Raw genomic sequence first — 65,312 nt, 5'->3', positions numbered from 1 at the left:
TAAATATATTATAATATATGCCGTTTTATGAACACCAAAGAATGTTGTTCAAAAGACACTTTTGAATACCTATTTATAAACAGGTGAATATTTTCATTCTTATAATAGGAATTTTGATAAGTAGGATGAATTAATTTTAGTATGGTTACTATTTTCTTATCTATACCATAATGGCAAACATGTATTGTAAATCATATTTTTATCTTACCAATTTTAATATGTGAGAGGTTTTAGAAATTTGTTATAAGTTATTTTGATATTCTCTGTCTTATCTTTACACATTTTCTGGTCCAGAATCTTCAATACATATTAAAATTTTTGAGTGGTGGGAAAATAATCGCATATTGATGTTTTAATGCAATTTTGGTTTGTTAAAAAAAGTTTTAAATAGATAGTTACAATAAATATTGCACCATTATCAAAATTGTCATTTCCCTTTGGAGGCGTATAAACAGCAGGAAAGTTAAATTACTGTGATGAGAGATAAGGTGAGAGAGAGGGCAGGGGCTGAAGGTTAAGGGATTGCAGATGGAAAGTAGCACCAGTGTTAAGAACACCAGGGTACTAGGTCTAGCTCATACAAAACCATGTGATTTGAGGTAAATTAGCTTCTCTGAGTGTCTTTTTTTTCCTTATACATAAAGTCAGAATAAAATTTCAAAATTGTAGGGTTATGAGGAGCAAAAGGAATAATGTATGAACAAATAATGTAAGGAAAAAATTTTCTTAATGAATTGAAAGTTGAAAAGGGCTAAATAAAGTTGAGGTTTTCTTACTATTTTAAATCTGCCTTTAAAGGTAGCTTTCAATTTGTCTGTTTTTTTCTATTAAAATCAGCATCCCAAGAGATTAACTACATGTTAAATGTATGAATAAGTTCAAAATAATACCCCAAACAGTAGCCTGTAACAGTTCATTCGCACCAAGAAGAATGGTTATGGTTGTTTACCACACCTACTAATTTTTTTCCCCTTCCCTTTATTCCAAGCATTGTTTTTCCCTTATTACCAACTTGGGAGCTCATGATTTCCACTTAGAATTAACTTTACATCTGTTATAGTATAGATTTATTGTTCCTTTTACATAATAATTGATAAAACTTTTGGGGCGCCTGGGTGGCATCCGACTTCAGCTCGGGTCATGATCTCGTTGTATGAGAGTTCAAGCCCTGCATCAGGCTCTCTGCTTTAAGCACAGAGCCCACTTGAGGTTCTCTGTCTCTGTCTCCTTATCTCCCTGCTCACTCTCTGTTTCTTAAAAATAAAAATAAAACTTTTAAAAAAATAATTTAAAAAATTAACAAACTTTACATTTTTCTAATAATAGAATAATGAAGCTATATATAATTAAATATCTGTAACATAGGATTCGTTTTACTTTTTTTTTTTTTTAATTTTTTTTTTTTTAACGTTTATTTATTTTTGAGACAGAGAGAGAGCATGAACAGGGGAGGAGCAAAGAGAGAGGGAGACACAGAATCTGAAACAGGCTCCAGGCTCTGAGCTGTCAGCACAGAGCCCGACGCAGGGCTCGAACTCAGCTCGAACTGAGTCGAAGTCGGACGCTCAACCGACCAAGCCACCCAGGCGCCCCAAGATTCGTTTTACTTTAAATTTAGATTATCATTCTCCCCTAAAATTTTAATGCAGAGATGTTTGTTTTTACTAGTTAATGGTCACATTGTTCAAAATTAAAGAGTGAATGGCAAAAAGCTTCACACCTGTCACTCAGATACACAGCTCTCCCTCCTCTCTAGAAATTACCACACTTGGGGCACCTGGGTGACACAGTTGGTTAAGCGTCCGACTCTTGGTTTTGGCTCAGGTCATGATCTCACAGTTCATGAGTTCAAGCCCCGTGCTGGGATCTGTGCTGACAGCCCAGAGATGCAGAGCCTGCTTAGGATTCTGTCTCCCTCCTCTTCCCCTCCCTGGCTGGCTTGCTCTCTTGCTCTCTCAAAAATAAATAAATATATAAAAAAAAAAAAAAAGAAATTACCACACTTTTCAGTTTCTAGTATATCCTTCCAAATACCTTATGAATGTGCAAATATATGTATGTATTATTTTTCCCTTAGAAATTATTCCATACTTGAAGCATTAAGTAGCATCCCCACTTTTTTCCTCAGCTGTGTAGCAACCTGTGATTTAGCAACCCTGCATTTTTTTAGATTGGTTCAGATGTTTTGCTATTACAGACTGCTGATATGAGTAGCTTTGCATGAATATTGTGCATATGAGCAAGTAAATATGTAGAATGTATTCCAACATGCAGGAGTTCAAAGTCAAAGGGTTTAGAGCTTGTATAAATGTGAAAAATATTACTAAGTTGTACTCCATAGAGATTGTGACAGCTTACCGTTCAATCAGCAATGTTAGAGGTCTTAAAATATTTTAAGACCAGGGGTGCCTGGCTGGCTCAGTTTGTAGGGCATGTGACTCTTGACCTCAGGGTGGTTAATTTGAGCCCCATGCTGGGCATAGATATTATAAGTAAACAAACAAATAAATAAATAAATCTCACCTAATAAGAATTCTAACAGTTAAAAAAAAGAATTTTAAGACAATAAAATTCTTAAAAATTTAAGAATTTGGGGGCAAACATTTCTTACAGCCTTAATTCATGTGCAAGTTAAATATGTAGAGATTATATATAGATGCTAAACTGAATTCGATTATAAAACCACTAGTGTTCATTTTTCAGAGTGACCTTTCAGAAGGAAAATTTTCTAGTAAATAATGTATAATAAAATTAAAATGGTAAAGTTGTATTTTTTTAATCAAATTTATTCTATGACTTACTTGTTCCTTGTATCCACAGTACCGTTTCTGAGACGGATAATATTATATTGTCTGCATATAGAAATACAGTGTTCTGTTACATATTTTTCTTTTCTGATATATTTGTTGAGGTACACTTAGGTACACAATGAAATACACAGATTTTAAGTGCTCAGTTCAGTGAGCTCACCCGAGGCAAGTGGGAGGGAACATGAAACATGCAGCCGCTTTGGAGAACTGTTTGCCAATTTCTTTTAAAGTTAAACCTATATCTCCCCTGTGACCCAGCAATTCTGTTCCTGGGTATTTACCCAATTTACCCGAGAAATGGAAAGGTGTGTCCACAAAAAGACTTGTATAAGAATGTACCTAGTCATGATATCCAAATACCAGAAACAACCCAAATAGCCGTCAACAAGAAGATGGATAAATAAACTGAGGTATATTCATAGTAGAACAGTACTGAGCAGTTAAAAAAAAAATTACTGTTCTAAAAATGTAGGTAAATATCAAAAACATTATGTCAAGTGAAAGAAGCCAGATTCAAAAGAGTTCTTACTTTATGATTACCTGTATATGAAATCCAAGAGCATCTGGGAGAATCTATTTCCTTGCTCATTCAGATTGTTGACTGAATTCGGTGCTTGTAGTTGTAGGACTGAGGTCCCTGTTTCTTTGTTGGTATCCCAGCTTCTAGAGGCCACCTGCATTCCTTGGCTTCCTCCATCTCCAAACCTAGTACCATGGGTCATATGCTCCTCACCTCAAATCTCTCGTTTCCTCTCCTACTGTTGTATCTTTCTCTGACCTGTTTTTCTGCCTTTCTCTTCTACTTCTAAGGACTCATGTGGTTACACCAGGCCCATCCATGAAACATATTCAAAGGTATGTTCATATTCTCAGGTTGTAGGCATTAGGGCAAGGAAGTTTCTTTAATTTTTTTATTTATTTATTTATTTATTTATTTATTTATTTATTTATTTGAGAGAGAGCAAGGGAGCATGAGCAAAGGAGGAGCAGAGGAAAAGGGAGAGAGAGAAACTTAAGCAGGCTCCATGCCCAGCACAGAGCCCAACACCAGGCTGGATCTCACAACCATGAGATCCTGACCTGAGCTGAAACCAAGAGTCAGACACTTAACCAACTGAGCCACTCAGGTGCCCCAGCAAGGACATCTTAAAGGAGAGTGGCTCATTCTGCCTACCACATGGTTGTCTTGGGGAGACAGAATTTATTGAAAAAGGGGCAAGGGGCACCTTTTTGAAGTAATGGAAATGTTCTATATCTAGATCTAACATAGGTGTATATAATTGGCAAAATCCTTTAATTATAACTTCTATATTATTGCACTTTTTTAAGTGTACCTATAATTTGCTAGTGAGTATTCATTTAGAAGCTACTATATGCTAGGCACTGTATAAACTGTTTACATAATCTCTGCATTTTTTTTCTCATACTCTGGTGTTATCATATACTAAGTTTGCTTTAACTGATCTAGTTCAATAATGCAGGCTGGTGGAGAAGATTTTTTTCAGGTACATTTTGTTCTACTTTATTGCCATTTTCCACTTGAATTTAAAGACCAAGGAGATTTCCCCCTGCAACAAAGTATAGTACACAGATCTATCAATGTTAATACTCACCTAGTTACGGGGAAACATAAGAAAATAATAAATTCAATGGTTTATGGCTTTTTAAACATTCAGTAAATTCATTCATACTCAACAAGAATTTGTGGGAGTCCTTCTTACCAAGACACGGCTATAGGGATAAAGTCATAAGTGAAACAAAGTCCTGCCCTAATGGAGCTGACTTTCTAATCGAGACAGACTAATATGTGAAGAATAGTTTGTGATAGGTGAGAAAAGCAATAACTTATTGGCCCCTTATTGTGTATCAGATGGGCAATGTTCCAAGCAACAAATACAGAATAACCCCCATTTTCTTGATGAGCAAACTAAGGCAGGAAAAGGTTAATTTAGCTTGCCCCAAGTCATACACCTAGTAAGTGGTAAAGTCAACTTTTCAAACCAGGCACTCTGGTTTCAGGACTGACACTCCACTGGAGCACAACACAAGGATAGAGAGTAACATGGTGCTGGAGAATGGCCAAAGAGGATCTCCGTGGAAGCAAACCCGAGAACCTGATTTAAGTAAGGAGGCAAACAATATCTAGAATTCTAGACTATTCTACCAATACCCAGTGGGTTCTAGACTGAGCATCAAATGCAAGGCATCTGGGGCAGGAGGTGCTTAACACGCTAGAAGAAGAGCAGGAAAACCAGTGTGAAAGCAAATCAGGCAGGTGGTGTGGTCAGGACATGGAAAGCCTGTAGAGGGCTTGGAGGAAGGGACTTACTGAGCTGATAAGTTTCAAGAGGATCAGCGTGGGAGAGTGACACTGCAACCTTGAGGAGAGTTAGAAGGCTTTTGCCCAAGCCCCAGTGAGAGAGGATGGTGATTTGAACTATGTGACATGTTCATTGCCTCATATTTGTAAGTTTGCCATTTAAAGTAAAAAAAAAAAAAAAAAAATCAGACACAAACCCTTTCTTCAACACACTCGTTACAGCAGAGAAGATAAGATGAAAATAACTATAATTCAAGATTTGGAGAGATTTGGTGCCATAAGAGAGTGGCAGAATTCAGTATGGAGAGGTCACTTTTAGCTGAAGGAGGTGGCATTTGACACCTAAAGAACTGGTGGAGGGACGCCTGGGTGGCTCAGTCGGTTAAGCGTCCGACTTCAGCTTGGTCACGATCTCGCGGTCCGTGAGTTCGAGCCCCGCGTCGGGCTCTGGGCTGATGGCTCAGAGCCTGGAGCCTGCTTCCGATTCTGTGTCTCCCTCTCTCTCTGCCCCTCCGCCGTTCATGCTCTGCCTCTCTCTGTCTCAAAAATAAATAAAACGTTAAAAAAAAATTTTTTTAAAAAAAAGAACTGGTGGAAATAAGACGGCAAGGGGCTTAATTCCATCAGAGTGAACTGCGTAAACCCATTAGTATTTCAGTTTTGCATAATCGTGGCTTTCGCGTATGAAATTCTTAGGCCTGTGATTAGAAGGTTTAGGAGGAGGGTGCTGAGGGTACTTGAATACCAGAGTACAAGTTAACCATAGACCTCTAGGGAATCCTATGGGGGCGTTATTGTCTAGCCCTGTGAAAAACGTTAGCTAAATGATACATACTTTTCAAGTGGAGTGTCCCATTTGGGTTTGCTTTGATTTTCCATAGAAGCAAGATAGGAATGCCTAATCTGAAAGGCTGCAAGTTGATACAGTGGGCTGGACACTGGCCTAGGAATCACCACAGCTGTGATCTAAGGGCTGGTCACTTGTTCTCAGATGTAAAATGATGGGGTTTGGGTCCAGTGAACATAAGATTATCCCTTTCATTCCTATGAAATTAAGGCAATAGTTCTATTTATTTTTTATTTTCTTTTAAGGTTTATTTATTTACTTTGGGAGAGAGAGAGTGAAAGCAGGGAAGGGGCACAGAGAGAGGGAGAGGGAGGATCCCAAGGAGATCCACACTGCCGGCGCAGAACCTGACCCGGGGCTCAAATTCAAACCCTGAGATCATGACCTGAGCCCAAATCAAGAGTTGAATGCTTAACCTACTGAGACACCCGGGCGCCCAAGGGCAATAGTTCTATTTTTTTATATAATTTTTTTAATGTATATTTTTGAGAGAGAGAGAAGCTTGATCGTGAGCAGATGGGGGCAGGATCAGGGAGTGTGGAAGAGGAGGGGGGAAGGGAGCAGAGAGAGGCAGAGACCCAGAATCGGAACTCCCAGACTCCAGACTCTGAGCTGTCAGCACAGAACCCATCGCAGGGCTCTCACTCACGAGCCATCATGACCTGAGCCAAAGTCGGTCACTTAACCAACTGAGCCACTCAGGTGCCCCAAGGCAATTGTTCTAAATTAAAGTGCGGGAACTTTTTTGTTAAAGGCACCTACCTATTTAGATAAAAGATGCATTAATGGCCTAATATGTATAAAGCAGAGTGGATGATGCAAAGAGGTCTGATAGGGCCTCTGTCCTTACAGTAAAGCAATAGTTACTGAGCATATAAAAATAAGTGAATGAGGGGTGTCTGGGTGACTCAGTCGATTAAGCATTGACTCTTGGTTTCGGCTCAAGTCATGATTTCTGCGCTCGTGAGTTCAAGCCCCAAGTCAGGCTCTGCGCTGCGCTGACAGTGCAGCTCCTGCTTGATGTTCTCTCTCTGTTTTATATATATATATATATATATATATATATATATATATATATATATATATATGAGAAAGAAGAGATCGATGTTGGGAAAAAGATGAAGGAAATATCGCTCTGAGTTCAGAAGAGAAAGAAAACTCTCCTGGGAGATTAGAAAAACCTTTATGGAGAAGAAGGCATACATTGTTAATAGGAAAAATCAGTGGAATTCACGATGATTTTGAACTAGACTTGTCCTCATCCTGGCCACATGACAAAGCGGCTTAAACTCTGAGCTTCAGCTTCCTCAGGAGCATCACAGAGTTTTTGCAGGATCAGTGGCACCTTTCATCTACTCCCCACCTCTGACTCTACCCAACAGCTGATTGTAGAGTTCAGCTGGGCACCATTGCAAGATGTAACTTGTGCTGTAAAGCTTCTGCTCTGGACCAGCCCCCAGGTTACTTAGCCACAGTCTCAGAGCCTCAGGCTACACAGCTTTACTAGACTACTCACTCCACAAAGACTGACTACTGTGTAGAACAAGTCAGATCACACCGGTAGTGGACTGCAGAAGAGAAGCCTGACTTCAGTTTCCAGGACTAGCACAGGCTCTCATTCTCCCTCACGCCTCTTTGGCCCTTCCTCTTCTTCATTCCCTTTTATCTGCCTCAGCCTTCTTGGCATCCCTTAACTCAGCACAGTAACTAAAGTTACTACAAGGACTGAAATTAGGCTTTGGAGGCGCCTGTCTGACTCATTGGAGGAATGTGTGACTCCTGATCTCAGGGTCGTGGATTTGAGCCCCATGTTGGGCATAGAAATTACTTAAAAAAAAACATAAACTTAAAATTTTTTTTAGTGTTTGTTTATTCTTGAGAGAGAGAGCGACAGAGCCCGAGCAGCGGAGGGGCAGAAAAAGAGGGAGACACAGAATCCGAAGCAGGCTCTGAGCTGCTCAGGCTCCAGGCTCTGAGCTGTCAGCACAGAGCCTGACGCAGGGCTCCAACTCACAGACCGTGAGATCCTGACCTGAGCTGACGTCGAATCGGACCCTTAACCGACTGAGCCACCCAGCACCCCTCTTCCCTTTATTCTTAATGTTATATGCCAGCACAGCGTGTTATGGGATCAGTATTTTGTTCATTTATTTTGCAGAGTGATCAGATGTGAATTCATGAAACTATGTTCTTTGGTCCTGGGAAGTTTTCTTGTATTGTTTATTTAACAGTATCCTCTGTGAATTTTCTCTGGTTTATTTTTCTGGAACTATTAGTTGTATATTAGACCTTGTGGAATGATCCTCTACTTTTCTTTTCTTTTCTATAGTCCATCTCTTTGTCTTTTTATCCTTTTTTTCCTGGGAAATTTCTGTGACTTTCTCTTTCAAACCTATTGCATTTTTAATTTTTGCTGTCGTATTTTTAAGCTTGCAGTGCTGTCTTATAAACTTACTTGTGGATGCATTATTTTTATTTTTCTTATATGGGTGGTAACTTTTTTTTATTTTTTAGCTTTCTACTTGAATTGCTTGTTCATTTGAAGTTTCTTTTTGTTTGTTTTGGTCTCTTTCTTTCAAGCTGGAGCATGTCCTCAAATGTCTGGTGCTCAGTGGCTGGCTATTAATAGTTTTTTTTTGTTTACTTATTTGTCTCTTATTTTATTTTTTTATACTTATTTGTTTTTCAGAGAGAGAGAGAGAGAGCACAGAGGAGGGGCAGAGAGAGAGGGAGAGAGAGGATTCAAAGCAGGCTCCACGCTCTCAGCACAGAGCCCAATGTGGGGCTCGAACCCACAAGTTGTGAGATCATGACCTGAGCTGGAGTCCAACATTTAACTGAACTGAGCCACCCAGGCACCCCAGTTTGTTTGTTATTTAAATGTTTATTTATTTTTGAGGGAGAGCACACCTGCACATGTGTGTGAGTGGGGGAGGGGCAGAGAGAGAGGAGAACAGAGGATCTGTAGCAGGCTGTGTACTGACAGCAGACAGCCTGATGCAGGGCTCAAACTTACAAACCGTGAAATAATGACCTGAGCCAAAGTTGGATGCTTAACCAACTGAGCCATTCAGGCGCCCCTGTATATTAATGATTAAGAGTAAAACACTAAAATTGACTAGAAGCTCTGTGTCAGCATGCCAGCATGTCAAGTAATGAGCATCACTTTCAGGGTGACCCAGCCATTTCTTTGGGTAGTCTACCCATCAATATTTTTGAGATTTTTCTTTTCTCTTGGGCAGGTCCACTCCCCAGAGAGGCAAGGCCTTATCTCATTTTGGAGGGTATAAGTTCAGCTACCTGCATTTAGGGGACTGAGTGGAAGAAAGGAATTGGAGGTCTCGCCATTTGGTGTGGAGAATTTTACTTCACCCTCTCTCAACTTGCCCAGCACCTGAATCCAGAGTTCCTTTAGTTCAGCCTCTCCAAACATAAACTTCCAGTCAGCTGGGACCAGAAAGACGCTGTGCTCTCACTGCACTCAAACGTGTAGGAGGGAATCAACTAATTCTGTTTCAGCTCCACCTACACCACCACTTTCATAGGCTCCTGGTACTCCCCATTCCTGAAACCTGCCAGAGCCTATAGCAAGATTCAGTTTGCTTCTTGGTTTTCCACCACTAGCTTAGATTTCAACTTTCTTGGGCTCTCTGGTACTTCCATTACCACTTTTTGATTTGCTTTCCTGCTTCCAAAATGTTGGCATTATTGTCTCCTCACCTATCCTTGAGAGTTACGCGTTTTACTGTCTTCAGGGAGAAACAGAGACTATGTATATTCAGTCTGTCATGTTAAACCCTCATGTCATATTCCCTCAGTGAACCATCGCCTTCTGTTTTCTGAGACAACACTGATCTCCAACCTCTCTGATCTTATTGCCCAATTTTCTTAACAGACTTCTCCCATTTGGTTAAATTTTAAATATGGAGTGCCCCAGGGCTTGCTCTTGGCATCTAGGCTTCTTTACATTCCTCCTCTGGATGACCTGTGTTAGGATTTAAATACCATTTACAGCCAAAGAAGACTTAAGCTCCCTCCCTGGGCTCTGCCTAGTGGACCTCTCCTCCCCCATACCTTTAAGCATTCCAAATGTAGCAGAATTCTTGATCTCCTACTCACAACCTGCCACCCATTAAAAGCTGCTCCTCTCTTAGTCTTTCTGTTTCAGTTACTCAGGTCAAAACCTGGGAGTTACACTTTACTTATTATTATTTAAAGTTTTATTCATTAAGTAATCTCTACATCCAATGTGGGGCTTGACCTCAAGACCCTGAGATCAAGAGTCGCATGCTTATCTGACTGAGCCAGCCAGGCGCCCCTGGGAATTACCCTTGACTCCATTTTCTCTCACTCCCTAGTATGTAAATCATCAAGACACAGCAATAGTCTTTTCTTTTTTTAATAGATTTTTTTAATGTTTTATTTTTATTTTTGAGAGGGAGACAGAGTGCAAGTGGGGGAGGGTCAGAAAGAGAGGGAGACACAGAATCCAAAGCAGGCTCCAGGCTCCAGGCTCTGAGCTCCAGGCTCTGAGCTGCCAGCCCAGAGCTCAATACTGGGCTTGAACTCACCACCCTGAGATCAAGAGTTGCATGCTTATCTGACTGAGCCACCCAAGCGCCCCTCCTACAATAGTTTCTTAATGGCTCCTCTGGCTCTTCTTTTCCTTCCTCCTGCTTCCCTCCTCCTCCCCACCTACATACATTATCTCCACAGTAAATAAGGTAATCTTTTTGAAAGATGGATTATGCCACAGTTTGGCTTGAAACCCTCCAAAAGCTTGCACTGCATTTACATAGCCCAGACTCTTTACCTTGCTTTACAAAGACTTGTGTAATTTTATTCTTTCTAATTTCTTCAATCTCATTTTCACTCTATCCCCCATACTCTAGCTACACGCTTTTCTGAATATGACAAATTCATTGCTATCCCTGGGTATTTAAAAGGCTATTTCCTCTATCTGGAATGTTCTCCTTCTTGTCATTTAAACCTCACCTTAACCTAGGAATTATGTCACCTTCTCAGACCATCCCTGACTACCAAGTCCAAGGTAGCTACCAAGTTACTCTATTTATATCACTTTCTTTGCATTCTCTGCCTAGCACTTAGTAGTATCTGACTTTTCTTTTTTTCACTTTGTTTACTTATTTACCTGTTCTCTCTCTCTCTCTCCCTCTCTCTCTGTCTCTCTCTCTTTCTCTTTCTATCTCCCTCTTACTGGAATATAAGGTTTGTGAGAATGAGGATCTTCTCTGTTTTGTTCAGAGATATATTCCTAGCACTTAGAACAGGGCCTGGTATGTAGTCAGCCCTATTAACTTGGCCAGAGGAGAGAACATTGAGTTCATTGACTTCACACTGTATAGTTAGTTCACTTAGGAGAAAGACACACACATTTTTAACTATTGTAAAGAAAGGAGGTGATCCATGGTACTTAATGCTAATTAAGCAAAAACAAAAAACAAACAAACAAAAAAAAAAAACCACAAAACTAGCATATTGAATGAGTCTATAGGTATGTACAGAGTTGGCAAGATTTCTCAACTGTGGCTCTACCAGACTATTGACATTTTGGGCTGGATAATTATTTGTTTATGTGTTTGGGAGGGTGGGAGCTGTCCTATGCATTGTAGGAAAAGCTGTGGGAACTGTTCCAGATTAAAGGAAGCTAAATGCAACATCTGGCTCTAGACTGCATCCTCTACTGGAGGAGGGAAGATGCTGTAAGTGACATTATTAGATCAACTGACAAATCTGGAATATAAACTAGGTTGCATTTAATATTGTAATAAAGTAAACTTATGGGGCACCTCAGTTGATTAAGCTGCTGACACTTGATTTTGGCTCAGTTCATAATCTCAGGTTCATGAGATTGAGCCTTGAGATAGGCTTTGTGCTGATAGCTCTGAGCCTGCTTGGGATTCTCTCTCTCCCTCTCTCTGTGCTCTTCACCTGCTCATGTGCATGCACATGTGCACTCTCTCTCTAAAAATAAACATTAAAAACAGTATACTTATGAAATTGATAACTGTATTGTGGTTATATATGAGAATATCCTTTTTTCTTAGGAAATGCACACCAAAGAATTAAGGGATAAAGGGCTGTAAGTATGTATAACTTACCATCCAATGTTTCAGGAAGAAACAAATTTTTCATAGAGTTTATTAATTTTGAGACAGAGAGAGAGAGAGAGAGAGAGACTGCAGGCAGGAGAGGGGTAGAGAGAGGAAGAGAGAATCCCAAGAAGGCTCTGTGCTGACAGCAAGGTCGATTTTGCAAATCCCCAGATCATGACCTGAGCCGAAATCAAGAGTCACAGGCTTAACCAGCTGAGCCAGCCACCCAGGTGCCCCAGGAAGAAAATTTTTATATACAGTGAGACATAGAGATTTATATAGAAAGAGAGAAAAATAAATGATAAAGCAAATGAAGTAATATGTTAAGGGTACTTGAATCTGGGCAAAAGGTATACATATTCTTTGTAATAATTTTGTTTGCAACTTTCCTAAATTTGAAATCATTTTCAAATAAAAAGCTAAAATAAAAGATTGGCTTTGGGAAGCAATTGGATTAAAGTAATCTGGCGGGTTAAAAAGCTGACAATATTCTTTTTAATGTTTACTTATTTTTGAGAGAGAGAGTGAGTGAGTGGGGGAGGAGCAGAGCGAGAGGGAGACACAGACTCCAAAGCAGGGGCCAGGCTCCGAGCGGCCAGCACAGAGCCTGACGGGGGCGGGGGTTCGAACCCACGAACCGTGGGATCCTGACCTGAGCCGAAGTCGGTCGGTAAACGGACTGAGTCACCCAGGCGCCCCGAAGGTGACAATATTCTTAACATACAATTTGTGCTGTGGAAACTTCAGGGATCCAAAAAATAGCCAAAGTTTCGTTCCCACGTAATTCATTTTGTGATCCTGGGAAAGTCACCCAAACCCTCTCTGAGCTTCAGTTCCTCCACCCCAGGAATGAAAACAAATGAAAAATATTCAAATCAAATTAAAGAATGTATTTTAAAGCCTTTCCTGCTACAGTCCACTGCAGAAGAGGAAAGTGTGTAACAATAAGCAAGATTAGAGCCATAACTGCTTCTCAGTTTCTCCAACTCTTGCTGCCCCACTGGCACTTTTCAGAGGCCACCAGCCACTCCCTGTGCGAGCTCCCGCTGCGCTCAAGGTCTCCGCTCCAGGCCGGCGGCACACTGCCTGTTCGCCTCTCCAGGTGGCAGCACAGCTGCGAGAGAGCAGAGGCCTGGCCCCGCCCCCTCTCGAACGTCTCCGCGGGATCGCCCAGGAAACGCATTCTCGGAGGAACAGGCAGCCGCCAATGGGAAGGGAGCGAGTGCCACGAACAGACCAATGAGGAGGGAGCAGTGCGGGGTTTAAACCTGAGGCTGGGTACTGCTCCTCCCGGCGTGCTGCGGAGGAACGACTGTTGGTCTGCGGTGCGTTCAGGTCCCCGGCTCTTCGGTGGCTCCCGTGCTCTGCTTCTCCCCGTTGAGCTGCTGCCTGGTGAAGAGGAAGCCATGGCGCTCCGGGTCACCAGGGTGAGCTGCTGCGGACGATGAACAAACGCGGCCTTCCTGGCTTGCTGCGTGTCCTCGCATCCTCTGTCGCCTGCCGGAGGCTCTCGAGCGGACCAGGGCAGCGATTTGGGGAGGAGGACGGGGGCGGGGGGGATCGGTGGGCCCCTGGCTTGGTGGGGGAGTTAGGTGGACCGACGAAGAGAGGAAGAGAACTGGACCAGCCTTGGATAAATGCTTGCCGCGAGTGGGGAGGGCGATGGAGGGTCCACAGGAAACCTCTTTTAAAATGTGATAGAGGGCCCCAGAGCCGACACCCACCAACCTCATAACCCCCTTCCCGGAGAGAAAATGCCTGCAATTGCAGGCTTTTTTATTTCCTTTCAAATGTAAATTCGTGGAATTTTAGGGTCGGCCGGGACTAAACCGACAACCCCTGAATAGATGAGTGAAGAGGTTCTAGGAAGAAATTGACATGTCACAACCGAAGGGTAGATCCTGGAACCCCGGTTTTCCTTGGGAACCCTTTTTTTTTTTACAGCCAACTTTTGTCCTGAGAGCCTCTCTCTTGCCCCACCTTAATTGACCCTTGACTTACTCCGCTCTGATTGGGCCAGCTCTGAAAGTGGTCTTGCTTCTTTCAGAACACGAAAGTTAATGTTGAAAATAAGGCAAAGATCAGTATGGCAGGCGCAAAGCGCGTGCCTCTGGCCACTGTTGCAGCCTCCAAGCCGGGACTGAGGCCAAGAACAGCCCTCGGAGACATTGGTAACAAAGTCAGTGAACAGCCACAAGCCAAATTGCCTCTGAAAAAGGTAACTATCTCTTCCTGATCTAACTTCTCTGTAAGAGTCCACCTTACAGCTGTGACCCTTGATGCAGAAACAGTTCATTTTCTTCTTTCATCCACAGGAAGCAAAAACTTTGGCTCCTGGAAAAGTTATTGCTAAAAAAATACCAAAACCTCTGGACAAAGCACCCGAGCCTGTGTCTGTACCTGTGCCAGAACCAGAGCCAGAACATGAGCCTGTTAAAGAAGAAAAGCTTTCTCCGGAGCCTATTTTGGTAAACTTACTTTGGTTTGGTTGTTTCTTTCCCTCATTTAATAATAACGTGGAATCAGTGTTTGAACAAATAGTAATAATAGTAACATTTATAGAGTGCTTAGCAGGAGGTAGCCTCTGCACTTCAAATACATTTAACTCCCCCAATCTTTAATTTTTTTTTAATGTTTATTTATTTTTGAGAGAGAGAGAGTGTGTGTAAGCGAGGGAGAGGCAGAGAGAGGGGGAGACACAGAATCCGAAGCAGGCTCTGGGCTCTGAGCTGTCAGCCCAAAGCCTGATGCGGAGCTCAAACCCACAAACCCAGAGATCATGACCTGAACCAAAGTCAGACGCTTAACCAACTGAGCCACTCAGGCGCCCCATAACTCACCCAATCTTTGTATTGACTCTCTTACTTGTATTCCTACCTCTACTTTTTAGATAATGGCTTAGAGAAGTATTAGGTAAATTTTCTAGAGTCACACATCTGATCACACATATGGACTTAAACCCAGGCCATCTGGCTTCAAAACCTAGGCTCTAAATCGTTTTGTTATACTGCCTCCCCCCTCTTTTATTTATTTATTTATTTATTTATTTATTTATTTATTTATTTTAAGTTTATTTGAAAGAGAAAGTTCTCTCAAAGGGGCAGAGAGAGGGAGAGAGAATCCCAAGCAGGCTCCATGCTTTCAATGTGAAGCCCACTGCGGGGTCAAACCCTCGAACTATGAGATCATGACCTGAGCCAAAATCAAGAGTCGTTGGAAGCTTAAGAGACTGAGCCACCCAGGAGCCCCTCCTGCTCTTTATTAATGGTATTGATTTATCATATGTGCATGGATCAAAGATTTTACTGTCTTTGGTACAAGCCATCTGACCAGAATTTATTGACTGAAACAGATGATCTTGAATCCTTTTACTCCCTAATGTGGCCACTGAATAATTAATAAGCCTGTAACACTGGAATATATAAAAGTGTAAAGCAGAAAAAAATGTAGATTTTCAGAGTAGATAAAATGAGTTAACATTTGGCCTCAAAAACTAAAATTAAGAACTTAACTAAACATCAGTCATGTAAATATATCCACTCCTTTGAAGGAGAAACAGGACACCTAAAAGGGGCTTTGCTGGATTTACAATGAACTGCATTTAATGAAGCTCTAATTTTATAAGAATACTTTTTTTTTTTTCAGTGTTTATTTTGAGACAGCACATGAGAGAGAGCAGGGTAGGGGCAGAGAGAGAGGGAGAGACAGTGAATCCCAAGCAGGCTCTGCACTGAGAGTGCAGGGCTCAATGTGGGGCTCGAACCCATAAACTGGAGATGACCTGAGCCAAAGTCGGACGCTTAACAGACTGAGCCACCCAGGTGCCCCTACAATGGCATCTTTAAATTAAAAAACAAAAAGTAGGTGCCCCTGGGTGGTTCAGTCAATTGAGCATCCCACTCTTGATTTCTGCTCAGGTCCTAGGATCTGCCAGGGTGGTGGGATCAAGCACAGGCTCCACTCCTAAATAAAAAATTGCATACATACATACATACATACATACATACATACATACAAAACAAAGTAGTTAAAACCAGTTGAGAAAATGATCTGTAAAAGTCATTCAGCCTAGCCCCTTGTATCTAAGGGTGGGAGATCTGAGGCTGTTGCTTTAGTGTTAACATTCTGGACATGACACATGAAACCTATAGCATGTACAGTCATACCAACTATGTGTGGTTTCCTTGAAAGTCCCATACTGATGGTCTTTGCTGTCCCACTTATTTAAAAAAGGCCTTTCCTACCCTCACACTCTTTTAGCTAGTAATCTTTTCATCTTTCAAAACAGTTCAAACAGGTGCCTGGGTGGCTCAGCCACTTGAGTGATCGACTTCGGCTCAGGTCCTGATCTCACAGTTTGTGAGGTCAAGCCCCACGTCGGGCTCTGTGCTGACAGCTCTGAGCCTGGAGCCTGCTTGGGATTCTGTGTCTCCCTCTCTCTCTTCCCCTCCCCCACTCATGCTCTGTCTCTCTCTGTCTCAGAAATAAACATTAAAAAATAAATTAAAAAATAGATAGATAGATAGATAGATAGATTCAAATCCCTTTGAGGACACTATAAAGACCATGTCTTGCACAGGGCTTGACTAGAAGAACATGATCAATGAATGTTTGAACAAAGGGGAAACTGGAGCTTGAAGGAAATGGTTAATGATAACGAATGAACTCTGTTAGTCCTTGGTAGGCAGAACAGACATTGTGTTTTCCTGGGCAGTGAGAAGCAGTCCATGTTTTGAAATGAAGACAAAAGACTCATTCATTTGGATTGACTTCACATGACACTGATAAACAGATTTGTTATTTACTCATTTCCTTTAGAAGAAAGTCTACCATGTGATTTCGTTTGCTTTTTCTCTGTTTTACCCATTCGTGTCGAGGTTCTACTGATTTCAAAGTGGCTCATTCTGTTTGGGCATTTCACTTTTGTATTAATCATGTCCTGAAGAGAAACTGAATAAATTTGAAAAGAAACTAATTTTCCTTTAAGGAAATGAATTGTGAATTATATGTCTTTTTAGCAGTTGGTCTGTTGAATCGGTACCAATAATTGGGCCTTCATTCCCGGATGGTATGCTTCTCTTTGCTATTATTTCAAAAGGTTTCTCTATTTCAAGGTTGATACTCCGTCTCCAAGCCCAATGGAAACGTCTGGATGTGCCCCTGCAGAAGAATATCTGTGTCAGGCTTTCTCTGATGTAATTCTTGCAGTGAACGATGTGGATGCAGAAGATGGAGCTGATCCAAACCTTTGTAGTGAATATGTGAAAGATATTTATGCTTATCTGAGACAACTTGAGGTCTGTATTACTTCCAGAATATTTGTTTTTTCTAAATGGTGCTTAGCTTTATTAAAGATATTTTGCTTTGTTTACAAGAATTCAAGCAGGATGTAAGTAGCGTTTCTTAACAGATGCCACTTGGAAATTCTTCTTCGTGGGGTACCAAAAATCAAGTCCCCAGACAAACCAAGGATATCTTTTGTTTGCCATTTTGGACAGAGAAAATTCAAAGTGACACTGGGTACTGCCCGAATGCTTTTTTTTTTCCTCTTTTTCAAAAAAAATTTTTTGATGTTTATTTTTAAGAAAGAGAGTGCAAGCTGGGGAGGGGCAGAGAGAGAGGGAGACATAGAATCTGTAGCAGGCTCCAGGCTCTGAGCTGTCAGCCTAGAGCCTGATGCAGGCCTCAAACTCAACGAACCACGAGATCATGACCTGAGCCAAAGTCAGATGCTTAACCAACTCAGCCACCCAGGTGCCCCCAGAACCCTAATGAATGTCCATAGGTTAAGGATGGGCAATTCCCAGGCTCTGTGTTTGAGGATTAGAGGCAGGAGGTAGGCCATAATGGAGAATATGCCGAAAAACTATAACCACCAGCAGCGCAAGGCACTTTGGGTCCTTGTGGCTGATGTGCATGTAACACCAGGGAAATTTTTCTGTGTCTGAGAGTACAATAAAAAAGTTTTTGGTTTTCTTCCATTTCATATCCCTTCTGAAACTTCATATTAGTGGCATATGCCCTCTGCTCCTCCTGCCCGCCAAAACAAGGAAGCATTCTGTATGCTAACAAAAAAGCAAACAAGCACATTTGCCCAGTTGTGTGTTTATAAGGCATTCTCTTCTTTCAGCACCATTTAACATCTTTTCTCTCTTGTCTGGTTCTTCTGGGCATCCAAAAGATTTTCTATACAATTGTTCTGTAAGAAGACTTCCTTGCCAGGACCAGGCTTCCACTTTGGGTTTCATCTCCCTTTTTAAAGTTATCTAACTTTGGTGGGGTGGGTTTAGCAGATGTATGCGTTGGTCCTTGATGGTTCATTCTTTTTACCTATGGTGTGTTGAGGGTTTAAATCCTATAGCAGGAGAGTGGTAGCATATAGGTTCCAGCTGATCTGGAAAATAGCTGGTGCTATTTTTCTCTACTTCATAAAGCTCAGGTTCTGGGTTTATAGTCTTAAGTGAAAAGATCTGAGATGATGGCAAGATATCTTGGGGTTGAAGTGGTTACAGAGTGTGGGCAGGTAACAGTGATGGTAAGTTGAACTTAGTGAGATCTGCCAATATGAAAAACCTGTCAAACTGCCCTATTTAATGTTTGCTTTCTTCCTCAGTGATAGAGCTGTTTGTAGTGACAGTATGAAGAATTAAGTTGACACCTGTTAGAGATTCTAAATGCTCCATTACTGTTCTGTGATGACTAATATTTCTGATCAGAAATGTCACAGGTAGTCTTGCTTCTAAAGGATAATCAGCATTCTTTTGCAGGAAGAGCAAGCAGTAAGACCAAAATACCTACTGGGTCGTGAAGTCACTGGAAACATGAGAGCCATCCTAATTGACTGGCTAGTACAGGTTCAAATGAAATTCAGGTTACTGCAGGAGACCATGTACATGACTGTTTCCATTATTGATCGGTTCATGCAGGTGAGCATAATTCAGTACCTGAGGGTTCTCCATTCCAGGGTTCTAGCTGAGTCCTAAGAAACAAACTTCTCCGGCTAACATCTGTCTTGTGGGGTAGAATGTCATTAATTGAGATTTTGCTCTTAGAATGTTTTTTCCCATGTTCCCTTCATAGCTATGTTGTCTCTTTTTTTTCAAGTACATATTAGTTGTTCATCAGGTTGGAATTCCCATTGCAGAATAATTGTGTACCCAAGAAGATGCTGCAGCTGGTTGGTGTCACTGCCATGTTTATTGCAAGTAAATACGAAGAAATGTACCCTCCAGAAATTGGTGACTTTGCCTTTGTGACTGACAACACTTACACCAAGCACCAAATCAGACAGATGGAAATGAAGATTCTAAGATCTTTAAATTTTGGTCTGGGCCGCCCTCTACCCCTGCATTTCCTTCGGAGAGCATCTAAGATTGGAGAGGTACAGATTTCTTGGATAATCTTTAGTATGGGACATTATGAAATACTGCTAATCACAAAGATCTGATTCACCTGACTTATAACTCTACATGAGGAAGACATCAAGACGTTCTTTATTTCCAGTCAGGCTATGTATTAATGTTTTCATTGAGGCTTTCCATGGGTAGTTGAATTTGACAGTTTAGAAAAATTCTTTTAATGTTTATTTTTGAGAGAGATATAGCATGAGTGGGGGAGGGGCAGAGAGAGAGAGAGAGAGGGAGACACAATCGGAAGCAGGCTCTAAGCTCCCAACTGTCAGCACAGAGCCCAACATAGGGCTTGATCTCACAAACTGTGAGATCATGACCTGACCCGAAGCCAGATGCTCAACCGACCGAGCCACCCAGGCGCCCCAGCATTTGAGAGTTTATAGACAAATACTTGTAATTATAGTTAAGGGTATACTGGTTATTGCCATAACAGAATTCTGACAAAAGCTCAGAGACCTGTGGGTTTTGTTTCAGGTTGATGTTGAGCAACATACTTTGGCCAAATACCTGATGGAGCTAACTATGCTGGATTACGATATGGTGCACTTTCCTCCTTCTCAGATTGCAGCAGGAGCTTTTTGCCTAGCACTAAAAATTCTCGACAATGGTGAATGGGTAAGCTCTTCCTGCAGACTTACATTACCCAAAGCTTTTAAATTTTAAGTGATGTTTGCGCTAATACTGGACTGTTTTCATTAAAGGACAATTCAAATGATTTCTAAAAATAGAGCATCGACTGAGAGAATGATTAAAAATGTTATCTTGTTTACTATGTGTTCATAAGATACTCCCACTTCGTTACCTAATTTCACCTTACACAGATGAAGACTCTCAGGCGGGTCAAATGACATGCTAGAAGTCCATTCATACTCCCTGATTCTACACATATTTCTCCTATGTGCCATGTGCTACCCTAGGCCTTAGGAGTAGTATTAGGCATGCGAATGTTGGTGTCAAACAATTTGGAGCCCAGCTTTGGGGGGTACACTAGTCAGCAATTAAAGAAGTTTAATTAGGTTTGAGCACATTAGTGTATAATAGGTTTAATAAGTACAGGGTCCTGGAGAAGCATGAAAGAAGAGTATTTGGGGAAGAAAGCATCTTAAATTTATCTTAAATTTCAGTTATAATCAGTCCTACAGAATCCCTCTTCCTACCCCTACTCTTGACTAACTTACAGAAATTTTCTGAGAACCATTCTTCATGAGCATTTCTAACATTAACTTTTGTTGCCGTAGACACCAACTTTACAGCATTACCTGTCATACACTGAAGAATCCCTTCTAAATGTTATGCAACACCTGGCTAAGAATATAGTCATGGTGAATCGTGGGCTTACAAAGCACATGGTAAGTCAGGGGCATTGTAAGGTGTTGGGAGGACAAGTGAAAATACTTAAGACTTCAAGTCTGTAAATGAATAGTTTATTTTCAAGGAGTTGATTTTTTTTTTTTAATAATGTTATTGTTTTAAGTGTATTAATACTTGAGAGAGAGAGAACACCAAGAGAATGAGGGGGAGGGAGAGAGAGAACGCCAAGCAGACTCCACGCTGGAAACGGTGTGGAGCCCAACCCAGGGCTCTGTCCCACGAATTCTGAGATCCGTGACCTGAGCCAAAACCGAGGCGCTTAACCAACTGAGCCACCCAAGTGCCCTTGGAATTATTTTAAGTGACTCTCTGTACTATTGGGTCTCACAATGTTTTCCTTTTTCCCTTCATTAATTATTATGCTTTTGTCTTCCAGACTATCAAGAACAAGTATGCCACATCTAAGCATGCTAAGATCAGCACTCTAGCACAACTAAATTCTGCACTAGTTCAAGATTTAGCCAAGGCTGTGGCAAAGGTGTAACTTGTAAACTTGAGTTGGAGTACTATAATAACTACAAATAAAATTGGCACCATGTGCCATCTGTACATATTATATGTTACGTTTACTTACTTTTAATAAAGTTTGTGGTCCTTTTTATTTCTTACACCTTAACTCATTTGAATGTGGCTACTTCCTAACTCAAGGGTAACCAAAAAGGTGTGTTAAAGATACGATGGGGAATATAAAAAGTGCTTTCAGTTTATTGGGACCCAGCACATATATATAATTGTTACTTGTGTGGTGTTTGTTTTATGTACCTGGCTTTGCATTCTTGTATGAATTACTATGGTCATGAAGGCATTTAAAGCTGTTCTCTAGGGCATACTGCATGTAAGCCCAATTATCTTGGAGAATATGCTGCCTTATTCTGTCAAAGATCTGCCACCTTACCCCTAGTCCTCCTGTTTTATGTTTCTTCTGGTGGTTTCTGCCATAATTCTAAGTAGTTTTTACTTCTACCACTATTTCTTAAACTATCAACTTTTTTATTTGCAAAAATAAGAACTTTATATTCTACACTTTTTCACTTTCTTGATTGATCAAATAAAAGCAGATCCTCAAAACACATAAAAGTATCTAAAAAAAAGTTAATTTACTCCCCACCCCCTATTCTTACAGCTCAATCCCATCCATCTGAAGGCACCAACAACAGTTTGGGGTGTATCCTTCTTTGATTCTATAAATACAAATATGCTTATAAATAAGTTGTTAGGGGGATTTCTAAGAAATGGAATCATTCTATATATAAGCAATTCCTTTTAACATGTATAGGCCTTACCTATATGTGGGCATTTCCATTCCATAGTATGGATAAAATATAGGTTATCCATTCTGTTGATCTTCAGATTGCTTTTCCTCTTTGCTCCTACAGATAAACCTGTTGATCATTAAATACCATGCTTTCCTTTTTGTACTCTGGGTTCTCTAGGTATGTGCATTCTAAGTTTTGGCAGGTGCTGCCAGATGACTCTCAAGAGTCATCAGCAATGTACAAAAGTGCTGGATTTCTCTGCTTCCTTGCCAGAACCGAAGAGAATGATTCTCCAGTTTCTGTGAATTTGGCAAGAAATAATCTAAGTTGTTTGCTGTCCTAATTTTTAATTCTGATGGCTAGGTTGAATAAATTTTTGTTGATTACTTATTGATATGTAAGGTTTTTCCATTTTGTCATTTGTCTTTTGATTGTTTATGCTCTTTTGCCATGCAGACACTGAAGTTTTTATATTGTCAAATCTTGTTTTCTACAGTTGCTTTTGGATTTTCAGTCTTAAGATCTGCTCCATCTCAGAACAGTAAACATGTAAAATTTGGAGTTTTCCCCATTTATATCTATAATCCCTCAATAAACTTTATCTGTATATGGCATAAAGTAAGACTCTTCCAGATGGGTGCCCACTTACACCAGTATCACATGATCAAGATTATCCTTGTCCAGCTGAATTGAAACAATTCCCATCTATTTCCTAATGTTTTTTCCTGTGATAAGTATAAAACTATTATATTATCTGGTAAGGTGAAGCAAGCACTATTTCTCAGATATTTTGGGGCAGTTTCAAACATAACAAAGTTATGTCCAGTTACCGAGAAGCTCCTTTGAGGTTTTGAGTATACATCATGTCTTCCCATCCAGAAGCGTTTTTCTCCAAGATCTGTTGCATGCCCTCCAATGGAATGTTAGAATTTTAGTTCTATAATTACTGCACTTGTGTTGTCAAGTTTATTGCTGGTTTTGTGGGGGTTTTGTCACTACTGTGAATACAATCTATTTCCCACTAATTTTATTGCTAGTTGTAGTTTGCTTACCCAACTGACATCAGTTTTTTTATTCAATTTGTGTTTTTTGTTTGTTTTGGTTTGATTTTTTTACTCAATTTGTTTTAATGGAGTTCTCTAGGCCTTAAATCTACAGATTTTGGTTTTTTTCAGTGCTTATGGTATTTATTGTATTAGAATCTCCAAAATAATCATAATAAACAGATCCCAGCCCTCTATTTTGTTCCTGGATTAGGCATCTAAGTATTTTTATTTACTGTTTTTGCTGTTAGGCTTTAGGTAGTGTTTATGTTTTAGATTTTTTTCTTTTATTTCTGTTTAGAGTTAAGTGGCAAAGCTGTGGAAATTCATTTGCTTTTTCAGCTTTAATATTCCACATTAGAGTTTTCCTAAAGTGGAATGAATTCTTGCTCATGATACATGGGTTTAATCTGTTTCTTTGAGAAGATTTTGTATCTTATTTGGTAAACTGGTTCAGTCTTGTTATGGTTTTCTAGTTTTTCTCTTACTACCTTTAAGTTGGATCAAAGACATTTACATTTTTACATCTCGTAATTTAAAATTACTCGTTCATTGAAAAATTTTTAATGTTTTTACTTTTGAGACAGAGACAGAGCATGAGCAGGGGAGGGGCAGAGAGAGAAGAAAATACAGAATCTGAAGCAGGCTCCGAGCTGTCAGCACAGAACCCGACGCGGGGCCCGAACCCACAGACTATGAGATCATGACCTGAGCCGAAGTCGGACGCTCAACCGACTGAGCCCCGCCTCAGGCTCTGTGCTGACAGCTCAGAACCTGGAGCCTGGAGCCTGCTTCAGTTTCTGTGTCTTCCTCTCTCTCTGCCCCACCCCCACATGTGCTGTGTCTCTCTCTGTCTCAAAAATAAATAAATGTAAACTGTAAAGTCCTTTGGCCTGGATCTGCTTAGAATGGTATGTTTTACATTGCCAGTGTTTTTTAGGAATTACCTTCCCTCTATTAATAGGAAATAACTATTCTAGATTCTTAAAATTATAGTCGTATATATAGCTTCTGTCTCATCCTTGATACTTTTGTTTTCTAACTGGGCTTGACTGGAGGGTTTTTATTGGTGTTTTAAGAGAAGGGGTTTTGTGCTTGCTTCGGCAGCACATTTACTCAAAGAGTCAGGTTTGGTGTTATCATTTCTACTACCTTTGTTTTGTAGTTTTAGTTTTATATTTTTTTAACTTTTTATTTCTTTGAGAGAGAGAGAATTCGAAGCAGCCTCTGCACTGTTAGCGGATACCCACACACAAGGCTTGAACCCAAGAACCAAACCATGAGCTCCATGACCTGAGCCAAAACCAAGAGCCAGAGGTCACTATAATTTTAGCTTTTACATCAATTCTCACCATCTGTTTTTCTTTTTCTTTTCTTTTTCTAGTTTCAGTTAAATACTCCATGTATTTTAGTGATAAAATCCTTGATGCATTCTCCTTTGAGACAGCTTGTTTCTGAAGCCCTCCTTTTCATCTTTTTCTGGTCATTAAAATTTCTTTTGCAGTTCCTCCTTGATCTGGAGATTATTTAACTGCTCGTTTTCCTTTTAATTTTTTTTTTCTTTTTTTCTTTTCTTTTAGATAGAGTGAGCAGGGGAAAAGGGGAGAGGGAGGGAAGGAGGGAGAGAATCTTAAGTAGGCTTCATATTGAACACAGAGCTGGGGGTAGGGTTGGATCCCACAACCCTGGGATGATGACTTGGGACGAAATCAAGAGCTGGTTGCTCTACTGACTGAGCCACCCAGGCACCCCTTAACTGCTCAACTTGTAAGTAGTTTTCTTTTTTTTATTTTTATTTTTTTTAAATATATGAAATTTATTGTCAAATTGGTTTCTCTAAGTAGTTTTCTTTTGGAATATTTTGGAATTCTTTGTGTGGTGATTTTTAATTTCATTGGAAATGGAGGTTTTTAAAAAGACTCTGAAACCACGTTTTCTCTGTGGGTAAGTACTTGAAAGACTTCTGTAAATATTCCAAGGATACAAGAAAGAATTGTTTTCTGATAGGGGGCAAAGTTGTAGGTACTTATGTAGGCAAATATTAAACTACAGGTGTAAAGAAAGAAAAGTATGTGTGTGTGATGGGGGGATATATACATGTTTGCATATATTTTTCTTTCTCAGAGCCACTTCAAAGTAAATTTAAAGAAAAAAATTTTTTTAACATTTATTCCTCTTTGAGAGACAGAGCATGAGTGTGGGAGGGGCAGCAAGAGAGGGAGACAGAATAGGAAGCAGGCTCCAGGCTCTGAGCTGTTGGCACAGAGCCCAACGTGGGGCTTGAACTCACAAACCATGAGATCATGACCTGAGCCGAAGTAGGACACTTAACCAACTGAGCCATCCAGGTGCCCCTCAAAGTAAATTTTAGATGTCAAGATAAGGTCACCTTAAAATACTAGGTCATGCATCTCCTAAGAATTCAGTCATTTTCCTAAATAACCACAATCTTTATCATGCTAAGACACTTAACAACTTCTATGTGTAATATGCAGTGTGTATTCAAATTTTCTCCATTGTCCCAAAATGTTTTACAAACTTTTTTTTCCAGTTTAGGTTCCAACTAAAATTAATTTGTTTCCATATACATGCCTTTTGTTTTTCAAGGCATGGACATGAACTGTCTAGTCCATTTGTCTTATAGAATGTCCCTCATTTTAGATTTCTTGTCTGATTGTTGTTTTTTTTTTTTTTTTGTCTGATTGTTTTTTGATAGTTAAATTCAGGTTATGCATTCCCCAAGAATATAGGTGATTTGTACAACGTATGCATATTGGAGTTAAATATTAGTTGTTACACTACTGAAGATATTGTGTTTGATCATCCGTTTAAGGTGGTAACCATCTGATACAGTTTTGCTGTAAAGGCGCTGTTCTCTTTAGTTTGATTATTCATTAATATTAACTTTGAAACCTACACCTGACTAGAATGACATGATGTATTACCTAATTGCATTATCCCTTCTATATTATTAGAGATTCTCTAAAGAATAGCTCCACACTCACATCTGTCCCTTTTTGTCTTACTATGGATTAAAAAAAAAAAAAAAAGCAAAACCTTTGTTATAAACCATTACCATAGTGCTTCTCAAAGTGTCAAACCGAACCAGCAGCATGAACATCACCTGGGCATTTGTTAGAAACATAAATCATAATCATAACTTGGGAGAGACACCAAGCAATCTTTTTTTTTTTTTTTTTTTTTTAATTTTTGAAATTCCAGTATAACAGTGTTACGTTAGTTTCAGGTGTACAATGTAGTGATTCAACAATTCTCCACATTACTCAGTGTTCTGCACAGTAACTGTGCTTTTAATCCCCTTCACCTATTTCACCCATCTCCCCATCCACCTAGTAGTCTGTTTTAAACCAGTCCTCCCCATGATTCTCATTCCTGCTCAGATGGAGAACTACTGCATTGTCTTTGTCCCAAATTTGGCCTTGGACATCTGATAGGTTTAAAAGGATGAGATTCAGGGCGCCTGGGTGGCGCAGTCGTTAAGCGTCCGACTTCAGCCAGGTCACGATCTCGCGATCTGTGAGTTCGAGCCCCGCGTCAGGCTCTGGGCTGATGGCTCGGAGCCTGGAGCCTGTTTCCGATTCTGTGTTTCCCTCTCTTTCTGCCCCTCCCCCGTTCATGCTCTGTCTCTCTCTGTCCCAAAAATAAATAAAAAACGTTGAAAAAAAAATTAAAAAAAAATAAAATAAAATAAAATAAAAGGATGAGATTCATGTGAGATACTGGAAGACGTCCAGGGTAAAGCCAAAGCACAAGATTGTTTTTGTATAAAACAAATAATGGGGGTGGGGTTGCCTGGGTGGCTCAGTCTGTTAAGCGACTTACTCTTAATTTCGGGTCAGGACATGATCTTATGGTTCATGGTTTCCAGCCTGGCATCCGGCTCTCTTGCTGTCAGCACGGAGGGCTTCAGATCCTGTCTCCCCCTCTCTCTGCCCTTTCGTCTCTCTCTGCCTCTATCTCTAAATAAGTAAACATAAAAAAGGAAATAAAGAAAGGAAACCATGTTTTTCCAGGAGTTTGTGGGTAGGAGTGGCGAACCTAACGTCGTATTTACATTCCTGTCTTTGCACTCAATGCCGGTAGCTGTTACTTTGATAATGAAGAGGAAGAAAGTAGAGAGCACTGTGTGATCAAGTGTAACTGAGCGGAAACTAGTTATACTAGGGGAATGCTCGGCTCCTTTGTTCAAAGAGGTCTGAGTTGCTGTGCTTGTGCTACAAGGCTAGAGTGTCCCTTACACGACCGACCCTAATGAAAAACTACCAATCAATGGGGAGTTTTACGTTCCACATTGTCTCCATTAGCCGCTCATTTAGCTGCCCAGCTAAAAAAGCTTGATTGCAAGCTGATAAATCGACAAGGTGGCACTTGGGGGCACAGGACTGTTATAAGAATGAATCTTACGGATAGTGAAATTTCACGCTGCAAGTCTGGGGTTCAAGTATATGCACTGACTCATAGCAGGCTTTAAGTTATCTCTGAACTCTAGCCACTGTTCTCCGCCAAATGAGGGAGTTTGGACACTATGAGCTCAGATGGAAAGTCTACTTAAACAACCTTCCGGTGTTTCCCTTTCCAAGCCCGCGAATGTTAAGGGAGTACCAAGATGGGCTAAAAAAAAAAAAAAAAAAAAAAAAAAAAAAAACCCAAAAAAACAAAAAACATATACACACAAAAAAACCCCACAAAACTGTCTCGAAGATCTCCTGTCCCAGAGCCAAGGATGAACGACCATTTATGTCGGAGTTTTCCAGCCTGTTCCTGGGCGCCGGGGTGTGTCCCAAAGGGCTGTAGCCCAACTCCTAGCCCAGCACTCGACACAGCTGATGCTTAAAGTTCAACTTTTCTTATTAGTGATCTGTAATGGTTGCAAATACTAGCCAGGACTAGAGAAACAGAAGTAGCCACGGCAACCAGGGGACGGGACGGAAGGGGTGGAGCCGTGGGGCGGAAGGGGCCGGACGGGAAGCGACGGTCCTCCGGCCCTTTCCGGGAGACAATTTAGTGGCGGGAAGATAGGCCTCTGAGGCTGCATGTTCCCGTCCCAGGCCGTACCTCCCAGCGCCAGTCAGAATGGAGATGCAACCAGGGGAACATGCGGCCACCGAGTCCCCGGACTCCGGAGGCGGGGAAGGCAGGCCACCACAGGTCGCCGGCGCCCAGGAGGCACGTCCCGAGGACCGCCTGACCCTGCTGCTCAGGTTGTTCCCTCTGGCTCGCTCGGCCGCATCCAAGTGGGCGTCGTGGGGGAGAGCTCCATCCTTAGCTCTCAGAGCCCCTAAGGCTGCGAATTCTGACTCGGTCGCTTCGTGGCAGTGTCCTCGAGTCATTCATTTAAACGCCTTAAGCACCGTTCTTAATCTTAGAAGCAGAGGAAGATTACACCTTTCTAGTAGAGATGCAGTGGGGGTTAAATGAGCTACTCAGAGGCAAGCGTTTAGCACAGAGACCAGGGCCCTTAAGGCCTTCGGAGCTCTAATTTCCTCTCCTTTTCTCGTGCACTCGCGTCCTGGGCTCCCGATTTTCCAGCGCGTAGTGAGGTGCATCTAAGGCCTCAGCTACTTGAATAAACGTTGTCTTTCCTCTTTGTTTTTATGGTTATGACCCTTTTCAATCTAGAAGCCTCATTTGTTTTATTTCTCTACCAAGAGGATGATTGATGTTTATACGTTTCCACCAAGCAGTTGCTACGGGAAGATGTGATGAGAAAGGATATCAATCCGGTGGGCAAACAATGGCACAGGGCTGGGGCGCCTGGGTGGCGCAGTCGGTTAAGCGTCCGACTTCAGCCAGGTCACGATCTCACGGTCCGTGAGTTCGAGCCCCGCGTCAGGCTCTGGGCTGATGGCTCAGAGCCTGGAGCCTGTTTCCGATTCTGTGTCTCCCTCTCTCTCTCTGTCCCTCCCCCGTTCATGCTCTGTCTCTCTCTGTCCCAAAAATAAATAAACGTTGAAAAAAAAAAAAAATTTAACTATGGCACAGGGCCAAGTCTACTCTACTGCCTGTTCTGGTGTGGCCTCTCAAGCTAGGAATAATGTTTATGTTGGGGCACCCGGGTGGCTCAGTCGGTTAAGCGTCCGACTTCGGCTCAGGTCATGATCTTACCGTTCGTGAGTTCGAGCCCCGCATAGGGTTCTGTGCTGACAGCTGGGATCCTGGAGCCTGCTTCCGATTCTGTGTCTCCCTCTCTCTCTGCCCCTCCCCCGTTCATGCTCTGTCTCTCTGTCTCAAAAATAAATAAACATTAAAAAAATAAAAGAATAATGTTTATGTTTTTAAGTAGTTGGGACAAAAAAAATTCCTGGAGGAAAATTTAAAAACACGTGAAAATTATTTGAAATTCTAATTTCAGTGTCCGTAAGAAAGGGTTTATTGGAACGCAACTTTTCCCGCTACAGGGTATGAGTTGAGTAGCTCCAGCAGAGACCTTATGAATCACAAAGACTAAAATGTTTGTTGTTTGGCCTTTACAGAAAAAAATTTGTTCTAAACCCTAATAAGAGTTTTTTTGTTTTGTTTTGCTTTAACTCCCCAAAGCATTGTAACTGTTTTAGATTTACCACTGCTTTGAAAGGTCTTGGCTACTAAGCCTCACAACCTCTCTTTAAAAATTCCTTCATACCTACAATATAAAATGCTAAAATATTAAACATAAAAGATCGCCTTTTGGGGCGCTTGGGTGGCTCAGTCGGTTGTTAACTCTTGGGGTTTCAGCTCGGGTTATGATCTCATGGTTCTGAGTTCGAATCCTGAATCCGGATTCTGCTTGGGGTTCTCTCTCTCTGCCCCTTCCCTACTTGCTCTCTCTCGCTCTCTCTCAAAAATTGATCAACTTAAAAAAAGAAGAGATCAGGGGCACCTGGGTGGCTTAGTCCGTTATGCGTCCCACTTCAGCTCAGGTCATGATCTGGCGGTTCCTGAGTTCTAGCCCTGCGTGGGGCTCTGTGCTGACAGCTCAGGGCCTGGAGCCTGCTTTGGATTCTGTGTCTCCCTCTCTCTCCGCCCCTCCCCCGCTCATGCTCTGTCTCTCTCTTCTCTCAAAAATAAATAAACATTAGGAAATTAAAAGAAAAAAAATAAGAGATCACCTTTTGTATCTCAGGTAAAAGGAAACTGTTCCTACAGTGTCTTAAAATGCTAGCCTACCTTCTTAACCTATAAGAAATCATTCTTTTCATTTGGAACTTTAAATCTAAGGAACTTATACCATGGAGATTTAGAAATCTGTCTAATGTTACTTAGCTACTTATGTAGGTCTCAAAGTCACAAAGCAGTTTCAGAATTATGAAACTACCATGTAAATGTAAAACATATTAAGTATAACTTAATAACTAGTTAGCATCTTACCCATAGCTTTTCTACTTATTTTATGTATGATCTTGAATTAACTACAATCATAGGACAACTGAGAAACTATATGAATTATCTATCCAAGGAGTAGTATCTTTGTTATTTTTCTCTGTCTCCTAAAAATGTTACAGTCTGTTTTTAAACTCATTACAGGGTTTGCAGTTTTCACCATTTTGATCTGTTTGTTTGTGTGGCCCATATTTATTTCTCCAGTGTGGCGTATTAAGAATAAATTTAAAAGTCAAACTTTTAACTTTTATTCTTAGATGCTGTTTCCCCACTGGATTCCATTTTGTGTTTTGTATCTTATTCTGAGGACTTTTTTATTTTTTAAGATTTTAGTTTTTGTTTTTTTTTTTTAATTTTTTTTTTTTTTTTAACATTTATTTATTTTTGAGACAGAGAGACAGAGCATGAACAAGGGAGGGGCAGAGAGAGAGGGAGACACAGAATCAGAAGCAGACTCCAGGCTCTGAGCCATCAGCCCAGAGCCTGACGCGGGGCTCGAACTCACGGACCGCGAGATTGTGACCTGAGCCGAAGTCAGGTGCTCAACCGACTGAGCCACCCAGGCGCCCCTAAGATTTTAGTTTTTAAACAATCTCTACACCCAACATGGGGCTTGAACTCACCACCCCAAGATCAAGAGTCCCATGCTCCACCACCTGAGCCAGCCAGGCACCCCATAAGATTTCAGTGTAGTTGACACAGTGTTGCATTAGTTTCAGTTGCACCACTCACTGATTTGAAGTTTGTACATTATGCTGTGTTCACCAGGAGCATAGCTACCATCTGTCCCATTATATCACTATTACAATATCATTGACTCTATTTCTCATGCTCTGCTTTTTATTCCCGGAACATACTCATTCTGTAACTGGAGGCCTGTATCTCCCTCTCCCCTTCACCCATTTTGCCCAACCCCCACCTTCCTCTTCTCTGGCAACCATTAGTTCTCTGTATTTATAGTGTTGATTCTGGTGTTTGTTTATGCATTTTTTTCCTTAGATTGCATTTATGTGTGGAATTATGGTATTTATCTTTCTGACTTATTTCATTTAATATAATACCTTCTTGGTCCATTGTGTTGTCTCAAATGGCACGATCTCATACTTTATGGCTGTGTAATATTCCATACTGTGTGTGTGTAGGTATATATATACATACACACATTTTCCTTATCTGTTCATCCACTGATGGACATTTAGGTTGATTCCATGTCTTGGTTATTGTAAATAATGCTGCAGTAAACAGAGGACTGTACATATCTTTTGGAGTTAGTGTTTTTGTGTTCCTTGGTTAAATACCAAATGGAATTATTGGATCTTATTTATGTATTTATTTATTTATTTATTTATTTATTTATGAGGGAGTGTGAGCAGGGGAGGGGCAGAGAGAGAGGAGGGAGAGAATCTTAAGCAGGCTCTATGCTCAGCACAGAGCCTGACGTGGGACTTGATCTCATGACCATGAGATCATGACCTGAGCTGAAATCAAGAGGTAGATGCTTAACAGATTGAGCCACCAGGCCCCCCTCATCATGTGGTATTTCTATTTTTTAATTTTTCCAGGAACTTCCATACTGTTTTCCACAGTGGCTGTACTAATTTACATTCCCACCAACAGCACACGAGGGTCCTCGCCAACACTTGTTTCTTGTCTTTTATTTTAGCCATTCTAAGAGATGTGAGTGATCTCATTGTGGTTATGATTTGTTTCCCTGATGATTAGTCATTTTGAGCATCTTTTCACACGTCTGTTAGCCATCTGTATGTCTTCTTTGGAAAAATGTCTATTCAGGTCGCCTGCCCATTTCTTAATCAGATTGTTCGTGTTTTTGGTATTCAGTTGTGCAACTTTTTTGTATTTTTTTGATATTAACCCCTTATCAGGTATATCATTTGCAAATATCTTTTTCCATTCAAGTAGCTTGTTCTTTTTTTTGATAGTTTCCTTTGCTATGCAAAACTTTGTATTTTGATGTAATCCCAATAGTTTATTTTTTTTAAATGTTTATTTATTTATTTTGAAAAAAGAGAGTGCATGCTTGCTTGCACACGTGCAGGAGGGGTAGAGAGAAGAGAAGAGAGAGAATCACAAGTAGGCTCCTCACTGTCAGCACAGAGCCCAATGTGGGGCTCAGTCTCATGAACTGTTGAGATCATGACCTGAGCCAAAGTCAAGAATCCAACACTCAGTTGACTGAGCCACCCACGTGCCCCAAGTTTATTTTTATGTATGGTGTTAGGAAGAAGTCTAGTTTATTTTGCATGTAGCTGTCCGGTTTTCCCAGCACCATTTATTGAAAAGACTGTCTTTTCCCCATTGCATATTCTTGCTTCCTTTGTCACAGATTAATTATCTGTATACATGTGGGTTTATTTCTGGGGTCTCTCTTCTGTTCCATTGATCTGTTTCTCTGTTTTTTGTGATAGCACCATACTGCTTTGATCTCTATAGTTTTGTCGTATATCATGATATCTGGAATTGTGAAAGCTCCAGGTTCATTCTTCTTTCTCAGGTTTGTTTTGGCTATTTGAGGTCTTCTGTGGTTCCCTACAAATTTTAGTATTAATTGTTCTAGTTTAATGAAAAATGCTGTTGGTATTTTGGTAGGGATTGCATTGAATCTGTAGATTGCTTTGAGTAGTATGGACATTTTGCAATATTTCAAAACGTTTTTTTAATGTTTATTTTTGAGAAAGAGATAATGTCACCGGGGAGGGCCAGGGAGAGAGAGTGGGACAGAGGATATGCTCTGTGCTGACAGCAGACTGCCCCATGCAGGGCTCAAACTCATGAACCTTGAGATCATGACCTGAGCCAAAGTCAGATGGTTAACTGACTGTGCCATCCAGGCTCCCCTTGGCAATATTCTTTTAATAGATGAACATGGAATATCTTTACCTTTGTTTGTGCCATCATCAAGTTTCTTTCATCGGTGTTTTATAATTTTCAGAGTACAGGTCTTTCACCTCTTTGGTCAAGTTTATTCCTAGTTATTTTATTCCTTTTGGTGCAGTTGTAAATGGTGTTGTTTTTTAAAAATATCTCTTTCTGTGACATTGTTAGTATATAGAAATGCTACTGATTTCTGGGTATTAATTTTAAATACTGCCTCTTTACTGAATTCATTTATTACTTCCAGTAGGTTTTTTGGTTGAGTCTTCAGGGTTTTCTATGTATAGTATCCTGTTGTCTGCAAATAGTGACAGTTTAACATACTTACCGATATGGATGCCTCATTTCTTTTTCTTGTCTGAGTGCTATGGAGAGGACTTCCAGTACTATGTTGAATAAAGATGGTCAGAGTGGACATCCTCATCTTGTTACCTTAGAGGAAAGCTCTCCGTTTTTCACCATAGAGAATGATATTAGCTGTGGGTTTTTCATGGAAGACTTTTATTATGTTGAGGTATGTTCCCTCTAACTCTAATTTGTTGAGAGTTTTTATCATGAATGAGTTTTTAATTGTGTCAAATGATTTTCCTGCTTCTATTGAGATGATCATATGATTTTTATCCTTTGTATTGTAGATGTGTATGACATTTATTGATTGGCAAATATTGAACTACCCTTGCATCCCTAGAATAAATCCCACCTGATCATGGTGAATGATTTTTTAAAAATGTTTATTTATTTATTTTGAGAGAGAGAGAGAGAGTGTGTGTATGAGTGGAGGAGGGGCAGAGAGAGACAGAGAGAGACAGAATCCCAAGTGGGGCTCGAATTCACTGACCATGAAATATGACCTGAGCCAAAACCCATAGTCAGCAACTTAATCAACTGAGCCACCCAGGTGCCCCAGTGAATTTTTTTTTTTTTTAATTTATTTTTGAGAGAAAGAGAGAGAGAGGGAGACAGAATCCCAAGCAGGCTCTGTGCTCACAGCCTTGAATGCAGGACTTGAACCCATGAACTTAACTGACTGAGCTACCCACGTGCCCCCATGAATGATATTTGTAATGTATCGTTGTATGTGGTTTGCTAATATTTTGTTGAGGATCTTTGCATCTGTGTTTATCAGGGATATATTAGCCTGTAATTCTTTTGTGTGGTGTCCTTTTTTAAAAATTTTTTTTTTTTTTTTGAGAGAGAGAAATAGAGACAGAGCATAAGCGGGGGAGGGGCAGAGAGAGAGAGAGAGAGAGAGAGAGAGAGAGACACGCAGAATCCCAAGCAGGCTCCAGGCTCCAAGCCGTCTGCACAGAGCCCCTTGTGGGGCTTGAACCCATGAACCATGAGATCATGACCTGAGACGAAGTTAGATGGCCAACCAACTCAGCCACCCAGGCGCCCTGTGTGTGTGGTGTCTTTATCTTGTTTTGGTATCGGGGTAATGCTGGCCTTGTAGAATGTATTTCAGAGTTTTCCTATCACTTCTATCTTTTTAGAATAGTTTGAGGAGAATAGGTATTAACTCTTCTTTAAGTGTATGGTAGAATTCACCTTTGAATCAATGTAGTCCTAGACTTTTACTTTCTGGTGGTTTTTTGATTAGCAATTCAATTTTGTTATTGTAATTAGTCTGTTAAAGCTATTTAATTTGTTCCTTGTTCAGTTTTGGGAAATTGTGTGTTTCTAGGCATTAGTCGTTTCTTATAGATTGTTCAGTTCATTGGCATATAATTTTTCATGGTATACTTTTATAATCCTTTGTATTTCTATGGTGTCAATTTTACTTTTCTTGATTCTGATATTATTCATTTGGGTCTTTCTCTTTTTTTATTGATGAGTCTGGCTAAGAGTTTTTCAATTTTGTTTATCTTTTCAAAGAACAAGTTCTTGGTCTCATGATTTTCTCTTTTCTGTTTTGTTCAGTTTTTCTTTAGTCTCTATGTCATTTATTTATGGTCTGATCTGTAGTATTTCCTTTCTTCTACTTACCTTGGGTTTTGTTTGTTCTTTTTCTAGTCCCTTTTAGGTGTAAGGTTAGATTGTTTATTTGAGTCTTTTCTTGTTTCTTGAGGTTGGCCTGTATTGCTGTATACTCCCCTCTTAGAAATGTTTTTGCTGTGTCACCAAGAATTTGGGCCATTGTGTTTTCATTTTCATTTGTCTCCATATATTTTTTTATTTTTTCTTTTATTGCTTCACTGACCTACTGGTTGTTTAGTATCATGTTGTTTAACATCTTCGGGTCTGTATTTTTTCCAGTTTTTTTGTATTGTGATTTATTTCTAGTTTCATACCATTGTAGTCAAAAAAGATGCACAATATGATTTGAATCTTCAATTTATTGAGATTTGTTTTTTGACCTTATCTATGATCTCTTCTGGAGTACACTCCATGTGCACTTGAAAAGAATGTGTATTCAATTGTTTTTGAATGGCATGTTCTATATATGTTGTTTTGTCCCTCTGGTCCAACGTGTCATTCATAGGCATTGTCTCCTAATTGATTTTCTGTTTGGATAATGTATCCATTGATGTAAGTGTAGTGTTAAAGTCCCCCTGCCATTATTGTATCACCATCAATTTCTCTTGTTGTGTCTGTTAATATTTCTTTATGTATTTAGGTGCTCCATTGTTGGGTTTGTAGATACTTAAAAATGTTACATCCTCTTGTTGGATTGATTCCTTTCTGATTATGTAATGCCCTTCTTTGTCTCTTGTTACAGTCTTTGCTTTAATGTATTTAAGTTTATTTTTATTTGAGAGAAAAGAGAAAGATAGTGTGAGTAGGGAAGGGGCAGAGAGAGGGAGAGAGAAATAATCTCACGTAGGCTCTGCACTATCAGCTTAGAGCCTGACGTGGGGCTCAAACCCACCAAACAGGGAGGTCATGACCTGAGCTGAAGCCAAGAGATGGAGCATTCAAACAACTGAGCCACCCAGGTGCCCCGAGTCTTTGCTTTAAAGTCTTTTTTGAAGAAGAAAAAAAAAGTCAATTTTGTCTGGTATAAGTATTGCTACCTAGGTTCTTTTGGGGTGAGGGGAGGCTTCCATTTTCATGGTGAATGTTTTGCCATCCCTTCACTCTCGTCTATATACATCTTTAGGTCTGAGGTGAGTCTCTTTTAAGGCAGGACATAGATAGATCTTGTGTTTTTTTTAATCCATTCTGCCATTCTCTGTCTCTTGATTGAAACATTTAAGCCATTTGCATTGAGAGTAGTTGTTGATAAGTGTGTACTTATTGCCATTAAAAAAAAATTTTTTTTTTGTTTATTTTGAGGGAGAGAGAGGGAGGGGGGCAGAGTGCAAGCAGGGGAGGGGCAGAGAGAGAAGGAGACACAGAATCTGAAACATGCTCCAAGCTTTGAGCTGTCAGCACAGAGCCCAATGCAGGGCTCGAACCCGTGAGCTATGAAATCATGACCTGAGCCCAAGTTGAGGTTTAACTGACTGAGCCACCCAGGTGCCCCTATTTTTTACTTAAGTAAGCTTCATGCCCAGCATGGAACCCAACATGGGGTTTGAACTCATGACCCCAAGATCAAGAGTTGGACACTTAACTGACTGAGCCACCCAGGTGCCCCTCTTTAGGCCCACTTTAAATAAATCAGGCAAAACTAGAAGACTTATTGCTGAGTTTATTTACATTCATTAAATGCATAAACTTCTGGAAAAAGATGAGTTGGTTTATCCTATATTAATGAATAAAACCTCAGTAAATAGATGACCATCTGGGGCACCTGGCTAGCTCAGTCAATAGAGCATGTGACTCTTGATCTAGCGGTCATGAGTTCAAACTCCATATTGGGAGTAGAGTTTACTTAATTGAAAAAAAACACACACACACATATATTACTTTCTCTTCTCTTTATCTGTTTTTAGGCTGAGAGCACAAACTAAACAGCAACTCTTGGAATATAAGTCAATGCTTGACGCGAGTAAGTATTTTCATTTTCAAATAAGATTTTGTGAGCTTGATGATGAATAGTATTCTAGAGAAAAGAATATCAACTTTACAAAAAGTCATTTATTATAGGAACAGGAGTGGCAGCATAATATAGTGGTATACTATGTAAGAAGGCAAAAAACAAGCTTGCCCCAGCCCTCAGGAACTTGTTAGGGGTTCAGGAAATAGATTTTAAAAAGTAAATAACAATGCCAGACAATTAAATTCTGTTGATCAGAGAATTGGGAAATTCCTGTGGGAAGGAGTCCTAGAACTTGCTACCATCAACAGCTTGGAGATTAAATTAGCAGATGAGATGATTGTTAAGCAAGTGATCTAAGATCTATACTTTGAGAAACACTGGAATATAGAGATGAGAGGCAGAAGGGAGATCAGCTTAAAGACATGAATGACAAATTTTCAGTTCTAAACATTGAACAAATTTATTTATTTATTAAAAAAAATTTTTTTTTTAACGTTTATTTATTTTTGAGACAGAGACAGAGCATGAACGGGGGAGGGTCAAAGAGAGGGAGACACAGAATCTGAAACAGGCTCCAGGCTCTGAGCTGTCAGCACAGAACCCGACACAGGGCTCGAACTCACGGACCGCGAGATCATGACCTGAGCCGAAGTCGGCCGCTTAACCAACTGAGCCACTCAGGCGCCCCAACATTGAACAAATTTAAAGTTATCTTTTAAAACAATTAATCCAGAAGTCTTAGGGAGCAAGAGATTACTAAAATAATGGTTTAGCTCTCCAGAAGTACTAACCATTCTTGCCACCTGATTTGTAAGCCCTTGGGTTACAAAGATAGGTTTTGGTAAATCTTTCTTTCTCTCTGAAATGGGCTTAAGGAATAAAACCAATTAATACTTTAGGTTGAATCAAGAGTTTTGTTTTTTTGTTCTTTTTTAAATGTTTATTTATTTTTGAAAGAGAGAGAGAGCATGAGCTGGAGGAGGCAGGGGGATGGGCAGAAAGACAGGGAGACAGAATCCGACGTAGGCTCCAGGCTCTGAGCTGTCAGCACTGAGCCTGATGTGGGGCCCGAACCCACGAACCACAAGATCGTGACCTGAGCCAAGTTCAGATGGTTAACCAGCTGAGACACCCAGAGGGCCTGAATCAAGAGTTTTGAAGGGGCACCTGGATGGCTCAGTCATTTAAGCTGCTGACTCTTGATTTCGGCTCAGATCATGATCTCACAGTTTTGTGAGTTCCAGCCCTGCATCGGGATGTCAGCACAGAGCCCATTTGGGATTCTCCCTCTTTATCTCTCTATCTTTCTCTTTCTGCCCCTCTCTCTCTGCCTCTTTCTCTCTATGCCACTCATGCTCTCTCTGTCTCAAATAAATAAACTTTTGAAAAATTTTAAGAAATAAAAAGAATTGTGGAAAACCTGAGGGACCACATAGATACTTACTTCACCTGAATACATGATTGAACTTAGGAACTTTTCAGACTCTGCTCAATTTGTTTTATAGGTCCATAGATCTGAAGGTAGTTCTCGTGTATTGTCTGTCTGATATTCCAGGCTTTCTAAAAATATATTTTTTGTTTATTTATTTTGAGAGAGAGAGAGTGCGAGCAGGGGAGGGGCAGAGAGGGAGAGTGAATCCCAACCAGGCTCTGCATTGTCAGCGCAGAGCCTGGACATGAGGCTCGATCTTATGAACCATGAGGTCATGACCTGAGCCAGAGTCAGACACTTAACTGACTGAGCCACTCTGGCACCCCCTTTAATTGGATTATTAGTGTTATTGGATTTGCATTCTTTGTTTATAAATGCAGGTTTTCTTTTCATGTATCTACCTATACATATAGATTTATATGTAGGAATTTCTGTATCTATATATATAACTAGCAAGTATTTTCTCCCAGTTTGTTGCTTGCCTTGTTTTTTAACTATCTTTTGAGGAACCAAAGGCATTAATTTGATGCAGTGCTTTTTATCAAGTTATTTGGTCTTTTGTGGTGTATGATTTTAAGTCCTAAGAATCTGTGACCACTCCAAGGTCATAAAGATTTTCTCCTTTGTTTTGTTCTATGAGGCTTTGGGTTTTAGATTTAACATTCAGTTCTGTGGTCCTTTTTGAGTTAATTTTTTTGTATGGTGTGAGCTAAGAATCAAGATTCATTTTGTTTTTTTCCCCTACAGAAATCTAGTTTTTCTAGCCCCGTTTGTTCAAAGACTTTCCTTTCTCCATTATTTATGTGTAGGTTTATTTTGGGTTTATTTTCTCTGTTCCCTTGAGGTATTTGTCTATGCTTACAATAATGCCACAGTATCTTCATTACTGTTGCTTTATAGTAAATCTTGATATCACTACTGTAAGACTTCTAGTGTTGTTCTTCTTTATCAATATTGGTTTGACTATTCTAGGTCCTTTGTGTTTCTCTATGCATTTAAAAAAATTGTTTTTATTTATTTTTGAGAGAGAGACAGAGTGGAAGCAGGGGAGGAGCAGAGAGAGAGGTAGACACAGAATCCGAAGCAGGCTCCAGGCTCCAGGCTCCAAGCTGTCAGCACAGAGCCCGACGTGGGGCTTGAACTCACAAACCATGAGATCATGACCTGAGCTGAAGTTGGAGGCTCAACCGACAGAGCCACCCAGGCGCCCTCCTATATGCATTTTAACATCAGCTTGTCATTTTCTTTCTTTGTTTTTTTTAAAGTTTATTTGTTTTGCGAGAAAAAGAGAGATTGTGAGCTGGGGAGGGGCAGAGACAGGGATAAAGAGAGAATCCCAAGCAGACTCCAAACTGTTAGTGCAGAGCCTGATGCATTCTGAACCAAGCCAAAACCAAGAGTCAGATGCTTAACCAACTGAACCACCCAGGCATCCCCAGCTTAACAATTTCTACAGAAAAAAAAAAAAGTATTAGAATTTTGTTTGGGATTTGATTGGGCTCTATAGATCATACTGGGGAAATTGTATTAGCTGTATTGATTCTTCTAATACCTATACATAATGTATCTTTTCATTATTTTAAAGTGTTCATTGTAGAGCTCATGTACATAGTTTGATAAATTTATCCTTAAATATTTCATGTTTTTGAAAAAAATTTTGCAACGTAATTTTATCTTTTAATTTCTAGTTGTTTGTTGCTAACAGATAGACATAGAGATGATTTTTTTGATACTGCATTGCTCATGTTAATATTTTACTCCTTTTTTTTCTCCATTATTCTAAAACCGGCCTCTTCCATATGGTAACTGCTAGTCCATGTGACTATTGAGCACTTGAAATGTGATTAGTCCTTGGGAGGAGCTATAAATGTAAAATACAGAAAAAAAATTGTAAAATATTTCATTAGTAATTTTAAATTAATTACATGTTGAAATGCTAATATTTTAGACCTATTGGGTTTAAATAAGTTATACTGAAATATTTTTACTTGATTTATAACATGGAAATGAGAAATTTAAAATTAAATTTAGGGAAATTGGGAGGGTGGTAAATAAGTTTTTGGGGGGCACCTGGGTGGCTCAGTCAGTTAAGCATCTGACTCTTGATCTCAAATTAGGTCCTGATCTCAGGGTCATGAGTTCAAGCTTCATGTTCATGAGTTCAAGTCCATGCCCATCGTGGAGCCTACTTCTTTTTTTTTTAATTTTTATTTTTTAAATTTACATCCAAGTTAGCATATAGTGCAACAATGATTTCAGGAGTAGATTCTTTAATGCTCCTTACCTATTTAGGCCATCGCCCCCTTCCCAAAACCCCTCCAGTAACCCTCTGTTCTCCATATTTAAGAGTCTCTTATGTTTGTGTCCTCCTCCCTGTTTTTTATTATTTTTGATTCCCTTCCCTTATGGTCATCTGTTTTGTATCTTAAAATCCTCATATGAGTGAAGTCATACGATATTTTTCTTTCTTTCTTTGACTAATTTCTTCAGTATAATACCCTCTAGTTCCATCCACCTACTTGGGAATGTCAAGATTTCATTCTTTTTGATTGCCAAGTAATACTCCATTGTATGTATGTGTATATATACATGTATATATGTATGCCACATCTTCTTTATCCATTCATCCATCGATGGACATTGGGCTCTTTCCATACTTTGGTTATTGTTGATAGCTCTGCTATAAACATTAGGGTGCATGTGCCCCTTCGAAACAGCATACCTGTATCCCTTGGATAAATACCTGTGAGTTGTATGGTAGTTCTATTTTAGCATGGAGCCTACTTTTAAAAAAAAATTAAATGTTTGGTTCGAGTCTCTGGCTTCCATTATATTTCTATTGGACAGCACTTTTTTTGAAGAAGAAGAAGGGAGAGGGGCAGAGGGAGAGAGAGAGAGAGAATCTTTTTGTTTGTTCATTTGTTTAGAGAGAATGCAAGCAGAGGAGTGGGGCAGAGAGAGAGAAAATCCCAAGCAGGCTCCATGCTCAAGGTGGATGGAGCTCAATGCAGGGTTTGATCCCAGACCCTGGGATCATGAATTGAGCCTAAATCAAGAGTCAGATGCTTAACCAACTGAACCACCAGATGTCCCTGGACAGCACTCTTCTAAACTGTTACTAACTTCAAAAAATTATTTATTTGTAGGTGAAGAAAAAACTCCAGAACAAATCATGCAAGATAAGCAAATTGAAGCGTATGTCATATTTTTAAATTGTGTGTGTGTGTGTGTTTTTAATTTTTATTTATTTATTTTGAGAGAGAGGGAGAGTGCAAGCAGGGGAGGGGCAGAGAGAGTGAAAGGGAGAGAGAGAGAATTCCACGCAGGCTCCATGCTGTCAGCATGGAGCCTGATGTGGGACTGGATCCCGTAACCTCTGAGATCAGGACCTGAGCTGAAACCAAGAGTTGGAGGCTTAACCGACGGAGCTACCCAGGTGCCCCTCAATTTTGTGTTTTTTACTAAGATTTGATACTATTACCCATCTTACACCATTGTCTTCTTTTTCCTTTTCTTTATTTTTCCAAGTAATTTTTCATGCATGTACTGAGAAGTTGTTGATATACGGTATGTTCTTACGTTACATGAGTGATCCCATTAGCACTTTTGGCATTCCCCCTTTACAACATAATTAGTAAAGTATCTCAGAGGTATCTGTTTATCAAATCTATAAATGCATCAATGTGGGGGTCTGTAGAATATTTTTATCAAGAGAGAGTCATTTTACTTTTTAAAAGGTTTGCTTTATATATTTATTCTAATGGGGAATTTTTTTTTATATTGCTGAAATTCTTTTGTTCATGCTTCTTTGATAGTAAAATTGAAGACCTGGAAAATGAAATTGAAGAGGTGAAAACTGCTTTTGAAATAAAAAGGCTTGCATTACACAGGTAATTATTAAATTTTTGGTATAAACATCGTAAACTGAATGCAAAATCGGTATGATTTGAGGTAGAGTTAATATTTTAACTAGTCTAAATGATTAATCAAGTGAAATGATCATCAGATAACGGTCACACAAATTTTGAGCCCTGAGAGAAAAGTTAACATCATTCATTAATACCTTCATTAGAAGTAGTTATATAAGATTCAGTTAATAAGGAAATATCAGACAAGGAAGTAGAAGGGTGAGCTTAAATCCCATTCAATGTTTCAAAGGATTATTAGATTCCATTACTGCGGTTAACTATTAGTCAAGTAAAAGAATTGTCATCAAGTTTAAATAAATAAATATATATAATTTTTTTTTACTGTTTATTTTTTTGAGAGAAAGAACATGAGTGGGGTAGGGCAGAGAATAGACTGAGAATCCCAAGCAGCGCCTCTGACAGCACAGAGCCTGAAGTGGGGCTCAAACTCACAAACTGTGAGATCATGACCTGAGCCAAAAATCAAGAGTTGGATGCTTAACCGAGCCACCCAGGCGCTCCTAAATATATTTTTCATATAGGTTTTGCCTGTCTGTTTTAAAATTCATTCAACAAATATTTGAGTGCTTACTATGTCTTAAGCTTTATAGTAGGTGTTGGTATACAGCTATGAATAAGGTAAATAAGCTATCTTACAGATTTGTGATCTGAATTAATAATTCCACTTAAATGAATGACTTTAAATTGTTTCCTTATATTTGTGGCCTTCCCAGATGAATTTCTTATACATTTAATTTAAAAGTAGTTAAAGTCCTCTTAATCATTTCCAGCAGTGAACATTTTTCCCTCTTCTCAAGCTGGCTCATTGTATAGATAATATATATATATATTTTTTTTTAATTAATTAATTAATTTTAAGTAAGCTCTATGCCCTACATGGGACTTGCATTCATGACCCCAATTCAGGAGTGCATACTCTGCCCACTGAGCCAGCCATGTGCCCTAGATCATATTTTTCAAGATGACTTCAGAACTATTAAGAGATCTTATTTTAATGAGTCAAATTTTTTTGTGTGACATACGTGAGGAAATGACCTAAATATTGCTAAGTTGATTGCATTTTCATTATTATTTATTTATTAACTGTTTGAATTTAAAAATAATTTATGGAGTTTGTTTGTATATAGGTGTATTTTAAAGTTTACATTCAAGTATGGCTTTATATTCCCTTTCTCCATTTCAGGCATGTGCTAATCTCTGTAGTGTGTTAATGCTTAATGCTTCCTGCTGGCCCTTTGCCAAGGTGAATGGCTGGGAGAGCAAACCTCAGGCTGATTTCAAGTGTCATCAGCCCCTCAGCATAGTAGTGCACAGCCCTAGCCATCTTGTCATTTTCATTTCTGTAACTTATTTGTCAAAGTATTTCCCTTACAGTAGTGTTTTAAAAACTACTTTGGTTTAGGTTACATTTAAAGGAAATCAATCTTTAACTTGTAATATTTAATTTTTTTCTTTTCAATGTACCACAAATGTTATCCATGTTTTATAATGCAAGCTTTTTTCCCTTGCATTGTAGGATGCAACTTTCGGCTGCACTTAAAAAAAACCTGGAGAAAATTAACCCCCAGACTAGGTACGTTTGTTTTTTCTTCTGGATTTGTTAAGGATGAGAATAAGAAGGGACATTGGCATAATGTCTTTATTTTTGTGGAAAAAAAATTTTTTTAATGATTTTATTTATTTTTGAAGGAGAGAAAGAGAGTGACAGCATGAGCAGGAGGGGCATGGTGCAGAGAGAGAGAGGGAGGCAGAGGATCCAACTCGGGCTCTGTGCTGACAGCAGACAGCCCAATGTGGGGCTCAAACTCACAAACGATGACCTGAGCTGAAGTTGGTTGCTTAACTGACTGAGCCACCTAGGCACCCCAGTTTTGTGGACATTTTTTAATTTACCATCAATGCCAACCACCTATATCTGAGGAATAAGAAAAGTGATGGAAGTTTTGTGCACCCTCTTCAGCATTATACTTTTTATAGTCCTGCCAATATTTTGTTTGTATTGCAGCCCTAAGAAGCAATGGAGATTTTTAGCCAGAAAATCTGAAAATTTGAAGGAAGGTTTTGAAAGTTTATTTTTGTTCAGTGTTTACTGTAAAACAGGAACAGGGTTAATGTCATTTAATCCAGTAACCCGATGAGATAGGAATTATATACCTCATTTTTCATTGGCAGAAATGAGTTTGTATGTGTTAAACTATTTGCGAAGGAATATAAAATAAAAACTTTGGCGGTCACGGTTCTCTATGATCTTGTCCTATGTGTCTGGTCTTAGAGGCCTTACCTGTTCTAAAAATCTTGTGATAAAAGATCCCCTACCATTAGCACCATAAAAGTGCTGGATGCATTTGAGCACTTCCCCTTTTTGGGTGTCTTAGTTCAGACTGGTAATGCATTCTCCCATATTCCCTTTAACTCCAGGATTCCATAAATCCTAAAATCTGAATTTAGGCCCTCCTTGAAAGGAGAGCTTTAAACATTCTTGAGTTAAAGAGATACAGGACATATTGACACCCAAAGAGGACAGAAAGACCAAGTAGGCTGTGATAGTGCCTTTAGCATGTTTTGAAGTTTACAAACCAGTATAGCTATAATTAGTAGAAAATGAGCTTAGCTTTCCCAGGTCTCTGCAAAGATTCCCATTTTCAGCCTCCCTAACAAACTCCTTCTGCAGTGTTCTCAAATGCCTGGCTGTTTATCAGAACAGTTAGTATTATCACAGAGATCACATTCCCGGTCCCATTCCAAACCTTTTGACTCAGTCTCTGAAGATAAATGAGGGTGGTGGGGGTGATCTGGTGATCCACAAAGGACTGTGGCACTTTGAAGTATAAGAACCATTGTTCTTACCCAGTCTTACATTACACCCTTTGGCTCCAGCCATACCAAACTAGTTGATCTAGGTAATTATTTCATGTCCTTTAAGATTCCAGGGTTTCCCTTGTTGTACTCTGTGCTTAACTCTCAGCAGTTCATATTTATTACTGGTTGTAATGGCACCGTGCTATAGTTGTGGATTTATTTATCTCTTTCAACAGATTTTTTTCCTCTTTGTGTTTTATTCTACTTTACATTCCTGGTGCCTAACACAGGTTTTTGTTGAAGACATGAGGGTAAAAACACAACTTATTCAGTGAAATTATTCTTGTTGATGCTATAATGATAGATACATGTCTTTATACATTTGTCAAATCCATAGAATGTATAGTACCAAGAGTGAACCATAATGTAAACTGTGCTTTGGATGATAATGATGTGTTAAATGTAGATTCATTTGTAATGAACAGATCTTTCTTTATCCTGGGGGATGTTGATAGTCAAGGAGGCTGTGCTTGTGTCATTGCAGGGGCATATGGGTCCCTTCCTTCAGTTTTGCTATCAGCCTAAAACTGCTCTAAAAAATAAAATGTATTTTTTTAAAGCAGCTTATTAGCAAGTTATTAGGGCTTTTTCTCCAAAATAGATTTTTAGAAACATTCATACATGCTTAAATTTCATATTTTTTTTGTCTATGATTACAGATTTTTCTAGGGAAATGCATCTCTAATTTTATTGTTTTTATTATTTTTTTTTGCATCTGTAATTTTTTTTAGTTTATTTATTTTGAGAGAGAGTGAGTAGTGGGGGGTTGCTGTGGGGGGGGTGGGGAGCACGGCTAGGGAGGCCCTGGGAGGAGGAGGGACAGAGGGGTAGAGAGAGAGAGGGAGGGAGGAAGGGAGGGGGAAAATCCCAAGCAGGCTCCAAACCCAGCATGGAACCCGACATGGGGCTCAAACCCATGAACTATGGGATCATGACCTGAGCCAAAATCAAGAGTTGGACACCTGACCCAACTGAGCCACCCAGGCGCCCCTGCATCTTTAATTTTAAATACAAATTTAGTTTACATCAAACTTTTCCAGGTTTATTTTGTTAAATGATGACTTTCTATTAAAGTATACAGTAAATTTCACGAAAGGAAATACATAGTAATCGATGTGTGTTCATTAATGAGATTTTTTTTATTTTTAATTAAGGTTAACAAGTCATATTTTTTATTCCTTTTCAGTGTGCTCATGGATAACATGAAACACATATTAAAGCTAAACAAATTAATCATGAAGTCACAGCAGGTAACTGCACTTTGGGCTCTTTACACATTCTCATGATTGCAGTAACTTGATGCTGGCAACTCTATTGTGTATCATTATATAGGATTTCCCAGAGGTTACTGGTATGATTGGAATTCACAGTCCTTAAGTTTCCTCTTTTTCATAACTCAGTTATTTCTGACATTGTGGCTAATTATCTACTTGTAATTTAAGCTACTGTCCTTTGTCTCTTTTTTGTATGGAAATAAAGGGATAGAGAGCTAGATAGAGGTTTGGAAAAGGAGAACTAATAGATAAAATTCAATGATGTAAGTGTTACAGGTTTGTTCTTAGGTAATGTGCCTTAATCTTTATTTCTAATAACAGGAATCTTGGGATTTGGAGGAAAAACTGCTTGATGTTAGAAAGAAGAGATTACGTATGTAGAACAGTTTGTTTTGGCTTTCGTTTTGTTTTCTTGTAGAAAACATTTTCACTTACTATGGAGATTGATAAGGCCAGTTATCTCAGCCATTGAGAAATTTCTTAGCTTTCAAATTTTCTCATAATTTTACACATGGCATTTTTTTAAAAAAAATTTTTAGTTTACTTTTGAGAAAGAGAGAGCGCGTGCAAGTCCGGGAGAGAGGGGCAGAAAAGAGATGGAGTCAGAGAATCCAAAGCAGGCTCTAGGCTCTGATCTGTCCCCTGCGGAACTCGACATGGGGCTCGAACTCAGGAACCTTGAGACCATGACCTGCCCTGAAGTTGGACGCTCAACCAATTGAGCCACTCAGGTGCCCCTACACATGGCATTTTTAAAAGTAGTAGTCAGGGGCATCTGGGTGGCTCAGTTGGTTAAGCATCTGACTCTTGGTCATGATCTCAGGTCATGATCTCACAGTTTCATGAGTTCAAGCCCTGTCTCGGGCTCTGTACTGACAGTACAGAGCCTGCTTGGGATTCTCTCTCTCTCTCTCTCTCTCTCTCTCTCTCTCTCCCCCTACTTCACACCATATCTCTCAAAATAAATAAATTGAAATAAGCTTAAAAAATAAATAAATAAAAGTAGTATTAAAGTGTATTTAGCTTGATTTTTTTTTTTGTTTTAGACCATTAAATCACAAAATTAATACATTCTCAGGGGAAAAAAAATGATACAGAAAAGTATAGTGTGAAATTCATAACCTCCTTCCTATGTGACCACAGTTAAGCATATATCATTCCAGCATTTTTCCCTGCTCATATAAACATATTAATATGTACATAATTTTTTAATATACATATACATTATTTTAAATGATCGGTTGATATATATGATTCTACAGCTTTTTAACTTAATGAACATGAATGAGATGGCTTTTTGTATTAAAGTTATTGAAATGTTTATTTCAAAGGTAATACACATTTTCAGTAGAATTTAGAAACAGAAAAGTATACTTAGGAAAAGTAAACTATCAAGAGATAATCATCTTCAGCACTTATTTCTTATCAAAGTTGGCCTCATTTTATTCTATGTTGTAAACTGCCTTTTTCATTTAATAGTATAGGCATAATTTATTTTTAAATATCACACAAATTTGCCTGTTTGTAAGTAATCTCAGGGTCAGAAGTAGTCTTGGTCAACTGATCTAATCATCCTTTGGATGTTTAATGTTTTTTCCATTGATCCCAACCTACTTTTGATCCATTAATGTCAAGGAACCAAGCTCCTGGGAAACACCCATTTATGTTTTCAAATCGCTTAATTCTTAGAACATTTCAGGAACTACACTAAAAGGTTGCTGATATTTTTATCTCTGGAGAAGAGAATCTTTTCGGTGAAAATTTGTCTTGTTGATATGTCATTTATGTAAATAAAGGAGGAAAAAATATTTCCTTATGTATATCTCTGTCTATTCTTTTGGCAGCCCAGTATAAGTCCACTTAACATGATGCCCCTTCAAATATATGTAGACAGCCATCATTGTCATACATACATACATACTGTGAACATTTCATGGAGGACATTGCTAAGTGTAAAATTAAAATATTGGTATTTTGTACCACAGAAGTCATTTTCAGATCAAAATGGAACTGCACCCTAAAATGATGCTTATTACATATTTTCTCTTGACTGCAATAGACAGGAACTGTTCTGCTTCACAGTTTTTCAGGATTCTTGTTTGTAGTTGTTATATGTAGTGTTTTTTTGTTTTTATTTTTAACCTAATAGAATTAAAACAAGCTTCAGAAAGTAAGCTTTTAGAAATACAGACTGAAAAGAACAAACAGAAAGATGATTTGGCTATTATGGAAAATTCAGACAAGATAAAGACCGTACAACAAAACCTACAGACGGAAATACAAGTTACTACAGTGATTCAACATGTGTTCCAGGTAACATTTATATAAATTAGGAAAGGAGGTAAAGAACTTTTTAAAAATGATTGTTTCTCTTATTTTCAGATTTGCTTTCAGTTAGTCTTTGACCCTGAAAAAATCATGAATTTAATACTATATACTAGTCTGCTTACATATATTTGGAATTTATGTGTATTTAATATTTAAGGCTTTGACTTTTTTATTATGTTTAATCTTAGGCATTTATTTTTTTTTTTTTTTTTTTTTTTTTTTTAAATTTTTTTTTTTCAACGTTTTTTATTTATTTTTGGGACAGAGAGACACAGAGCATGAACGGGGGAGGGGCAGAGAGAGAGGGAGACACAGAATCGGAAACAGGCTCCAGGCTCCGAGCCATCAGCCCAGAGCCTGACGCGGGGCTCGAACTCACGGACCGCGAGATCGTGACCTGGCTGAAGTCGGACGCTTAACCGACTGCGCCACCCAGGCGCCCCTAATCTTAGGCATTTATAAGTGGAATGATTTTAGCAGCTCCGTGAAGGCAGAATGGTATAATGGTGGAGACCATTAGACTTGAACTAGGGAGAATGGGGAAAACATGGATGGGGGTGATGGGAATCTAGAATTACAATTCTGACTGCAGCTTAATAGTTCTGGACCTTGAACAAATTATTTAAGGTTTTTTAAACATCAGTTTCCCTGTTTAGAAAGAGAGGTTGTGAAAACTGAAGAAGATAATTCATGTTAATCTGTTTAATATAATGTCTGGCCAAACTAAATTCTCAATAAGTGTTGGTAGTTATTATCATGTCACCTATTAAAAACTTTTTTCACCTCTTAAATTTTATGTGTTCCTTTATTAACTGCCTATTATGTGTCAAAGCAAATGCTTATTATGTGTAAAGCATATCCTTGTAGAATATGAGTTCTTGTATCTGACCATAAGAAATTTGTCCTCAGGTCTTAAATCTACGTTTTAGTAACAGTGGGTTACTTGATTAGAAGTTAAGGAAGTCCCCTAGGCTATCCTCAAGTGGAGGATTGTATTATAAGGACAGGATTATTTTAAATTTTTTGGGTACATGTTCCTTCCTACTACTTTGAGTCTTCTGTTATTTTGCTTTTCTTAAGTTTTATTCATATACTCTTAATTAAGTCTTATTTAATGAAATCATTGCTTTGTTAAGCAGAACATAGTTGTGGCTACCTTAGGAGCTCCCTTCCCTAATGGGTTTACTTCTATTTGAATGCTTACTTCCACTTGCCTTTGTAATTTAATTGGATTTATAAACACTAGCCCAAGAGCAAGAAAATACTATAGACAAACCAAATTTTATAATTTTGTACAAAACAATATAACATTTATATTCTAAAATCTGTTTTAACAGGATTTCAATTAGTAACTTGCTATCATTGAGCCATAGTTTTAAAATAATAAATAGGGCATAACAGTTTATGCTTAAGCTGTTTTTCACTGTAGAAGTGCAAAATGACTCTGAATAGGAGCTGCAGTCTTTTTCCTTTCATCTAGAATACCATTGTAAAACTCCTTAGCAGGTAAAAACTATCCACAAAACTGATGAAGCAGAAAAAATTGTTATAAACATTGTAAATATTCCTTAGCATTATGGGGATCAAGGCCGAAGTCTTACTGAAAGTGGAAATGAATATACAAGAATGTACTTTTTTCATAGAGTAAATGCTGACACCTAGTTTGGTAAATATTTCAAAACATCATTGAAAGCGGATTTTTAAAAATCTTGTTAAATTTTTAAAAGTACTTAAAAGTTTAATGTAAAAATTTTCTTCTTTTTTTTTTTTTTAATTACAGAACCTCATTTTAGGAAGTAAAGCCAACTGGGCAGAGGATTCTGCCTTTAAGGAAATTGTTCTACAGCTTGAGAAGAATCTCACCATGATCAAATAAGAATTTCTGTTTTATTATTTTTTGTTTCCATCTTTCATATATCATTTAAATAGCATATTTCAAGTAATTTTTGTTAGTGTTTTTGGAACTATTCTAATACTGCAAATTTTTTGTAACTTAACACTATAACACGGAATCATTGTTTTAAATATGATAATTAAAGTGACTGGCATACTCCAAAAGAATCTGAAGATTTTAGTCTTGCAAAGTTCCCTCCCAAAAAACATCTAATCTAGCTTTCCACTGAATGTAGACATTTTTTTACAACATTCCTGGCAATCCCAACTCTCATTTGGAATTAATTTCTTTCTTTTTTCCTTTCTTTCTTTTTCTTTCTTTCTTTCTTTCTTTCTTTCTTTCTTTCTTTCTTTCTTTCCAAGTTTTTATTTAAATTCTAGTTTGTTAACACACAGTGTAATATTAATTTCAGGAGTAAAATTTAGTGATTTATCATTTACATACAACATCCAATGTTCATCACAAGTGTCCACTTTAATACTCATCACCCATTTAGCCCATCCTCCCGACCACCATCATTTGGAATACTTCTGTGCATCTGTCAGTCAACTAAAATATTAGAAATATTAGAAAATGATATCCACTTCTTGGGTTTTTTTCCAACTCTAAGTTGTATTTTATTCAGATAAATCTCATTTTATATTTATCTCCCCACAGATTCTTTTTTCTCTCTCTCTTTTTTTTTAATTTTTTTTTAACGTTTATTCATTTTTGAGACAGAGAGAGACAGAGCATGAGCAGGGGAGGGGCAGAGAGAGAGGGAGACACAGAATCTGAAACAGGCTCCAGGCTCTGAGCTGTCAGCACAGAGCCCAACGCGGGGCTCGAACTCACGGACCGCGAGATCATGACCTGAGCCGAAGTCGGATGCCCAACCGACTGAGCCACCCAGGCGCCCCATCTCTCTTTTTTTTAATACACAGGTAAAATTGACAAAACATTGTGTAAGTTGAAGGTGTACAGGGGGCTGATTTGACCACCATGGCATTAGCTAACATCTTCATCGTGTTACATAATTATTTCTTTTTTCTGTGGTGAGAACATTTAAGAACTAGTCTCTTAGCAACTTTGAAGTATATAATACAGTATTGTTAATTGTAACCACTATAACCACCCACTAATGCTGTGCGTCAGATTTCCAAAAACTTACCCATCTTCTAACTGCATGTTTGTGCCCTGTGACCAACATCTCCCCAAGTCCCCGACACCCCATCAACATCTTTAAATAGAGATACAAATAAAGCACCTCAACCTTGAAAAATAAAACAAGAAAATATCCAGAGTGTAACTGTTGTGGTTGTTGTAGAGTAATTGTGACTTTTTATAAAACAAAACAAAACTGAAAACCGTTCATTTATTTATTTTGAGAGAGAAGCAAGCAGGGGAGGGGCAGAGAAAGAGGGAGAGAGAATCCTAAGCAGGCTCCTCGGTATCAGCATGGAGCCTGACATGGGACTTGATTCTACAAATGGTGAGATCATGATGTGAGCCAAAATCAGATGCTCAAACTACTGAGCCAGCTGGGAGCCCCAAGTGTGACTCTTTGTTTTGTTTTGTTTTGTTTTAATGTTTATTTATGAGAGAGAGAGAGAATGAGTGGGGGTGGAGCAGAGAGAGAGAGAGACAGACACAGAATCTGAAGAAGGTTCCAGGCTCTGAGCTGTCAGCACAGATTCCAATGTGGGGCTTGAATTCACGAGCCATGAGATCATGACCTTGGTCAAAGTTGAACGCTCAACCGACAGAGCCACCCAGGCATCCCCCAATTGTGACTTTTTAAATTTTGTATTTCTATATCATGCATTACTTTTATAAGTTAAATAATAAAAAGAGCAAATGTTACTTTGTATTATTAAAAAATAAAACTTGCTGGGGCACCTGGCTGGCTCTTAGTAGAGCATGCAGCTCTTGGTCTTGGGGTCATGAGTTAAAGCCCCACATTAGTTATAAAGATTACTAAAAAACATGTAAATAAACTTCTAAAAAATAGAACTTGGCCTCTTGTATAGCATCTCATTCCTTTTGTTTTTTTTTTAAAGAGTGGGGGGAGGGGCAGAGAGAAAGAATCCAAGCAGGCTCTGCAATGTCAGCATGGAGCCTGATGCAGGGCTGGAACTCACAAACCACAAGATCATGGCCCAGGCTGAAATCAAGAATCAGACTCTCAAGCCACTGAGCTACCCAGGTGACCCCCATTCCATTTTTTGAAAACTCTAATTGAGGGGCACCTGGGTGGCTTAGTTGGCTAAGTGACGATTTTGGCTCAAGTTATATTTTTCTTATGGAAAAGCATTATTCTGGAAAATGCCTTCCTGAAACAAAGACTTATCATCATCTGAAAAACTTTATTTATTTTCCTGGGATTTTATTATCCTTTGTGTTCCCTTCCAAAGTCCAACTCTGAGAGAAATTTCATTAGTCAGTTTTTCCTGAAGTGCTGAATTGTAACAAACATTGATAACGCTCTTAGGTCCATAGTTTGATCGCTAGATGACATGAGGAGCATTCACTATATGAAACATTCCATGGTTTATGTGACCAAGTGAAATTGCAGAAGCACATTTAAAGTTTCTACTTAGAAGTGTACGGTATTTCCACCAAGGCTCTCTCACCATGCCAGACATCACTGAGACAGAAAAGTATACTCCCACAAAGAGGGAGTGCTAGGTTTCAGAGCTGGGGGTAGAAAATGGGTATCTGCTGGAAAGAGTACAGTCTACCACAGTCTGCCATCTTGGTCTTAAATATTAACTTTCCTTGTGCATGTAAAAGGAACAACATTGCCCAAGGAAATAAAGTTAATAGTGTCATCCAGTCGTAACAGTTTCCAAGTTCAGGATCTCTTGATAGTCTTTCCCATCAGGTCCAGATGTGACTTCATGATCTGGAGATCCATAAACTGAAAAGACAAATTCTTTTGTTTCGCACAGTCAGCAAACAATAGTGGACAAGGTTGGCAATTCTGAAATCCTGCTTGGCAAATGATAGGAGGTGCTCCTTCCTAAGGAGAGGGAACATGTTTTGATTAGGCTTTTGTGCTGCTCAATGGAAGAAGTTCCTTTCTTGACTCTGCCCTTTGCTGTGTTCTCCCTTTGCATTACTAACATTGGCCATATCTGAAGAGGGCATTAGAGGGTGTCCTGAACAGCTTTCTCAGTTGGGGATTCAAATATTTTACATCTCTGAGTCTTTAAATTTGGACCAGTGGTGTTTTTTTGTGTTTTTTTTTTTTTTTTAAGTTTTTTTATTTTGAGAGAGAGCAAGTTGGGTAGGAGCAGAGAGAAGGAGAGACAGAGAGTCCCAAGGAGGCTCTGCACTGTCTGAGCAGAGCCCAATGGGGGCTCGTACTCACAAAGTGTTAGATCATGACCTGAACCGAAGTCAGACTCTTAACCGACTGAGCCACCCAGGTACCCAGTGCTTTTGTTAATGTAGATTTTAAATGTGGTTGGTGGTGGTCATAGTTGTTTTGGTTGGTTGGTTGATCCATGTTAAAGATCAGCAAACTGTGGCTTACCAGCTGCCTGTTTTTATAAATAAAGTTTTATTGGAACAAAGCTATGCCCATAGATTTACATATTATCTCTGGTTGTTTTCCCTCTACACTGGCTTAATAATTGAATTGAACTGAATAGCTGCAAGAGATTATATGTCTGGCACCCTATTTTTCTTACAGTCAACTGACTTAAAGAAACGTGTTGACCTGTAGACCATTTTGTATTATGATTTGTGTGATTGCTTCCGAGTAGTTTACGTAGCTTGTTTGACCTCTGTATTCCTTTAAACTAAAACTTAGATCTGCTTTACTAAATGTAGTTTCAATTTTTTTGTAGTTTCAAACTTAAAAAAAAAAATTTTAATGTTTTCATTTATTTTTTTTTAATTTTTTTTTAACGTTTATTTATTTTTGAGACAGAGAGAGACAGAGCATGAATGGGGAAGGGTCAGAGAGAGGGAGACACAGAATCTGAAACAGGCTCCAGGCTCTGAGCTGTCAGCACAGAGCCTGACGTGGGGCTCGAACTCACGGACCGCGAGATCATGACCTGAACCGAAGTCGGACGCTTAACCGACTGAGCCACCCAGGTGCCCCTTCATTTATTTTTGAGACAGAGACAGACAGAGCATGAGCATGCCTTATGTGTGAGATCATGACCTGAGCTGAAGTTGGATGCTTAACCAACTGAGCCACCCAGGCATCCCTCAAACTTTTTTATCAAGAAAAATTACAGTTGTGACTAGGTACTTCATATTGCATTACATCAGAAGGCTGTTATTCATGGTTTTGCCTAAGAGATCTACAGCCAATATCAGGAACAGGGTTTACCGTACAAGAAAGGAGTCAAAAGCCCAGAGATAGTAACGTTAAGAACATACATAATACAAGGGAGACCTGGATGGTTCAGTCAGTTGAGCATCCAACTCTTGATATCAGCTGAGGTAGTGATCTTGCCGTCATGAGGTTGAGCCCTGTCTTGGCTCCATGTGCAGGTCATGAGGCCTGCTTGGGATTCTCTGTCTCCCTCTCTCTCTCTGCTCCTCCCCTGCTCACACTTGCTCTCTCTCTCTCTCTCTCTCTCTCAAAATAAATAAACCTAAAAAAAAAAAAAAAAAGAATACATAATACAAGAAGTAGAATCAGTTGGTGTGCTCCGAGTCCATGAAAATAGTCAAATAATAGAATTGAGGGTGTAGACAAAAATCAGAGAGTATGAATGGGGTAAGTAATCTTATGATCTGATTACAGATCTGATGGTGGCTGATAGAAACCGAGCGGCAGTAGGAAGAGAAGACAGGATTTGGGGGTTAAGGCAATTTGCTCCCTTCACTTTAACTTCTTTTATCATCTTCATCCTAGAATTAATCCAGAAGGGAGCTGGATGAGAATTCTGTGAAGGAGTATGAATGTCAACACTTAGAAATGAATCCACAGTAGGGGGCGCGTGGATGGCTCAGTCAGTTAAGTGTTCAACTTCAGCTCAGGTCAGGATCTCATGTTTCCTGGGGTTCGAGCCCCACCTCCTGCTTTGAATCCTATGTCTCTCTCTCTCTCTCTCTCTCTCTCTCTCTCTCTGCCCCTCCCCCGCTTGCATTCTGTCTCTCTCCCCAAAATAAATAAACATTAAAAAAATTGGGGCGCCTGGGTGGCTCAGTCAGTTAAGCGACCGACTTCGGCTCAGGTCACGATCTCGCGGTCCGTGAGTTCGAGCCCCGGGTGGGGCTCTGGGCTGATGGCTCGGAGCCTGGAGCCTGCTTCCGATTCTGTGTCTCCCTCTCTCTCTGCCCCTCCCCCGTTCATGCGTTCATGCTCTGTCTCTCTCTGTCTCAAAAATAAATAAAAAAACCTTAAAAAATTTTTTAAAAATAATAAAAATAAATAAATGAGCCCACATTAGAGAAAAGTCATTTTCCTGACTCCCCCAAACAAAATCCATACCAATGTGACCATTAATTTGCACTGCATTTGACATTTTCTGAATTTGTCACCAAGTATTCCCAGGAAACTGTTGTGTATGTGAGGAGTTGGAAAGTTTATTTTTTTAATGTTTATTTCTGAGAGAGAGCACAAGTGGGGGAGGAGTAGAGAGGGAGGGAGACATAGAATCCAAAGGAGACTCCAGACCCCGAGCTGTTAGTGCAGAGCCTGATGCAGGGCTTGAACCCCTGAGCCATGAGATCACGACCTCGGCCAAAGTTGGATGCCCAACCAACTGAGCTACCCAGGTGCCCTGGAAAGTTTATTTTTAAAACTTTTTTTTAAATAAATTTTTTTAATGTTTATATTTATTTATTTACTTATTTATTCATTTAGAGAGCATGAGCAGGGAGGGGCAGAGAGGGAGACACAATCCGAAGCAGACTCCAGGCCCCAAACTGTCAGCACAGAGCCCAATGCGGGGTTCAGACCCACAAACCATGAGATAATGACCTGAGCTGAAGTCAACGCTTAATTGACAGAGGCACCCAGGTGCCCCTGGAAAGTTTATTTTTTAATAAAGGCTCTAAATCATGGCACTTCTTTGTCCATATTCATTTCTTAAACACAGTCATAAAGGAAAATGAAAAATGTTTATTTATAAAAGTAACCCAGAAAGTCTGTGCCTTTTAAATGACTTCAGAATGAGAATCTGATGTAGATATTTACATAGAAACTTGCTTTTTCTCTCTGTACTAGAAATCTAAGCTTCTGCCACTTTTGAGCTTTCTACCTGTATTGAGGTCATTGACAAAGTTGTAAGATAGTTAAAGTGTACAACATGATTTGATATACATCGTGAAGAGATTCCCACAGTTGTGTTAACACATTACCCCACATATTTACCTTCTTTTTTTTTTTTTTTTTTTTTTTTTTTGATGAGAACATTTGAAGTTCTACTTAGCAAATTTCAGTTACACAATACAGTATTACCTACTATAGTCACCACTTTTGAGCTTTAAGAACACATTATCTGGTTTCATCAGTGGTGACTTAAAACAATTTTTTAAAATAAAGTTTATTTGTTTTGAGAGAGAGGGAGAGAATCCCAAGCAGGCTCCACACTGTCAGTGCAGACCCTGATGTAGGGCTCCATCTCACAAACCATGAGATCATGACCTGAGCCAAAGTCAAGACATGGATGCGTAACCAACTGAGCCACCCAGATGCCCCAAAACAAATTTTTTTTGGCCTAGGCTTTATTTTTATTTTTATTGGATTTAGGTTCACTGCAAAATTGAGAGAAAGTAGAGTTCCTATATACTTACAGCTCCTACACATTCACAGCCTTACCCACTAACACCATTCCTTCTAGCCTGGTATGTTTGTTACAACTGAACCTATATTAACATGTCATTATCCCTCAAAGGTGGTACATTGTATGGATTTTAACATGTATAATGACACATACTTACATTACGGTATCATAGAAGAGTTTCATTGTCCTAAAAACCATTGTGCTCTGCCTATTTGTCCCTGGCAATCAATTATCCTGTTACTGTCTCCATAATTTTGCCTTTTCCAAAATGTCATATAGTTGGAGTCATTCAGTATGTAAGTTTTCAAATACCATCTTTTGCTCCCACCAATGATGTGTGTGAGTGCCTCTTTCCCTACAGCCGCCCCAGAATGTGTTACCCAAATTATGTATGTTGACCAGTTGGATGGGTGAAACTAGTGTTTCAGCATAGTTTAAATTTTATTAGAAGGGCCCATTTTGGCGCTTGGTAAAGTATTTTTTTTTTTAATTTTTTTAACATTTATTTTTGAGACAGAGAGAGACACAGCATGCACGGGGGAGGGGCAGAGAGAGAGGGAAACACAGAATTGGAAGCAAGCTCCAGGCTCTGAGCCATCAGCCCAGAGCCCGATGCGGGGCTCGAACTCGCGGACCACGAGATCGTGACCTGAGCTGAAGTTGGACGCTTAACTGACTGAGCCACCCAGGCGCCCCGGTAAAGTATTTTTAAAACTCTTCCCAGATTCAGAAGCCTCCAACCTAGGTCATCAAAACAATTTTGTCACTGTACTTGAAGTTGTTTATGGCTACATTACCTACAAAATTATGTTAAATGGTCACACCATATTGTGTATCAGAAATTAGAACAACATAAAAATTAATGTTCACAAAATTTCATGTAATTTTGAGGGAATGATATTGAAGAGTTATGTTGAGTCGGTTAAGTGTCTAAGGCTCAGGTCATGGTATCACTGCTGGTGGGTTCAAGCCCACCCCTCCACAGCTGGTGGGGATCTGTGCTGGCAGCTCAGAACCTGGAGCTGCTTTGGATTCTGTCTCCCTCTCTCTCTGTCCCTCCCCTGCTCATACTCTGTCTCTCTTTCTCTCTCTGAAAAATAAACAAAAAAAATTAAAAAAGAAAAATGAACTTTTGAGTTCTCATACTGGAATCAGGCAGCAGTTTAATATCAGGACTAATGGCAGAGAAAACAAGACCGTATCAAGTAACGCCAGTAAGGCAGAGAGTAAGAGGTAGCCTTGTATAGACCTCGAAATGCCTGCTCTTTCTGAGCTTGCCACTAACTCCTAAGTTTAACGAACTCGTTAGTTTTAGGATGCCACATGACTTTGTATTACCTATTTGGTTTCAGACTAAATTTTGGATTCTACTTAAAATAGAAACTGGCTATCTGGAAAGGAAATGGCCCTAGTTTACTCATGAGCTGATTAGCAAAACAAACCCAACATCACAAACCTTCGCGGGCAAAACAAAACAATGGAAAGCACGTGGGGTAGTTCCTAGGCGTGAATTGAGGCGGGGCGGGTCGGCGCCCAGCGTGGGCTGGCTACGCAGTGGAGGAGGATCCGGCGCGAGCGCACGCTCGCCCCTCCTCCATGACGCCACAGGCAGGCCCCGCCCCCAGCCGCCCAGGTCTCCTGTTATCTCTGCGGCTCGCCAGCGCCCCGGAAGCTGCCCCATCTCGGGGTCATGATGGGCAGCAAGATGGCGTCTGCCAGCAGGGTCGTTCAGGTAAGGAAATTTGGTCACTTTTCCGCACCGTGGGCGGTAGGGATGGTGCTGATTATAGCAAAGGCGCTGGGAAGAAAAGGCGGTGGCGGAGGCTGCGCGGTGACCGCGGCCCTGGGTAGGGCCAGCGGCACCGCCCGAGGATATGTGTGAAAATTGGACCTAGAACCCAATGAGTCGGGCAGTGAGCCGGAGACCAAAGCTGAGGGTTCGAGCCAGGCCGCGGGAGTGCTGTGTATGAGCACGTAGGCAAAGAGCTGCTGCGCGGTCCCTGGACTGTATCCTGCCAGGACCTCGGTAGCTGTCTTAGAGGAGTCTGCGGGCTAGGCTGCCCTGGCAATAGTCTCGGCCAATCGGCGTCTAGTATTGTCTGTGGTGTCCCGCATCAACCAATCGGAAGGAAGGCGGTAACGGCGCGTGGAAGGAAGCGAACGGTGCATCTGACCCAGTGTCCCTTCAAGGTCTTGGGAATGGCCAGAGAACTGGCCCCGCGGGCGGAGTCCTCACCCCAGGCGTATTCTCCCTCACCAATCCGAGCGTCTGGTTACAGGCTGGATGGGGACAATTGGAGGGGGGGAAATATATATTATTTAAGTTTGTTTGTAATAACATGTTTTGTTGTTACCCAAGTTTTTTTTTTTTTTTTTTGCCCTGAGTTTGTATTGGTAGCTAGAGGAACTTTGTTAATCCACACATCAATAAGTAACTCCTGGTAGCTTTTGTATTTGCTTCTTCAGTTGTGATCGCTAACTTAAATAGGACAGGTAAAGTTGGTATATAAAGGGACACAACCTCCACTTTTGTGGCTGCTTTACACAATCTCTTTTAAATTCTGGAAGTGTACTGTATGGTTTTTAACTTTGATATAAGAAGTGCATTTCCCTTTGTACAAATACATGTCTTAAAAAGACCTTTTCTTAAAGTTGTTTCAGTCGGAAAGATAATCTTAGATCCTAGCGTTTGGTCCCATTGCATAATGATTCTATTACTCATTCAGTAGGTAGATATTAAGCATTAACTAATTAAAGATAATATGAGGATTAGGAGAACATTGGACAAAGGACTGGTTGGTATCCGTAATGTGTAACCATACATGTTCATAATACATAGCTCAATTTTAAAATGGGTTAAAAAGTTGAAATGGCACAAAAGAAGATACACAAGTCTGTGAAATGATGTTGAACTTCATTGCTTACCAGGAAAATACAAATTAAAACCAGGAAGTACTACTACATCTACCAAAATTATTCAAAGTTTAAAAACTGTCAGTACCAAAAGTACTGATGACAGTGTGAAGCACCTGAAACTCTCATCCATTGTTGTTAGGGGTATAAATGGAATAGCCACTCTGGAAAACTTTTGTTAGTCTCCAGTAATTAAATATAGCTTCCCTATGATGCAGTTTTACTTATAGGTTTATACCCAAGAGAAATGAGTGCGTATACCTATACAGAGACTTAGATAAAAATGTCTGTAGCCACTTTATGCCATAATGACCCCCAAACCAGAAAAAATCCAAATGTCCATTAGGAGGATAAACAGATTGTGGTAGATTTATTAAAATGGAATAGTACACAGTAATGAACTACTAACTACTGATAAGGAAGGAAAAAAAGATACTGTGAGATGCGCAGTAAGGAATGGTCTGTCTTCCTCTAACAGAGCTGCAAAGACTTGTACTCATATTCATAATACAAAGTGGTTTTTGCTAACATTATGCAATAATTACATATAACCTTAGCAAAATTTATTGAGTACTTCTGTGTCAGGTCTGTACTCAGTGCTGAGACTATAGCACCAACAAGCCAGACATGGTGCCTCCATAGAACTTAGAATTTGGCTCTTAATTCATACCTTAAAGAAAGAGTAGTATTTCAACAAACTGGCACAAACTGATGGGAATTCATAAGGCATGGTGTCAATATTAAGTAGAGAAATTTGGCTCGACTATAAGGTATTCAGAAATAATTTCAGTAGAATAAGTTATAGGGGCGCCTGGGTGGCTCAAACTTTCTCTCACAGGCAAATCCCTGGTTCCTCCAAACATCACTGTAAATATATGTACTCATTTGCTGAGTCCTACAATAGATTCAAAATGGTTTCAAAATTGCTATATTTATACAGCTACCAACACCAACATATTAAGTAAAAAGTTCAAGTTTTCTTAGGACTGTATTTATTATTATCATTGCCTTTAGATGAAAGTACAGAGTATAAGTACTATGAAAGTTATTTGGATTAGTTCCTTTTTTCCCCCCTTAGTTATGTTACCCAACTGATACACAGGTAGAATTGCTTCTTTGGGGGTGCCTGGGTGGCCCAGTCGGTTAAGTGCCGGCTTTGGCTCAGGTCGTGGTCTCAAGGTTCGTGAGTCTGAGCCTCACATCAGACTCACTGACAGTGTGGAACCTGCTTTGGATCCTCTATCTCCCTCTCTCTCCGCCTGTCTTCTGCACGCACACCTGTGCACGCACCTGCACACACACACACACTCTCTCTCTCCCTCAAAATAAACATTTAAAAAAAAGGAATTGCTTCTTTGTGTTTACATTTAGAGTCTAAAAATTTTTTTAATGTTTTATTTTTGAGAGAGAGAGGAAAAGTGAGTGGGGCAGGGGCAGAGAGAGGGAGACAGGATCTGAAGTGGTTCTGTGCTGACAGCAGAGAGCCTGATGTGGGGCTCGAACTCTCAAAGCGTGAGATCATGACTGGAGCCAAAGTCAGACACTTAACCAATTGAGCCATCCACATGCCCCTACATTTAGAATTCAAAAGCAAATTTTGGGGCGCCTCCATGGCTCAGTCATTTGAGCGTTCAGCTTTGGCTCAGGTCATGATCTCATGGTTCATGAGTTTGAACCCCACGTCTCTGTGCTGACAGCTGAGCCTGGAGCCTGCTTCAGATTCTGTGTCTCCCTCTTTCCCTCTCCAATTCACGCTCTGTCTCTGTCTCTGTCTCTGTCTCTGTCTCTCTCTCTTTCACAAATGAATAAACATTTAAAAAAAATTTTTTGTTTAAGTAAATATTGAGGCGTCTGGGTGGCTCAGTCAGTTAAACGTCCAGTTCTTGATCTCCGCTCAAGTGTTGATCTCAGGGTCGTGGGTTCAGGCTCTGCACTGAGCATGAAGCCTACTTAAAAAAAAAAATTTTTTTTTTTTATTTAAAATAAATAAAAAGCAGATTTTGAGAGAGGAAAATTTGAGCATAAGTTAAGTATTAGATGATATTAAAGAATTATTTTTAATTTATTGTGGTAAAATGTGTAGAGATTATGGTTTGACAAAAATCTTTTTATGTTAGTGATACATATGGAAGGTATTAACAGGTTAGAGGAGAGGGTTGGGATTTGTTTAATGGAGGAAGGGGTGATGAATTAAGATTGTCTCTATTGCTGTTGAAATTGTGTAATGTGTTTATCAGGGTTTATTTCATTTTTTGTTTATTAGGGTTTATTACAGTACTGGCTCTACTCATATATTTAGGAAAATGCCTTTTAAAAAAGGGGACACCAGGGGCACCTAGCAGCTCAGTCAGTTAAGCATCCAGTTCTTGATTTCAGTTCAGGTTGTGATCTTGCAGTTCATGGGTTTGAGCCCCAAGTCTGGCTCTGTGTCCACATTGAGTAGATTGCTTGGGATTCTCTTCTCTCCCTCTCTCTGCTGCTCCCCTGCTTTCTCATACGCATGTGCTCTGTCTCAAAATTAATAAATAAACTTAAAAAAAAAAAAAAGAGGACACCAGTCTGGCAATTTAATCTATAAGGGCATATTATGTCATATTTTTAAGTGTGCGTAAGCATTGTTGAAATGGATTTTTCTCTCTTGTGTACGTATCATTGTTTAAGTGTGTGTATACATACTCCCATACCTATACAGTTAGTCCTGTCTTACAAATGGTCTCTGTTCACACTTGGCAAGTGTTTCCTCAACATTTACTGCATACCTGGCAGTACTGCAGAAGTGCTAGTTCTCTGACTCTGCCTTTTGCAGGAGATTAGCTGTCCTCTAATCATTGGCTTATTGATCTAGGAACAGAAAAGTACTTCAGAATACCTGGAGTAAAAGATGCAGAAGACAGAGGTGAGAAGTGAGGCTGGAGAGGGAGGGAGAGGCAGATCAGGATGGGCCTAGTGAATGCCAAATATGAGCTTGAAGTTTATCCTGAAAGCTGTTGAACATTTTTAAAGCTTTTAAATGGGGTGTTGATAGCGTATGGATAGAACATTCTTTGAAGAAGAATGGCTATGAAAAGGAAGAAATAGTTACTAGAAGGAGAATTGGGTTTCATTTTTGTTTTGTTTTGAGAGAGAGAATGTGTGTGAGCAGAGAAGAGAGAGAGGGAGAATCCTAAGCAGTCTTCTTGCCCAGCATGGAGCCGGACATGGGGCTCAGTCTCACAGATTGACACACAGTGTGACATTAGAGTTTTGTTTTTTACCATTAGACTTGACTGTGAACTTATACTGAGGGAGACAACTCTATTCCAGCATTTTCTCACAGGAGCACAATTATAGTGGGGTTTTCAGGCCAGTCCCAACAAGCCTATTTATTTCCGTATTCATATGAAATGTATATTATGTAGTGGGGTGCCTGGGTGGCTCAGTTGGTTGGGTGTCCTACTTTGGCTCAGGTCATGATCTCACAGTTCGTGAGTTCAACCCCCACATCAGGCTCTGTGCTGACAGCTCAGAGCCTGGAGCCTGCTTCAGCTTCTTTGTCTCCCTCTCTCTCTGCCCCTCCCCTGCTCTCACTCTGTCTCTCTCTAAAAAATAAACATTAAAAAAAATTTTTTTAATGTATTATATAGTACCTATATACAAATATTTTGGAGATAAACATACAGCTCAATATCACTAGTTACAGAGCAACTTCTAGATTACTTTAGTTGAAAATAGTACTGTTCATTAGAGTCTTAGCATTGTATATTCAGAAAATTTCATGCTGAAAGGTCCATTTAAGTTTCTCTCTAGCAGGGGTGCCTAGGTGGCTCAGTTAAGCGTCTGACTTTGATTTCGGCTCAGATCATGATCTCTTGGTTTGTGAGATTGAGCCCCACATCGGGCTGTGGACTGATAGCACAGGAGGGCCTGCTTGGGATTCTCTCTGTCCCTCCCATGCTCGTGCACTCTCTCTTTCTCAAAATAAACAAACTTAAAACAGAAAGTTCCTCTATAGCATTATCTAGAATTCTAGGGGTAAAACAGCAATACCCTGCAAATATCTGGGTTTTTTATTAATTTAATTTAATTTAATTTTTTAAATTTACACCCAAGTTAGCATATAGTGCAACAATGATCTCAGGGGTAGATTCTTTAATGCTCCTTATCCATTTAGCCCATCCCCCCTCCCACAACCCTTCCAGTAACCCTCTGTTTGTTCTCCATATTTAAGAGTATCTTATGTTTCATTCCCCTCCCTGTTTTTATATTATTTTTGCTTCCCTTCCCTTGTGTTCATCTGTTTTGTATCATAAATTCCTCATATTAATGAAGTCATATGATACTTGTCTTTCTCTGACTAATTTCGCTTAGCATAATGCCCTCTAGTTTCATCCATGTAGTTGCAAATGGCAAGATCTCATTCTTTTTGATTGCCGAGTAATAGTCTGTTGTGTGTATATATATATATATATATATATATACACACCACATCTTCTTCACCCATTCATCGATGGACATTTGGGCTCTTTCCATACTTTGGCTATTGTTGATAGTGCCGCTACAAACATTGGGGTGCATGTGCCCCTTTGAAACAGCATACC

At 39.6% G+C, this 65,312-nt stretch overlaps 3 protein-coding genes across 4 annotated transcripts in view; all 3 read left to right on the top strand.

Annotated features, from left to right (window-relative positions):
• The first annotated feature begins 13,314 nt into the window (after nt 1-13,314).
• CCNB1 (cyclin B1) lies at nt 13,315-21,484 on the top strand. The gene is made up of 9 exons (XM_060635639.2): nt 13,315-13,520; nt 14,141-14,311; nt 14,409-14,561; nt 17,208-17,390; nt 18,861-19,019; nt 19,238-19,474; nt 19,980-20,120; nt 20,744-20,854; nt 21,253-21,484. The coding sequence occupies exons 1-9, from the start codon at nt 13,500-13,502 to the stop codon at nt 21,358-21,360; spliced, it is 1,284 nt and encodes a 427-aa protein (XP_060491622.1). The 5' UTR covers nt 13,315-13,499; the 3' UTR covers nt 21,361-21,484.
• Nucleotides 21,485-28,166: 6,682 nt separating this feature from the next.
• CENPH (centromere protein H) lies at nt 28,167-52,427 on the top strand. 2 transcript variants are annotated; one of them, XM_060635637.3, is made up of 9 exons: nt 28,167-28,397; nt 37,326-37,381; nt 41,951-41,999; nt 42,620-42,694; nt 44,250-44,306; nt 46,779-46,842; nt 47,188-47,239; nt 49,016-49,179; nt 50,975-52,427. In XM_060635637.3, the coding sequence occupies exons 1-9, from the start codon at nt 28,270-28,272 to the stop codon at nt 51,068-51,070; spliced, it is 741 nt and encodes a 246-aa protein (XP_060491620.1). In that variant the 5' UTR covers nt 28,167-28,269; the 3' UTR covers nt 51,071-52,427. The 2 variants fall into 2 exon arrangements, with proteins under 2 accessions (XP_060491620.1, XP_060491621.1); XM_060635638.3 differs by lacking the exon at nt 28,167-28,397 and adding an exon at nt 34,710-34,882.
• Nucleotides 52,428-59,423: 6,996 nt separating this feature from the next.
• Nucleotides 59,424-65,312, top strand: part of KGD4 (alpha-ketoglutarate dehydrogenase subunit 4) — a 12,232-nt gene continuing 6,343 nt past the window's right edge. The window contains exon 1 of the mRNA XM_078449205.2: nt 59,424-59,554. Coding sequence (XP_078305331.1) covers nt 59,513-59,554 — 42 coding nt within the window. The 5' untranslated portion in view covers nt 59,424-59,512. The remainder of the gene's footprint in view (nt 59,555-65,312) is intronic.

The sequence above is a fragment of the Panthera onca genome, chromosome A1 (genome assembly GCF_046562875.1).
Source record: "Panthera onca isolate mPanOnc1 chromosome A1, mPanOnc1 haplotype 2, whole genome shotgun sequence".
In the NCBI taxonomy this organism is placed as follows: Eukaryota; Metazoa; Chordata; class Mammalia; order Carnivora; family Felidae; genus Panthera; species Panthera onca.
The sequence above is the reverse complement of the archived record's forward strand: the minus strand, read 5'-3'. Positions and strand labels throughout refer to the sequence as shown.

What these genes read in the sequence shown, in the direction of transcription:
- CCNB1 (XM_060635639.2), top strand. Translation starts at nt 13,500, where the DNA reads ATGGCGCTCCGGGTCACCAGG. An exon ending in TGGCGCTCCGGGTCACCAGG is followed by an intron (nt 13,521 to 14,140) that starts GTGAGCTGCTGC and finishes TGCTTCTTTCAG; the next exon opens with AACACGAAAGTTAATGTTGA. An exon ending in TTTCTCCGGAGCCTATTTTG is followed by an intron (nt 14,562 to 17,207) that starts GTAAACTTACTT and finishes CTCTATTTCAAG; the next exon opens with GTTGATACTCCGTCTCCAAG.
- CENPH (XM_060635637.3), top strand. Translation starts at nt 28,270, where the DNA reads ATGGAGATGCAACCAGGGGAACATGCGGCCACCGAGTCCCCGGACTCC. An exon ending in CAAGATAAGCAAATTGAAGC is followed by an intron (nt 42,000 to 42,619) that starts GTATGTCATATT and finishes CTTCTTTGATAG; the next exon opens with TAAAATTGAAGACCTGGAAA. An exon ending in TAATCATGAAGTCACAGCAG is followed by an intron (nt 46,843 to 47,187) that starts GTAACTGCACTT and finishes TTCTAATAACAG; the next exon opens with GAATCTTGGGATTTGGAGGA.